Below are 69,890 nucleotides of genomic sequence, written 5' to 3'. Positions count from 1 at the left end.
ATAACAGGTGCGCGGTGTGTCTGTTCAGGCGATCATTCATTCATTCATTCATTCCACAAATTCGACTAGACATCGGAGGGTGAAGATACCACCTGTGTGCCCGTCCTGCTTATATCCAATGGGGGAGCCAAAGAAGACATGATTAAACAGACACACAACTATGATCCAAACCCACTGTTAAGGAAATGACCAGAGGGATGGGGGGGGGGGGAGACACCCCCTTTGCCTAAGGTGAACAGGGGAGGTAGGGACATTTCATCTGAGAGCTAAAGAATGAGAGGTAGCCGGGCAGAGTGGGGGTAGGAGCATCCCAGGCCCGGAGAACAGACGCGCCAAGGCCCAGGGGCAGACCAGAGGTAGGGGAGTGTGGGGACATATCAGGTCAGCGCGGCTCAAGCGGAGCAAATGGGCGGGGGGGGGGGGGGAGGGGGAAGTGACATGAGGTGAGGAACGGGCTAAATGACACAGGCGTGGGCGGTGGTAAGGGAATGGATTTTATCCTGGACAGGATTGGGACACCTCCAGAGGCTTTTAAGTGGAGGACGACATATCATCCGATTGACATTTTAAACGATCTCTCAAGAAGCTCTGGAGAGAATCAATGGCATCTGGGCCAGAGTGGACGCGGGGTACCTGTGGGCAGGTCATGGTGATGACGGAGGGGCCGTGGCGGCGGCCTGGGCCAAGGCGGGCCTTGGAGATGGGGAAGCAGACGGCTTCTACATATATTCGGGAGACAGGATTTGCTGGTGGAGAAAGCAAGAAAGGGATGTGGGACGAACCTGAGGTTTTGGGGTTGGAGAAATGCATGGGAATCATGGGAAGACCCAAGGGAGGGGAGGTGTGGTGAGACTTCTGCCACAGGTGTTTTCAATTTGAGAAGCACGTGAGCTGCCCAAGGGACGATGTCAAGTGAGGGCTTGATTCCGGAAGTCTGGGGCTCGAAGGAGGAGACTCTTGGCTGGTGACAGACCGTCAGAGACATCAGCAGAAAGGTGGCATTGGTAGCCGTGTGCTGCGGTCCCCGTGGCCAAGAGAAGAGCATCTCAAGGAGGAGTGAGAATGGGCAGCTCATCTCAAAAATGCCAAACGGTCAAGGAAAATGAGAATGAGAATTCAGCAACACGGAGGTCGAAAGTGACTTCGCTAAGAACGTTTCACGAAGGGGTGGAGACAAAAGCTGGCGGGAGCGGAGACACCCGGGTAAGACGGCGAATTGAAGACGCACACTGAACTTCTCCGAAACCCCACTGAAAGGAAGCGAGTGGATTCTTCAAAGTGCACCTATTAGTCCTGGGTTTGCTGCCATAACGAATCGCCACGAACTTGGTTGTTTAAGACCAAACGCATCTACTCTCTCATCCTGTATGTCAGAAGCCCAGCACACGTCTCGCTGGGCTAAAATCAAGGTGTTGACAAGGCTGTCCCAGGGAGCTCTTTCTGGAAGAACTTCCTGAAAGTTTGAGGCGAGAGAATCCATCCCCCAGTCTTTTCCGAGGTGCCCTAGACTCCCTGGCTTGTGGCCCCCTCCCTCCCACAAGCCGGTAGCATCTCTCTGGTCCCGCTTTCTCTTTCTCTGATCACAGCCGGGAAAGAAAGGTTTTCTGCTTCTCCTGCTTCATGTGATTAGGTTGGGCTCACCTGAATAATCCAGGATCCTCCCTTCGTGCCAAGGTCCTTAACCTTAATCACATCTTGTAAAGCCCCTTCTGGCCAGGTAAGGTAACATACTCACAGGGTCTGGGGATTAGGACACAGACATTGGGGCAGGGGAGCATTATTCTGCCCTCTACAGTACCAATCAGCAAAAACGGATACATTGGAAAGGAGACCACAGCAACAGAATTCTGAGTCTGGAAGGCAGATGAGCCTGTGATAACTGATTTAGCACCCTCGTGACCGTGCACCGGAAGCGAGCCCCACTCTGGGAGTGAGAAAGGCAAGAATCTCCCCAGCCAACCCCACAAACCCCCCAAAGTCTCCAGCGTTAGTGGACTAAGTGCCCTCCGGAAATGGGAGTAGAGCTAGGGCCCGAGACAGGAGGATTGGTGTAAGAAGGGCCTTAATTCTCAGATTTCCTTCTCCCACTCGGCACAGCCCGGCGGCCGCCCCTCCCCCGCCCTGACAAAGGCTGGAGGTTTCTTCTCCAGAGAGGATAAAACACAGGGTCTCTGAACGGGAGGCCACAGCATGATGAGGGGGCAGTTCTGCCCCCAACTAGAAGGATTTTTTGAAGTCCACCTCCTGACTGTAGGAAGCCCCGCCCTCTACCCACCATCACCCCCAGGCTCCTTCCTGCTCTGGATTCCCATGACTGCGAGGTCAGGACTCACCTTTCCAGGTAGGACATGCCAGAGTTCATTCCCTCAGTCTCTGGATACATTAATGATGAGTATTTTGTTAGTGTTGTTATTTCATTTCCTGTTCGTTCTCAGTCTCTTCTCCCTGCATAGTCTTTGTTTTCTCCAAGTTGCTTTCTTTCTCTTTGTATTAGTTCTGTCCTTTATCTTAGAGTCTAAAGGGCCAAGAATAGAATACTTTGTAGGTTGGCATCAGGGATATCCCCGTGAAACAGCCCAACCGGAATTCTCTAGATTGAACCCCCAAGTCAGCCAGCCCCGCCCCGCCCCCCCCTACAGGGATACTCATCGGATTGCTTTTATAAATTGTATTTTTATATTCTGTAATCAAGACATAGTTAGGGTGGAATGTAGAAGTCCTAAGTAAGTGGTCAACAAGTTGGGTTTTTTATTATGTTTATCTATCTTTGAGAGCGAGAGAGCACGCGCGCGTGCGTGCACAAGTGGGGGAGGGGCAGAGAGAGGGAGACACAGAATCCGAAGCAGATTCCTGGCTCTGTGTTGACAGAGCCTGACGCGGGCTCAAACTCACCAACCGGGAGATCATGACTTGAGCCGAAGTTGGATGCTCAACCGACTGAACTGCCCAGGCGTCCCAATGAGTTTTTTTTTTTTTAATGTTTATTTTATTTTTGAGAGTGAGAGAGACAGAATGCAAGCAGGGGAGGGGCAGAGAGACAGGGAGACACAGAATCCGAAGCAGGCTCCATCCTCTGAGCTGTCAGCACAAAGCCCGACGCAGGGCTCGAACCCATGACCCACAAGATGGTGACCTGTGCTGAAGTTGGACCCTTAACCAACTGACCCACCCAGGTGCCTCTCAGTGAGTTTTGACAAATGTATACACCTGTGTAACCCACACCTCAATTGAGATCTAGAACATTGCCATGTAAGGTAACACCTTTGCAAGTTTCGTCATGCCCCAATCCATTCCTGCCCCAACACACACACAGAGGCAGCCACTATTCTATTGGCTCTTTTTAAATCTTTTAAGTATGAGCAGGTAACCACAGACTGTCAACATTGGAGAAAAACCTGTAATATAAGAAGCAGAGCAAAAACAAACAGAAAAACAGAATTTGGAGGAAACAGAGTACACAAGGGACAGAAAGCCTAAAAACAAAATGATTATGATTATGTTTGGAAATTTAGGAAAATACATCGCAACTATGAAACAAAAACTAGATGCTATCTTGAAAGGAAAAAAACACTCTGAGAATGAACAAGACAAATTAAAAAAAAAAAGTACCTAGAAACTAAGAATATCGTACAGAAATGGAAAACATATTTGAAAGAGTTAGAACAGGGGTCAGCAAATTATGGCCTGCAGGCCAAATCCAGCCTGTCACCTGTTTTTTGAATAAAGTTTTATTGGCGGGGTGCCTGGGTGGCTCAGTAGGTTGAGTATCTGACTCTGAATTTTGGCTCAGGTCATGATCCCAAGGTTGTGAGATCAAGCCTGGCGTCAAGCTCCAAGTAGGGCTCAGTGCTGGGTGTAGAGCCTGCTTAAGATTCTGTCTCTCTCTCCCTCTGCCCCTCCTCCATCTGTGTGCGTGCACACACAGTCTCTCAAAAGAAAGAAAGAAAGAAAGAAAGAAAGAAAGAAAGAAAGAAAGAAAGAAAGAAAGAAAGAAAGAAAGAAAGTTTTAGTGGAACATAGCCACACTCATTTATTTACTATGTCCTGTGGCTGCTTTCACACAAGCAGAGTTGAGTAGTTGCGACAGAGACCATATGGCCCACAAGCCTCAAGTATTTCCCACTGGGCCCTGAATAAAAAATTTGCTGGGGCACCTGGGTGGCGCAGTCGGTTGAGCGTCCGACTTCAGCCAGGTCACGATCTCGCGGTCCGTGAGTTCGAGCCCCGCGTCAGGCTCTGGGCTGATGGCTCGGAGCCTGGAGCCTGCTTCCGATTCTGTGTCTCCCTCTCTCTCTGCCCCTCCCCCGTTCATGCTCTGCCTCTCTCTGTCCCAAAAAAAAAAAAAAAAAAAAAAAAAACGTTGAAAAAAAAAAAAATTTGCTGACCACTGGCTGAGAAGATAAAGTTAAAGAAATTTTTCAAAAAGTAGAGCAAAAGGGTAAAGATACATTTGGATCCTCCAGTCACAGACGTCGTGACACAGAGTTAGGAATGCAAGAAGTGTCCGATGGCTCATGCCCATGAAAATTAAGGAAGAGGAAACAGGATGAAGTAGGGAGAATCTTCAAACCGTGCTGTAGATCTGACACCTGTGAATTGAATGCTAGATGGAAACAGATCTAAGCAGAGAGCACCTGACCTGGATGCAGACCCAAACAAACTCTTGGCCAACCCAGGAGGAGCTCCCAGAACAAAGACTGTCCATCCGAGGGACCCCTCAGATGGCAGAAATGGCCAGACCTTGGTGTCTGCTGAGCTCAGTCGCTGGCTAAGGCTGCCCAAGAAGACCTTGGTCTTAGCTCAGAGGCTGTGACAGATCTCAAAGGTCCTGTGGTTGGAGGCTGTCAGCCACCTGCATTCCTCACAGCTGAATGACAAGTTCTTCTGGAAGGGAGAACCCAGCAGGGCACCTCTGGGGCTGCCACTGTGTGAAAAATAGGAAAGAAGGAGTAAGAAAATAAGAGGACCAGTGCAAGAATCTCACACCTGAATAAGAGAGTCCCAGAAAGAGAAGACAGGAAATAATGAAATATTTCCAATATTTCTCAGAATGGAAAGACCTGAATTTCCAGGTAGAAAGTGTCCACTGTGTCCAATCACAGGATAAAAACAGACCCACACGAAGGCTAGTCACCAGTAAATTTTAAAATACAGGAACAAGAAAAATATTCTACAAGATTCTACAAAGGATCCAGAATCGAAATCGCATCAGACTTCTCAACAGCCATTCGGAAAACCAGAAGACAGTGGAGCTGTTTTCAAAAGTATGAAAGAAAATGATTGTCAGCCTGGAATTCTATACCTAGCCAAACTGTCCATAAAGTGAGAGTAGGAAAAAGATTATTTCAGATTTACAAGGGCCCCAAAATTTTGAAGGTAAAGGGAATCTCCCAGATGATGGTGAAGGGAAATGAAAAGACAGGCATTTCACATTGAAATAACTCAGAAGGGAGACACCTGGCTGGCTCAGTTGGTAGAGTACACAACTCTTGATCTCAGGATTGTGAGTTCAAGCTCCATATTGGGCATGGAGCCTACTTAAAAAAAATTTTTTTTTAATGTGTATTTACTGAGAGAGAGAGACAGAGACAGAGCATGAGCAGAGGAGGGGCAGAGAGAGGGAGACAAAGGATCTGAAGCAGGCTGCAGGCTCTGAGCTGTCGGCACAAAGCCCAACACAGGGCTTAAACTCACTAACTGCAAGATCATGACCTGAGCCAAAGTCAGATGCTCAACCAACTGAGGGGCATGGAGCCTACCTAAAAAAAAATTGTGAAATAAGACAAAAGGTTCTAGAAAATATTTCTTTAAGGAGATGAAATTGATAGAATGCCTAAGTATTTGAACTCGTGAGAGATTTACACAAGTAGGAGAGAATGTGGATCAAATGAGACAAACACATAGGAAAAAAAACTTTTGTGCAGAAAAGAGAAAGAATCTTGAAATTTAAAACTTCTACTCTGTGAAAGACACTGTTAAGAGAATGAAAAGACAAGCCATAGAATGGGGGAAAAATTGCAAAAATAATTGATCTGATAAAGAACTATTTATCTAGGGGCTCCTAGGTGACTCAGTTGGTTAAGCATCCGACTCTTGATTTTGGCTCAGACCATAATCTCATTGGGATCTTCACGGGATCGAGCCCCACATTGGGCTCCGTGCTGACAGCATGGAGCCTGCTTGGGATTCTCTCTCTCTCCCTCTCTCTCTCTCTCTCTCTCTGCTCCTCCCTTGCTTGCACTTGCACTCTTTCTCTCTCTCTCAAAAATAAGTAAACATTAAAAAAAAAAAAAAGAAATGCAGAAGAACTATTTATCTGATAAAGGACTATTATCCAAAGTATACAGAGATTTCTTTAAAAAAAAAACAGTAAGAAAACGAACAGCCCAATTTTAAAATGAGCAAAAGATTGGAATACACACCTCACCAAAGACGATATACAGATGGCAAATAAGCGTATAAAAGATGCTCATCATCATATGTCCTTAGGGCATAGCAGATTAAGACATCAGTGAGATACTATATTACACACTTATTAGAATGGCTAAAATCCAAAACACTGATAATACCAAATGCTGGTGAGGATGTGAGACCAATAGCAACTCTCATTCTTTGCTGCCAGGAATGTAACGTGGTACAGCCACTTTGGAAGACAGACCAACAGTTTCTTACAGAGTCTTAGTATATGATCCAGCAATAGCGTTTCTTGGGATTTACCCAAATGAGTTGAAAACTTATGTCCGCACAAAAACTTGCACATGAATGTTTATGGCAGATTTATTTATAATTGCCAAAAACTTGGAAGCAACCAAACTGTCCTTCAACAGAGGAGTGGATAAATAAACTGTGGTGCATTCATACAATGGAATATTATTCATCCATAAAAAGAAATTAACTATCAGGCCATGAAAAGACATGGAGTAACCATAAACGCATATTGCTAAGAAGTCAGTCCGGAAGGGTATGTAATCTACGATTCCAGCTACATGACGTTCTGAAGAAGCCAAAAGTGCAGAGGCAGTAAAAAGATCAGTGGTTGCCAGGGGCGTGTGGGGAGGGAGCAGGGGAATGAACAGGTGAAGCATGGGCTTTTTAGGGCAATGAAATTATTCTGTATGATTCTGCAAGGGTGGGTCCATGACACCATGCATTTGTCAAAAACCGTAGAACGTACAGCACAGAGTGAGCCCTCAGGTGAACTGTGGACTTTATAACATTATTTTATTTATGTTATTTGAGAGAGAGAGAGAGAGAGAGAGCGCGCGCACGCGCACGCATGCGAGGAGGGGGAACCGTGAGAGGAGCAGAGGGAGAAAGAGAGAATCCTAATAAGCAGCTTCCACACTCAGCACAGAGCCCAACGCGGGGCTCGATCTCACAACCCTGGGATCATGACCAGAGATGAAATCAAGAGTTGGCGGCTCAACTGACTGAGCCACCCAGGTGCCCCAAACCATAGTGAATGGTGGTGTGTGTATTGCTTTGTCCATTGTAACAAACGTATGGCCCTAAGCGACACGTTAATAATAGGATCCTGGAAGGAGGCGGCGGGATATGTACTTTCTTCACAATTCTCTAAACCTAAAACTGCTTTAGAAGATAAAGTCCAGGGGCGCCTGGCTGGTTCCCCCGGTGGAGCGCGCAGCTCTTGACCTCAACGTCATGAGTTCGAGCCCCACGTTCGGCCTAGAGATTACTTTTAAAAAAATCTATTATAAAAAAGGAAAAGGGGGGAAGAAACCATACAATGCCACATGTTTCCATGTCCGCAATGTTTCCACAACGTGTAAGCACCAGAAATATTCTGATACGACTGTATTAGGAGGGCAGGGATAGGAAACTTGGGGGGTGGGGGGGAACGGAAGGGAGCTAAATCCTGCTCTTCCCAAGTAGGAAGTCGACAGCAAAAGCCTAAACCTGGCAAGAAGCAAAGTGAAGGTGCTCTGTAAGAAACACAGAAGTAAAAATTGCCCCGAGTTGAAAGGCTTGCCCTTCGGGCGTGGGAAATGGGGGTGGGGTGGGGGTGCTGCGCTTTTCTTGATTCTAAGCAACGGGCACGTTGAACTTGACTACAAATCAGAGCCATATTTACAAAAGGATAGTGGAAAGAACACGAAGCACAAAGCGGAGAACTGGAGATGGCAGGGCAGAGACAAGAAGCCAACTCTGCCAGGAAGCTTTCCACACTGTGCAGGGGGATGGGGGGGGGGGTCCAAGAAATAGCTGGAGGCGTGGGGTGAGGGAGGCGATGCCCAGCCCGCCGCCTGCTGTGGGAACAGTCCTGGAGCCAGAAGGAGGTTGGTGGGGCAGGGAGGGAGCGGAGTCCTGAGACAACGAGGTCCCAAGGGAGGCTTGGCCTCACAGGAGGAGAGCTTCCCCCACCCAAAGCAGATGGGAAGAAGCGAGAAGTGAGCAGCTGGGTGGGTTTGCGCTTTGCCGGCGGGAGGCAGTCTGATCCATCTGTTTGCTCCGTGAAGTGGGAGCCGCGGTCGGAGGCGAAAGGAGCAGGTGGGAGAGAGTCGTCCAAGACCTTGCGGCTCAGAGGGAGGGGCGCAGACCGGAAGCACTGGCACCGCCTCGGGGCGGGTTAGACACGCAGGGGCCCGGCCTTCGCCGAGATCCCTAGGAGATTCACAGGGGAATGGAAGTTTCCCTTCTCAGAGAGGGGAGAGAAAGCAGCTGGCAGGCCAGCGGGGGTTGCGCGGCAGCAATGAGCGCCCCTGCGAGGCCACGAACCGGAGGGGCGCCTGGGTGGTTCAGTCCGTGAAGCGTCTGGCTCTGGATTTCCGCGCAGGTCACGCTCTCTCCCGATTGGTGAGATCGAGCCCCCTAGGGGGTTCTGCGCTGACGGCGGCGGAGCCTGCTTGGGATTCTCTCTCGCTCCGTCCCTCTCTCTCAAAATAAAGAAATAAACTTAAAAACAATTTTAGAAAAAGACCATGAACCAGAAAGGAAGCTGCCAGGCCGGTGTGGGACGCTCCGAGCCGTGTCGGCTTTGCTCGGTGCAGGCAGAGAGTCGGTGATGGCCAAGCGGGTACTGCCACGAGGGAGGTGGGCAGGGGAGCGGGGATTCCGGGCAGCAGCTCTGGTGGTGGCGGGCGGAGACCGAGAGGGACGAGACGGATGGCGGTGGCGGAAAGGGGTGATGGTCTCCATGAGCTCGATGAGCTGCTACAGCCGGGTATCATAACAAGTGGTGAAGGGGATGGAAGGGTTTTGGAAAACACTGAACAAAATAGAGATCTCCGGGGGGGGGGGGGGGGGGGTGGCGGTGAGATCTGGGGTTTAAGCTTGGAAGCAGACGACGTTGGGAAACCGAGAGGCCCGCCGTACGCTTCCCGGAAACCCCCCCTGTCCCTGGAAATCAAAGATGGTGAGAGGAGACGGATTCATTCCCTCTCCCGTGTGGCCTGTGCATCATGATTTTTGAAAGCTTCCCAGCGGGTTATAACGTGCAGCCAAGTTTGAGAGAACCACGGGTGGAGACAAAGAGACCCAGGCATCGACAGAGAGAAGGGGACAAGCAGGGGAGCAGCGAGAAGATGCCCCGGAGGTTGGCGCAGCTTGACCAAGGTCAAGCTTCCCTTGACCAAGGAGAGGGGCCTTGGGTGAACCAGCTGGGTAGAGGCCACGGGTCCTGGGTTGTAGGGAAGCAGAAGATGGAGATGGTGTGGTCTTCCTCTGGAGAACCAGAGAGTAAACAGGTGTGTGTGCGTGTGTGTGTGTGTGTGTGTGTGTGTGTGCGCGCGCGCGCGCTTGAGAGAGTCCCAGTCCTCCCTGCACCGTGTCAGACCAGCCGCTAGAGGGAGCGCTGCGCTCACACATGCAGCGACTGGCCCAGCCCGTGGCCGGCGGCGAGGCTCTGGACTCTTTTTATCTGACAGTTTCTGTGTTCATATTTTAGATTTTGTAGCCACACACCCCCGGGCTTAACTGCAGTTCCCACTACTTCCAAGTCCCTGTGACCTTGGCCAGGTTACCCAGCTGTTCTGTGACCCATTTTCGTCAGCACTAAAATGGGCACAGCCGTCGTTCCGACGTTGGCAGGATGAATGAGGTCACACCTGGGAAGCACAGGGCCACACGGGGATGCTGACCCGACGTGATGGCGGAGGAAGTTTTGCTATCGCCTCTCTCTCTCTCTCTCTCTGCTTCTCCCGCAGCCCCTCAGCCCAGCCCAGGTCCAGGGAAATGGAGAAATGGAGGTGGGCTTTTTGGGGGGGAGTCTGGGGACAGCAGAGGCGGGGGTAGAGGGTGGTCTCTAGGGCAGGGACAAGGAGAAGTCCAGGCGCCTTCCCTTCATGCTGGTTCTCTTGTCTTGGAGCAAATCTCACCCTATGGCTCATTCTTGGCCACGGTCTCACCCTTCTGGCCACTGTACCTTCTTCCCTGCTCTGGGGTGCCCAGAGGACCAGCGGCAACCCTTGCCTGGGAACCATATCATCCCTGGAGCTATGCCACTGCCTGGCACCCAAAGGGCTCACAGGGGTCACTCCTTGCCAACTGTTCTAACGGCCCCTCACCCCGGCTCCTGCCTAGACCTGTCAAGAGCTGACCTATCAAGCCACGCCCCAGGGGGATCTGGGTTTCCAGACACCCCAGATGCAGATGTTGCTATGGGAAGAGGGCCTACGGAAGCAGCCCCTGTCCTATCTTTGGTCCCACACAGGGGTATAGCCTGCCCTGACATCAAAATCTTACCTGGGGCGCCTGGGTGGCTCAGTCAGTTAAGCGTCTGACTTCGGCTCAGGTCATGATCTCGTGGTTCGTGGGTTCGAGCCCCACATCAGTCTCTGTGCCAACAGCTCGGAGCCTGGAGCCTGCTTGGATTCTGTGTCTCCCTCTCTCTCTGCCCTTCCCCTGCTCATGCTCTGTCTCTCTCTGTCTCTCAAAAATAAATACATATTTTAAAAAAATTTTTTTAATTAAGAAAAAAATGTACTTGCCTGGGTAAGTGCCTGGGTGCCTCAGTGCCTGGTGCCTGGGTGGCTCAGTCAGTTAAGCGTCTGACTCTTGATTTCAGTTCAGGTCATGATCTCACCCTTGTGGGATCAAGCCCGGCATCCGGCTCTGCACTGAGTATGGAGCCTGCTTGGGATTCTCTCTCTCCCTCTCTCTCTGCCCCTCCCCCCGCCAAATAAATAAGTAAATATTAAAAGAATTGACTTGCCAATATTTAAAAAATCAGGGCATTGCGTCCTAAGATCTAGACTTCCAACGTCTCTTGAAAAATTGCAAGCTCTGAGAGCCTGAGTGCACATTCCCATGTGACAACAGTGGGTCACAGGGTCACCGGTTCACTGTTCAGATGAACCAGGGCTCTCGGGTTTACCGCTGTCCCTGCCCAGGCCATGTCCCCCATCCATAGGGTTCATGTAAACTTTTCCACGTTGCAGCAGCTGGCCCGAGGCAGGCAGAAATGTAGAGGTATGGAGGGGGGGTGCCCCCAAAATGACAGCCGACTCTCAAGGGCACAGAATCCTGGGGACCAGAGAGCTGCTTAGTGTCCTCACCTGTTCGTGGAAATTCATGGTCCAGGTACCCAGGGTAAACTGTACGCACACACACACACACACACACACACACACACACCACCCCCCTCGTCCAGTCTGTCAGCAGAGGTCCACTTCTCACTACCTTTCCTCCTGCAGCCCTGTTCCAAGATGCCGTCTTCTCTCACCCAACTGGGTGAGGAGCCTCCTCATTTCTCCTGCCACCCCCCCCCCCAGGGCTATCTGTCCCATAGCAGCCAGAGGGAGCCCGTTAACGCCGAAAGCTCATCCCTCCTTTGCTCAAAACCCTCCAATAAACTCCCACCTCACTCAGAGTCAAAGCCAAAGGCTTATTATGGTGGCCCTGAGTGAACTGTCCCCATTACCTCTCATCTCCTCTCATGCTTTACCAGCCTCCTCATTGTTCCTGACCCCCCCCCCCAACACCACCACCACCACGCACACTCTGGCCCCAGGGCCTTTACGCTGGCTGTTGCCCATGGCTGGCCTACTGGACCCCTCGTATCGGTATGGCTCCTTCCCTCCCCTTCAAGTTTCTGCTCAAATGTAACCTCCTCTGCAAGGACTTGCCCTCTCTGCTCTGTTTCTTCCCTCACTCGAATCCCTTGAAGCATAATTATTTACTCAGGTACCCCATTTGTTGCCTTCTCTCCCTCACTAGCATGAATGAGGGCAGAGATCTTTTCTGTTTTGTTCTTTGCGTGGAGGAGGCACTCAATAAATACTTGATGAATGAATGAATGAATGAGCAAGTAGGTGAACTGGGGGCAGTTCACCGAGCGTGCAGAGTGGCCGTGAGGACCGTCAGGTTGTGTGTGTCCGGCCGGGTGTGACCAGTGCCGTCACGCAGGGCCCCGAACTTGGGGTTTGCTGCTCTGTAGGTGGCATCGGGCAATTCTTCATAATTTCATCTTTGAATTTGTAAGTGGGGTCTGTTGGGAGGACGGAGCCTGCGCCACAAGCAATCCCACCCTTCCACACCCCCCTGGGCGGGGGGGGCGGCTCCCAGTTCCCCACTCCTTGCCCCACCCAGTCACCAGGGCTGGTCTTTGTAGGGCAGGGGCCTGGGTGCAGGCAGGTTCCACACCAAGTGTGCAGCGGGGTGGCCCTGGGCCCCTGTGAGGGTCTGCACTGGCCCCCGCATATCCCCACGCCCAAGGGAGCATGGCCTTAAATAGCAAATAAAAAACCACCATGACAGGCTGAGAGAGAGAGAGAGCGCGCGCGCGAGCTGGGTAGAAGGGAAAAGCTTTCTTTCTGCTTCCTGAACAGGAGGCCCACATTCTGTAGCCGGCCCTGGTATCAGGTACACCTCACCGCCCCAGGATCCCTGGTGGTGGCGTTTCAGGACCCCACAATCAGAGAGAAACAGGGCTCAAGCAAGAGAAGGCCTCCAGGCTCCTGGAACAGCTGGTGGCCTAGCAGGTGACTGGCTCCAGGCCTGGAAGAGAACATTCCCTTGTCTTCTTCCTCCCCTTCCCCCCCCACCCCCACGGCCCTGCCTCCCGGGTCTGCACCGTGAGCAGGAGGCTGAGGAAGAGCCAGGGCAAGCTCCTTCCTCCCTGGCCTCAGTTGCCGCATCTGTGAGCTGGGACAAGAGCCCTGCAGCTCTCCCTGCTGGCAGTGACAGCGGGAATGTTTTGCAGTCTTAAAACTTGGCATGTGGGCGTGGCGGTCATGGCTCCCCACCCACCACAGGGATTGTGTTGGTTGCCCTGAAGGGTTCCTGGGTCAGGGCTCAATTTCTGTCCCCATCCCCCAAACTGCTCAAAGGGAACCTAGCTTGAACCCCCAAGGGACGGGTGACGCGGGACCAGGCCTCGATAATGACCTCAGGCCCAGATGTCAATAGCATATATGCCCTTGGTGAGGGCGTTGGGCCTTGATGGTAACTTTAGACCAGTCCCTGGTGGCGGGGGCGGGGGAGGGGGGGCATTGCACACCCCGACGGTCACTGAAGTTCTCGGTAGTGGCCTCAGACCCCGGTGGTGGCCGCAGACAGACCCTGGTGACACCTGGGAGGCACCAGGCATCCCACTCCCCCTCCCTCCATCCTGCCTAAGCCCCCATCCCTCCCAAGCCACCAGAATTTGAGCCATTCTCCAGGATCCACTTAATTAGCCAAGCTCATTAACTCCCACAGGCTTCTCCTCCCCACCTAATTAACTGACTTAATTAGGGCTTGCAGGCCTGGCTCCACCCAGCCCCTTCCTGCTCCCACCCTGCCCACCTCCTCCAGGCCCCGGCTCAGGCTCAAGGCTCAGTCAGAGCCTCCACGAAGCTGGGAATAGATTGGGGCGTGGCCCCCGGGCCCTTCTACCACCCAGACCTCTGCCCTGTGTCCCTCCCCACACCCCCACCCCTCTCCCAACCCCCCCTGTTGTCCCAGGACACCAGGACAGGGCCCCTCCCAGGCGACAGCCCACAGGCAGGAATATATAGAAATCAGAAATCGCGAAATCATGATAGGGAGGGAGACAGGGAGGGAGAAGGAAACGAGATCGAATGGAACCTGGGGAGAGGAGGAGGTGAGGATGGCTTGGTTGAGACGGATCAGAAGTGGGGAGAAAGGGCTTGAACGCCGAGACAGGCCCTTTGCCTACCCCTTACCTACGTAGCCCCTGCTCGCTCTTGGCAATCCCAGTGCAGCCGTCACTTCCTCCAGAAAGCCCCGACCTTTGTCTCTCGTTGGTAGTCTGGTCTCAGCTAGAATTTGCCACTCATTGGTGTGATGAGTACAGTGTCTCCCCCACTAGGCCGAAAGCTCCTGAAGGCCAGGATTGTCTGCGTAACTCACCTATTTATCCTCGTGCCTATTATCAAGGGTGAATGAATGAATGACTGCCTCCATGTCTTGGCCAAGAACCCGGAGGTTCCTGCAACTTAAAGGGAAAGGGGCCCCCTGTGGCAGCCCAGGAACCCACCAGCACGCTCAGCTGTGAACCTACCCGGCTCCTCGTGTGGCCTTAGGAACGATTGCCTTTAGGGAGCCCGAGCTGGACTCCCAGGATCTGAACCTCCTACTCCTGGGGAGGCTGAACGCCCTCTGAGAATTCCCTTTCACAACCTGGATGCTGAGGAAATAGTGAGTATGGGGACAGATGGCAGAATCTTTCATTTACCCCTGCGTTTGTAAACATTTTAGAAACCCACATTTATACGCAGCGTAAAGAACTTGGGGTTGTAAGTGGCAGGGACCCAAGTCCAACTGACTTAAGCGCAAAAGGAACTTTAGTGGGTTACGGACCTGAACAGTCCGGAGTCTTCGGGTGTGGCTAGGTCCAGGGGCTCAGGTGATGGCATGAGGGTTTTGACTCTTCGGCTCCCGGCTCTGCCGTCTGCCGTTTTGGCCTCGTCCTCTGGTTGAGTCTCCCCGGTGGTACTAACTCCAGACCTACCTCTCCCTCTCTCTACAGTTCAATGGAAGGAGAGTTCTATCCTATTGGCCTGGCTTGGGGCACAGGCCTATCTCAGAAACAATCAGGATGGCCAGGGGGGTGGAATACACTGGTAGGCTCTGGGTCGCAAGCCCCCTCCTAGAGCCGAACAGGTGGGCAACCCCCCCCCCCGCCGCCGAGAACCCCTAGTGCATAGGGAAGGGTATGTCGAGGAAAATGGGTCCCCAAGCCAGATAAGAGGGTTCTACTCCACTTGGCAATGTGCGTATCATGCCAGCCCCGGGACCCGGGGCAGTAAGTGCTGGTCGTGGCTGGTCCCACCGTCAGCTCCCCATCCAGTCTTTCTGGGCCCTTCCCCCACTTCTACTTGCCAGCATTCTCATTACTTTTCCTGGGGGCTTTATCTGATCGGGCCTGCTCCTCGGCTCGCATCCCCCACGGCCGCTCTCACTGATGCCTGATGGGGGGCGGGGGGCTGGAGTATCATACGTGGTCTACGCAGGTAGGCATCCTACACCGTCTCTGAGAGCCCCCTCCCCCTTGGGATTCCCTTTCTGTCGCCCACAGTGTGCACTTGCCTTCCTGGCTCACTTCTCCACTCCCCTACCTGAGATCACCTACCAAATAAACTATTTCCTCTCAAATCCCTGTCTCAGGGTCCGTTTCTGGGAAACCCAAACTAGGACATCATTAAATCCAGACCCCAGGGGACGTGCACCAGACAGCACGTGTTTCCTTCCAAAGGCCTGCGTTCCCGGGGATGGCTTTGGTGACCCCTCCCCGACGAAGGAGCTGGGACTGAAGCGGTTCTCAGTAGCTCTGCTTCTGTTCCGAGGATTCCAGAGGATGCTTCTTGATGCTCTGCAATAAACACGGGCGGGGGGGACGGGAGGACGTATCAGATCCGCACTCCACATCCACACTGACAGCCACATCCAGGCCTAAGGAGTGCCACAGGTGTGAGGGGCAGGGGGTCAGAGAGCGAAAGGTACTACCCAGTCCTGTGTTTCTCAGAGACGGAGAGGTGGGGTCATTTTTTTTTTTTAACTCTTTTAATGTTTATTTTTGAGAGATAGAGACAGAGTGTGAGCAGGCAAGGGGCAGGGAGAGAGGGAGACACGGAATCGGAAGCAGGCTCCAGGCTCCGAGCTGTCAGCACAGAGCCCGACGCGGGGCCCCAACTCACGAACCGCGAGATCATGACCCGAACCGAAGTCGGAAGCTCAACCGACTGAGCCACCCAGGCGCCCCTAGAGGTGGGGTCATTTTAGATCATTCCTGGATCTGGTTTTAAATAAACATTAAATTAGTGTTTATATATTTATTTTGACAGAGAGAGGGAGGGGGAGGGGCAGAGAGGGAGAGAATCCCAGGCAGGCCCGCGCTGTCAGCACAGAGCCTCATGCGGGCCTCGAACTCACGACCCTGGGCCGAAACCAAGAGTCAGACGCCCAACCAACTGAGTCACCGAGGCGCCCCCTGTGTCAGATATTTTTAATTAAAAAAAAAAAAAGAAAGAAAGAAAGAAAACACGTGACACAGAAAGACGAATTCCCATTATCTACCCCGACCCCAGTCCCATTTCCTGGATCCCATCTCCGGGAGCAACCACTCTCATGATTTTAGAGATATTTTTCTCATGTCCGTTGGCAAGCTTTCAGCTACAGGGAGGAGAATTCCCTTCAAAGCCACTCCAAGTACAACTCAGCAGCTCTGCGAAATCATAAAGAAGCAGGCCCTTCCCTCTCTGCACCGCCATTATTCTGTACTTGCCATTATCCGGTGCCATCTTGCTGGCCGCGGTCACAGAGTTGTCTTTGGACGCGGGAGGTGGGGAGCTCATCAGGACTCTTGCTGGAACACTGTGTTTCTCACTTCAGAATATATCCTCCAAAAAAGGTAACGAGAGATTCAAAGATCCATCACCTGCAGCCGCTGTTATGTCCCGGGCTGCCCCGCTGTCTTCCTTCTGATCCATCTTGGGTTCTGGTGGACCTGTTGGTTTTTCATTATTGGCCATAGCTTGACCTGTGTCTCCCAGGGGCCCTGGGGGCTCCTGTTCCTGGCGCTGAACGCCTTCCATAACCTCTGCTCAAAACGTCATCATCTTCAGCTTCTTAAACCTGATCAGCCCTCCGAACTACTCAGTCACCAGTGCCACCAGGATCTCTGATCATGCTGACGAGTTGGGCACCAGCAGCAGTATCCTGTGCAGGTGGCCATCAGGGCAGAAGCTTCTTCCCGTACCATCGTAATGCGGACCAACAGGCCAGGAAGCTTTCTCTTTGTTATAACTGACAATGTGAGCAATTAGGAGCCTCATAGAACATAGACCACTCTGGGGAGATCCCCAAATGCCATCATTTTCCCCCAGCTTTGGGGACTATCAATATGGCCAACGCATCATCTTTTTTCGTTTTTATTTTTTTAATGTTTAGTCATTAAATAAATACTTCGGAGAGAGAGAGAGAGAGAGAGAGAGCGCGAGAGCAGGGGAGGGGCAGAGAGAGAAGGAGACACAGAATCCGAAGCAGGCTCCAGGCTCTGAGCTGTCAGCACAGAGCCCGACGCGGGGCTGCAACTCACGGACCGCATGATCATGACCTGAGCTGAAGTCGGACGCTTAACCGAATTGAGCCACCCAGGCGCCCCTGGCCGACATATCATCTTAACAGATCACTTTCAGTATGGCCGGTTGAGTTACCCAAACTCGTATAGTTTGAAACAGGAGGTATATATTCTAAAGGACGGGGACTCTGTTTTGACTCCTTCCCTGATCCCCACAACAGAGATTTGTGATTCGTCAGTGAATACAAGAGGCAACCAAAGGGGAGTCCTGGGGTCACTGGCCTCACGAGCTTCCATGAACAGGGAGAAGCAAACTGATTGCCCGGGAGTATGAGGACTCCCCAGCATCAAAGAGGGTGTGGGCCCCAGGCAGAGGAAACCCAAATGGGGTTTCCCGATGTCTCTTCTGTGTTATTATGGAAATCAGAGCTGAGTTTTATCTTTGTGTTCTGCTACCCAGATCATACCCACCAAGACCCTCTCTGGAAGGGCCGCAATGCTGTGGATGCAAAACTTTGAGCTGGCAAGACTGGATTATCCCCACGTGTCAGGGAAAAGGGACCGCAGCGTTAGGCATAGCTATTTTAGTTCCTGTCTTCAGATATGTTGTGTTGGTTCAGTCCTCTAAGAAGCGGGCCAAGACGGGGTCAGATGTGCAAGTGATCCATCCTGCTGGGGAAAATGCCTGGGCGGGAAAATCAGAAGGGAGCCGGGGGAGGCTGGGCGAACCGTCGGGCTCAACGGATCCAAAGCTTGGAATGAGGATCGAAGGAAGGAAGGTGGGATGAGAATGCTAAGAAAGTTTTGATGGAGCCAGTGGGAAGTCCTCGATCCCTAGTTGCCCATCAGGGAAGCTCTGTGTCTCTAAGGAGCTGGATGCTTTGGTGTCTTGGCTGCACCCAGTCATCGACTGGGACCAGCTAGAGGAAGGTAAAGTGGAGACCCCTCTGTGAACTGTGGAGAGACCCCATCGCCGCTGCCCTGGGCAGTCACCAGCCCCGCAGTCAGAGGTCTGGATGGTGCACTTTCGTGGCTGCCACATCCCCCGCCTCGTGCTACACAGCTCCTCCGTGGATGCCTCTCTTTCTAAATGGAAACTGTGAGGAGGGTTGTTAGTGATGTGAACTATAGCCCCTCCCCCCTTCCTGTACTTGATCTCAGGGCCGGGTAACTGGTACCTGTCCTTTCCCCCTTCACTCTCCATTCTTAATTATCCACACTCTCAACTATCACCTTCCCTGGTCTTGATGGATCACCGGGTGCTGTGACCCAACCCTTCAGTCCTGAAGGGTCTAAGCTCTAGGTTATCATAACCAAGGGATCACTCCAGTGGTTCACTGGGTTCCACATGTATTTCTCCCAGCTCCCACTTTGTAAAAGCAGCCCTGCCTTCTTCTAGTAACTAATCGGGGTACTTCTAGTAACTTTTAGTAATTGATTAGGGTCGATTTTGACTGCCAGAGAAGGGACTCGTTCTCCTTGCCTGTCAGTTCCAAACACATGGGGTCTAAAGTACCCTGGCAGCAGCCGTAGCTTAAGTTTTAATGAGACCCTTGATGTATCCCCTGGTCAGAGTGTACCCCCTTTGGGGACCAGGACTTTTCACCCTGCAGAGCTTGGGGGTTTGGGGAAGGGGGTTTGAATACCCACAATACATCTTAGCAAACATTTTCTAATTGTAGGTAATCAAATGCCCCAGGTGAGGAATCGGGGAAGGCTTCTGCACAAGGTGGCCTTGATAACCCTTAATAACTGTGGTTGAGAGCATTTCAAGGCCAGATTCTGCTCCTACCCCCTCTCTAGGTCTCAGTTTCCTCTCGGTTTATTAGACCCAGGAACACATTTCCTTCCTCTCCTTTCTCCTCTCCTCTCCCCGCTTCTGCCTGCCCCATAACCCAAACCCCTCCATTAGTTTGGGTCAATAAGGCCTTACTTGGAGAGGAGTAGAACAAAGGGTGAAAGTTGAAACTCTGGAACATTAGCAGGACAGGGAGGGGTGAGAGAGAAAAGGCAGACATAGAAGAGATATCTCAGAGGATAACTTGTTCAGAGAACGAAAAAGAGGGGGGAAATGTTTCTAAACTAAGAAAACCAAGCGTATGAAGGCACATCGCTATGAGAAAGCACACATTCTAGGCTAAGTTCAAGGCTTAATGGAGAAGAGGGGACCTCAGTAAAGAAAGGGGTAGAGGCCCAAAGTCTACGGGCTTTAAACACCAGGATAAGGAGGTTAGATTTTTCGCCCTGGAGGTAACAGGGTGTCCTTGGCAATTTTATGCAAAGGAGCAACCCAATCCATCTTGTATTTTGCAGAGCTGATGGTCACATAGTACTTGGATTCTAGAACAAAAGAGTCTAGAAAGAAGCAGGAGCGAGAAAAACTGGGAACTGAGGCAATATTCTCAGGAGCAGAGGTTGCAAAATGATGGCCCCTGGGCTAGATTTGACCCCAAAGTGTGTTTCGTTTGGCCCATTCAGTATTTCCAAACTTGGGAATGAGTTTCCAATATTGAAAAGCTGGAAGACACTATATGGGCTTCCTGCTTCTCTTGAAAAATCATCCGTCCACACAAGCCCATGACGCTCCAGTTTGCCTCGTGTCCCCCACTTCCGGTCACCTGACGCCTGAGCCCAGTCACTAATTTCTGTGACCCACAGGTACTTGAGTCTACGATCCCTTGTTCCAAAAGATCTAAAAAACAGGGTGCTTGGGAAGAGTATGCTGGGTGGAGGAAACAGCCTGAACAAAGAGAGGAAATATGGAAGGTGTGTCGGGGCTTTCTCATTAATGAAACAGTGTGGCTCTTACCCATCGGGGTAAGAGAGGGAGTAAGGCCCGGGGCGGGGGGGGGGGGGGGGGGAACGAGTGGTCCCTATCTCATCGCCAGCCTCATCTACCCCACCTCCTTCCAAGCCAGTTTCCAGTATCAAATAATGCTCCTTCACACGTGCCTTTGCACACACTGCTCCCTCTGTTTGGAATCCCCTTTCTTTTCTCTCCAGTGAGCGCTGAGCTTATCAGCAGCATTCCAGGACTAGTCACAGACTGTTCACAGCGGGAGTCGCAAACCCTACCTGGGCTGGTCACAGCCCCCGAGGCCCCAGTTGACGACCTCTTCCCCGAGTAGACTGGTAGCTCTCCGAAGTCTGGCTCAAACTAGGATGGAGGGAGGGAGGGATGGATGGATGCATGGATGGCTGGATGGGCAGACAGGCTAATGGATGAATGAATGCACACGCGATTGCAGAGCTTGGCTGCTTCCCTCCTTGAAACAGACACATGCTCCGCCTTACAAGAACAGACTGGGACAGTCTAGGGCAGTCTGGTCCCGTAGGGCCCGGGAGGCTGGACCAGGTGACCCTCTCAGACTCCCTCGAGTCCTCTCTAACCTCGTTCTTGCCCCCTCGTGGGCTCTGACCTAGAAAACACGGGGGTGGGAAGGTGGAGAGGGCGCCCACGGGCGCTAGGACCCAGCGCGGCCGGAAGGCGGGGTGGGGGCGCCGCGCGGCTCCCTCGGCGCGGGGAGAATCTGCGCCCCGCGGCGCGCGGCGGGAGGGCGCGGCGGGAGGGAGAGCGCGCGCCGAGGGGAGTGCGCGTGCGCGAAAGCGCGCGCCAAGCAGGGCGGACAAAGGGGCGGGCGGCGGCGCGCGAGCCGGAGGGCGGAGCCGCGGGGCCTGGCGGGCAGGTGCGCGCGGGCCAGAGGGCGGAGCCGCGATGCAGCGATGGAGCGCTGCCCGGGCGGGCGCCGGGGCCGGGGCCCGAGAACCCGGCGGATCGCGAGCCGGAGCCGCAGCCAGAGCCCGGACCAGGCCGGGGTCCGGGACCGCAGAGCCGGGCTGCTCGTAGCGGCGGCAACGGAGCCCCCCAGCGGCTGAGGGGCTTCCTCCCAGTTCCTGCCGGTGGCCGGGACTCTGCAAGCCCCCGCAGCCGGGGAGCGCGGGGATCCCCCTCCACCACATCCAGGACCCAGAGACCCCCAAGAAAGCGGGAGACCCCTTCCAGATCCAACAGAGAGCTACTCCCCAGCTGGGGAAAGCGGAGACTTCCTCCGTATTCGGAAGACAGTGACCTCCCTACGGTACGGCTAAGACTCCCCCTCTTCAATCGGGCCCCCCCCCCAAGACCTAGAACGCAGTGACCCCCTCCTCCGGCACTGCTGGGACCCCCTGTCAAGAACCCGGTCATTACAACTCCACACCTCAAGACACGAAGACTCAGCTCAGAACGCCCCTAGATCAGGGGGTTCCTAGACCCCCCCAATTCCGGTACACAGGAACCCCAAATCTAGGGAACCGAGGACAGCAAGAGCTATCCCTCACCAGCAAGAGGCCTCGGGGCCCCCCTCAAAGCTCCAGGACCCAGGCGACTGAGCCCCTCGCGGCGCCCTTCTCATCCCAGCCCATGGTTGTGGCGCCCTGAGCCCCCCCGGGCCGGGCTGACGGAAACCGAGACGGCGCCCAGGCCCCCTGCCGCGGCGTCCCCGCGGCCCCAGCCCAGGTAAGCCGGGCCCAGGTGAGTGGCCGCCGAGGTCCCTAGCCCTCCAGGTGGGGAAGGAAGTATTGGGTGCGCACTGCCCCCTCCCCAGCGTCGCCATGGAGCCGAGGCTGAAGGACGTCTCTTTGTGTCTCGCCTGGAGGAGCCGCCCCCTCCTCCTCTCCCTTCCCCCACCCCCCACCCCTAGCCCTGGGGTTTGGACGCTGCTCCCCGACCTCGCAGGGGAGTAGTGGCAGAGCCCCTTATGCCACGGAGAGGAGGGAATAGGGTGGAGAGGCACCTCCCCCCCCCCGGAGCTGTTGGACTCTGGGCCCTTGGAGCATCTACACCCCTCCCCGCAAGGCCGGGCTGAGTTTTCAAGCGGAGTCCCCCTGGGAGGAGATTTGGGGATGTCCACAGGTGAGGGGGGCCTGCGGTGCGTGGCCCTAGGGCGATGGCCTGGGCTTTGGGTGTGTGTCTTTGTCTCTGAGAGGGCAAGGAAGGGGCGTGTTTGAGAGAACGGGTGGGAATCCCATATTTTCTCTGTGACTCCATTGCCCCCCACCCAGGCCACAGGGAAGGTCGCCCCCAAGCCATACTTTGTACGTTTTGCAGGAGGGGGCAAGCTCTTTCCAAAGTGAGGCACTGATTTCTGGGGAGGAGAGGTAGTCTGGACGAAGAAGCCATTTCGGGTCAGGGCACCTTTCTGTCCCCATGTGCCCTAGGGCCAGCAAACCCAAGACTGCCTTCTCCTCCTGACCTCCGTAAATACCCAGGGCCAAACCTCAGGTTGGATCACTGTGTCCTGGACAGCCAAGGGACCATTCTAGGTTTTTGCTTTAGCTTTCCAGGCTCTACAAAGCCGGGCCCAGCCTGGCTGTCAGTAACGTCCCGAACCCCAGGCCCTGCAGCTCGTGGGAAGACGAGAGGCCCAGGGGATGTTGTACCCTGAAATTCTGGATCAGAGATCCTGGGAAGGGGCTGGACGGTGCTGAGGAAACACACTCTGGGCTGCTGGGGTTTCCCCCAGTCTCTTCTCTCTGAGCCCTCTGCAGGCAGGCAGTGATGCTGAGGAAGGCAGGACTTGATATACAGGGAGCCCCACTGGGAGTTCCTTTGTTCATTTCTTCATTCAACAAACCTCTAGCTAGTGTCTGTGATGTGCCAGGCAACGGAGTCAAGGGTTTGTGTGTTTGTTTTTCCCCCACGACATCCTGATCCCCTTTTCCTGGTCTTTTCTGGTCGTAAGACCCTGGGGCTGCTCTTCGTTTGCCCAGACCACTCTCTGTTGGGCCAGTGGAGGTAGACCTGGTCAGGTCCAGCTGACCAGTTCTGACCCCACACCTGAAGCATCTGATCCTCATCCTGCTGCATTCTTGGCGGCCCTGAGCCTGGAGGCTGATCCCTCTTCTCCGCCGTTCCCAATACCAAGTGCCCCCACCCCACCTGCTGCTGGCATTGACCCAAGGGAGAGGATGTGACTAGCAGGAGAAGAGGTTGGGGTGCTTCAGGCCAGACCTCCGGCAGCCCCTCCTCCACATTCAAGGACAGTTGAGGCCAGACCCCCTCAGCCCAAGCTGTGGAGGGGCCAGCTGCTCGGAAGACCGGGTGACCTTGGGCAAGCGTGTGGCATCTCCCAGAGATAATGACAGAGAGTGAGCCACTCACTCTGCAGTATATAGATCACAGTTCGGCCACAAGGAGCACCCAGGTGTGTCTTCTCCCTCTCTGAAGGAGTTCATTTCCAATGGGTTCCCGGGAGCCCCGGGGCCTTATCATATGACCCACAGGCAAGGGAGTGGAGCCTGACGCTAAATTGCGGAGATTTGACTCACCGTGCCTAGGGAAAACCATCAAGAGGCAAGAGGGGACGGGGAGTAAGATCTCCCCTCCTCCCTAACCTGCAGTGGCTCCCCACTGAGTCTGGAATAAAGCACAGGACCAAGCCCTTTGTGTTGAGGCCCGACACTGGCCCACTGGCCCTAACCCGCCTCTCAAACATCAGCCCTCACTCCTCACTCACCTCTTACACTTCTGGGTGTCCTCTGACTCCCTCCCGCCACTGGGGGGCTGTTCCCTCAACCTGAGAAGTCCTGCCATAGGCTGGCTCAGGAACAGCCTTCTGCCTCCACCTCCCTTTTGATCTGACCTGGCCAGAGAGAGAGTGCAGAGCTGGGCTGGATTGGTTGATGCTTGGCGGCTTGGAGACAGTGGCACGTGTCTACATGTGCTGCGAGACCTTGTCTCCACACCTAGACCCTGAGCTCCGGGAGACGGAACCGGGTCTATCTTGTCCGGGTTGCAATGGCTGTGTCCATCCTAGAGCCCAGCCTGCTGTACAGCACCTGTTGGAAAATACAGCTTCTAGACGCATTTTCTTGAGCCAATCAGTGTTTTTCTCATGTTTGCATTTGTTACCAGTGTTAAAAAAAAAAAAAAACACATACAATTTCATATACAAATACTGATTTTTGGAGCCTCTTAAAGACTCCGATGGTGTGGCAACCCCAGGCCAGAGCTGAAGAGTCACCACCTTCTTTAGGGCAGTTGCCCTCCACCTCACCCCAGGGCCTCAACTGGCCTGCTTACTCATTTATGTGACCTGCTACCCCTTCCTGTAGGCATCTGGCTTTGCCAGCCCAGGGGGAGGCCAGAAAATGTTTGCTCAGCAGGTGACCTTCATCTGTGTGTGTTTTGCACATGCGGGTGTTCCCTGCCTCCCTCGTGGTCAAGTTAGAACTTGCACAGAGCAATGTCCCTCCAGGGCTGAGTGGTGAAGTGAACTTGAATTCCTCTAGCCACAGCATCCCAGCCTGGCCCCACTTTTACCCTAGGCTCTGTCTTGTGACCGTTCATTGCGCTAGAAGGATTCACCCACCAAAAACTTGTTTTCAATTGTTCCACTTCAGGAGCAAAAGTCCAAGGCGCTAGGCCCAGCTACTGCCGAGGACTCTTGGGGGAGGACTGCTTTCTGGGCCTCAGTTTACCCAGGTGTCCAGAGGAATTGGACTAGAGGTTCTCTCTGCTATAAGCTCACTCCTTGCTCTAACTTTCTAGGACTGAGTCCAAGCTGCTTTAAGTTTTGGTCAGGCAGGAGAGATGGGGGCCTAGATGCAAGAGTCCCTCAAAATTATTGACATTCCCTAAGCATTAATGAAGCCAATGGGTGTTGTCAAGTGGCGGGGCTAGGGGCTAGGGGCCAGCACTGGGCTCCAGCCACTGGGCATGGCCCTGGAAGGGAGTGTACCGTCTTCCTGGATGAAGGTCTATAGAAACCCGAGGTCAAAGGAGATAGCAAAGCACCATGGTTACGATCACAGCCTCTGGACTCGGCCAGGGTTTCCCACATAGCTGCTGTGTGACCTTGAGTAAGTCACTTATCCTCTCTGAGCTTCAACTGACTTATGTGCAAAACAAGGATGATATCTCCCTCAAGGTCATCAGGGGGATTAAGTGAGCTAAAGCATGAAGAGAGGGCCTAGGATGAGATCTGGCATGTCAAAAGTCCTCAGTAACTATTGACTCTTATATTCAAAGGGGCATTGGTAAGTGGGTGACTAAGCCTTGGTGATAATGCAGCCTTGGTTTTCCCGTAGCCAGTCTGGGGAGACCACAGGGCTTCTGCTATCCCCGAGAAAGGGGAAGGGAGTGTTTGAGAGCCAGTGGTGCCTGAGAGTATGAAGCATGGCCCTGCTACGAGTCCGGGCAGGATGGGGTGGGGTTCAAGCCTGAGAGTCTATGAGGGCCTTTCCAGAACCTTACCCTGTGGCAAGGGGTGGGATCTAGGACTGCTTGGCCATAGTTCTGTAGTTAAGGCCGTCTTCCTTCCCACCTCTGCTCTCTAGGTGAGGCACCTGCCGGGCTTTTGCTGACTGAGTTCCCAAGGCATTCTGCCCCCGGCGATTGGGCATCAGGCCAGAGCCAGGACCAGCCTCTCCAACAGATCCTGAGTCTCACCCAAACCACCAACTCGCTCCCCTGCTCCCCTGCTCCCCTGAGCCCCCTTTCTGGTCTCAGGAAGCAGCAGCAGTGGGCCTGAAGGGTCCAGTTAGAGCCCTTACATAGTTTGGCTACAGTCTGGAGACAGGGTAGGTCCAGATTCCCAGCTCAGCCCCCACTTGGGGAGCCGTGTAATATCAGGGTTGGGAAGAAGCAGTGGAACATTTTTCAATGTCAAGTGCACCATGCTTTCTCATTTAGTGCTGAGAACAGCACATTAGCCCAGAGCGAGGATTTTGACTCCCCACCTCTATGAGCCACCAAATGTTTGGGTGAAACTGGCATCGAACTCCTTGGGTTCAAATCCCACCTGTACCGTTGCCTAGCCATGTGACCTTGGACAAGACAGTTGTCCCGTGCCTCAGTTCCTTCCGATGTAGTGTAGGGGTGAAAATAGCTCCAACCTCCTGCCTCCTAGAGTTATGGGGAGGATTAGACGAACCTGTTACAAGTGAAGCGCTTTTAACAGTGCCTGCTACTTAAGTGTTTGCTCTGTCACTTCTGCCACACCCTTCGGGGTATGCAAATGAGCTGGGCCAGGCCAGGGGAAGCCACAATGACCCCCCCTCCCCCTGCTGTCTCTGTGACATTAGCCAGAGAATGTTCCAACTGCCTCTGATCTTTGGGACGGTCCTGAGGGACAGGGGTGTGGGGACTGGACAAGACAGAGCCTTCTTCCCCCTCCTCCTGGTCAGGCCCCAGAGAGACTGCACACATCTCCACCCCAGAGTAGCTCCCCTGGGTCTGTTCGACTCCCCCATCATAGAAGGGAGGCTTCCTATTCTCTAGCCGGGGGCCCACTGCCCTGCAGAGAGATCTTCCCTTCCCAAGAGCTCAGGTTATCTGCCAGCCCTGATTCCCAAGTGTCTCCAGGAGGGGTGGCGAGGCCCCCAGTTAACATATTTTAGTGGAGAAAAGCACAACCTCTAGACCCTGCTGTGTGACTTTGGGCAAGGTGCTTCACCTCTCTGTGCCTCAGATCTCTCACCTACACAAAGGGATGGTGGTAATGCCTGCCTTTTGGGGTCATGGGGAGGATGAAGCGAATGAATGTTTGTGACGTGCTGTGAACGTGAGTCCCCACAAGCCCTGAGCAGAGAGGGAATGTTGCCCCCACTTTTACAGGGGAAAAAAAAATGGAAGCTCAGAGGTGAAGGTCTTTATTCACGCTTCCACATCTAGGATTCACGGAACATCCTGCCCACTTTGAGACCATTCGCACACAATTCACAGAGCAAGTCCAGCCAGAAGGAGCCGACAGGACCTAGCCTGGGCTCTGGCTGCAGTTCTGGACATATCACTCCGCTTTCCTGCTCCCACACCACTCCATGGGGCCATGGAGGCATCTGCAGTGCAGGCCCACGAAACTTTCCCAGAAGCTTTTAAGACTTCCCTCGCCCCTTCCTCCTCAGCCCCACGCCTGGGACAGTGGTGGAAGGCGGTGGGGGGCTCAACTCCAAGTCTCTTAAGTGGAAGCGAGGTCAGGTTCATAGCGTCTCTTGGCCTCCCAGAGTCTGGCACGCAGGTTGGCTTCAGGAAGGGTTTGCTCAAGTCAGGTGTTCGGCGCGCATCTCACAGAGTGAAAGCCAGGTCCTTGCCGCGGCCCCCAAGACCCTGCACACGGCATCGTCACTCTTTGCTCGACCTGTGCCTCGCCCTTACCACTGTAGCCACGCTGGCCTCCCCACTGCTCCCCGAGCCCCTGCCGAGAAAGTGCTTTCGCCACAGTATCCACATGCTTGTAGTCCTGTCAGTGGGGCCTTTTCTCACCACCCAGTGTCTACAGTCTCATCCCTCACCCTCAACATTCCCTCACCTCTCCCTGCCTTGCTTTCTCCTTTAGGCCCTCTGACCTACATCTCTTACCTACCCTTACAATCGTCTGCCTCCAAACTGGAACATAAGCTCCTTGAGGGCAGGGCTGTTTGTTTGGTTCATGAATGTATTCCAGATCCCAGAACACAGTAGATGCTCGACAAAGTAGATGCTCGACAACAAGTATTCATGGAGTGTTCTGGAGCCAGACAGACATCTCTAAGCCACTTCTTAGCTCTGTGACACAGGACACGTCACCTAATCTTTCATCCTCTGAGTCTCGGTTTTCCTGAGCTCTAAGGGAAATAATGGGAATACTAATAGCTCCTCCCAAGATTGTTGCGAGTTGTTTTTGTTTTTTTAATTTTTTAAAGCTTATTTATTTTGAGAGAGAGTGCGAGTGGGGAAGGGGCAGAGAGAGAGAGAGAGAGAGAGAATCCTAGGCAGGCTGCACACCATCAGCATGGAGCCTGCTGCGGGGCTCGAACTCACGAACCTGGAGATCATGACCTGAGCTGAAACCAAAAGTCAGACACTTAACCGACTGAGCCACCCAGGCGCCCCTGTTGTGAGTTTTAAATGAGTCTTTACATACCTAAAGAACTTATACTTTAAGTGGCTCATAAATGTTAGCTGTTATTAATAATACTTTATTTTTTTTTTAACATTTATTTATTTTTGAGACAGGGAGAGACAGACCATGAACAGGGGAGGGTCAGAGAGAGGGAGACACAGAATCAGAAACAGGCTCCAGGCTCTGAGCTGTCAGCACAGAACCCGAAGCGGGGCTCGACCTCACGGACCGCGAGATCATGACCTGAGCCGAAGTCGGCCGCTTAACTGACTGAGCCACCCAGGCGCCCCTAATAATACTTTAACTTGTACCATATTATCCCCATTTTACTGATGAGGAAGCAGAAGCACAGAGAGAACAAGTGACTTACCCAGAGTTCTGTGACGAGAAATGGTGGTGGCCCTACCCAGGGGTGCCTGAATGTGTCTCCTGAGCTAGGCTACATCCTCGTTTCACCCCGTGTAGAGAGGCTCGGGGAAGAGCAGAGAGAGGCTCGGGGAAGAGCGGAGGGCATAGCTAGGGAAGGGCTCGTCTCTTCAGGGAGCCTCTGCTCACCCTGTTGTCTCTCCGGTGGTCACCACCCCTCCACTGGTGGACACCCAGCCCGGGCCCCCGGGCCAGTCAGCCAGTGGCAGGCCACCTCCGTGCTCTCGGCCCTCCACTCCTGCTAACTCCCCGGGTGCTGGGCCGCCTGCCTCACCCAGGCAACAGGGCTCACCTCCCACACCCGCAGGGGCTGCCACAGGGACTGGGCCCTCAGGCCTGTGGGGAGGGATGAGGCCCAGGACTCCCCCCCCCCCCCCCCCCCCCCCCCCGCCCAGGGTCCTGCCGGGAGGGCAAAAAGGAGCAGAGAGCCTGTTCCAGCTCTGGGCACCAGCTGCAGGCAGACAGCGTCACAGGCTATTAATAACCGCCAAGGATGTGCCCCAGGGAAGGGGCAGACTGCGCCAGCTGGGAGGGGAGGCTGAGGCCGAGCCTCACAGCGAGGGGAACCCTAGGCTGCCCCTAGTGGGGAGGGCAGTGGCCAGAAGGTCGTTTCCAGTTTCGCCTGCTTGATCTTGTTGAAGTCCCAGCTCTTTCTCTCAGCCTCCTCACCTGGGAAATGGGGAAGCTGGGTCAGATGGCCTCCAAAGCCCCTTCTGGCTCAGGCGGGTTCAGGGGTGAGATTTAGCAGAGCCCCCATTTCCAGCATAGAAAGCCGAGACAAAGTCAGAGTGTGGTCTTACCCAAGGTGGTGCAAGGTTGTGCCAAATCCACGACGGAACCACGGCCCCAGGCCCCTCTGTCCAGCCAGTGCCTGTTTAATTCTTACAGAGGTCTACCACGTTAGATGGGCATTCTCAGCCCCATTTTCTTGACGGGCAAACTGAGGCTTAGGAAAGTGGCACAACCTGCCTCAGGTCATACAGCAAGAAGGGATAGAGCTGGAATTTGCACAAGGGGGAAGACAAGGAAGTGATTTGAGAATATTCTTCTCTTTCTCCTTTTGACCAGAATAGAATGTTTGCTAGAGTTTATATTTGTGTTGAAAGGCCAAGGGGAGGGAGAGGCCTTATCTGGAGTCTCTTGAGGGCTCCCTGGGGCTCTGACCACTCCCCCCCCCCCCGATGTCGTACATACAAGTGTGCATGGGGTAGCTGTGGACTTTTTCAGAGGAGAGGGTAGTGAACCTTCGGTGACCGATGAAGGGATAAGAACCACTAAATAGCTCATTTCATAGACTGGAAGACTGAAGAGAAGGGAAGGCAGGTGGCTGACCAGAGCTCCGTGGGGGCAGCAGCAGGGGCAAGTGCTTTTCCAAGCACCCCATAGGCCTCCTTCTGGGGCCAGCGGGACCAGGCTCTGGGTCTCCCCACTCTCTGGCAGCAGGTAGGAGGACCCACGTGTGAACAGATTTCTTCAGTGGGGCAAACAAATGAGAGGATCAAGGACACCCTCTAGGGAAGGTGGTGAACAGCCGAGAGCCAGACTACGGCACCTGCCGTGGGGACATAGAGAGGGCTCTGCTCAGGGTGGGGTGTCCAGGAGGCTCCCGGGGGCCACCCCTCCTCTGGCCCCTCTCAGGGGATCCCAGCCCTGGGCTGTTGAGCCTAGGTGGATGCACATGGCCTCCCCTTGCATTTTCCTTTGGCTTTGCCTCGACCACCAGCTGAGCCTAGTTCCTTTTACTCCCTAGACCCAAGAGGACTGTGAAATCCTAGTGAAAAGTTTCATTCCTGCCCTGCCTCTGGTCGCTCAGTTCCCACGCCTCTCCCCAGGGATGTATGCATTCATGCATTCATTCATTCACCAAATATCGATTAAGTGCCTGTGTTGTGCAGGCACTGTGCTAGCTGCTGGGGGATCAGCAGTGAACAAAACCAGCCCAGCAAAGTCCCTGCCCTCCTAGTGCTTAAGTTCTGGTGGGGAAGAGAGACGGCCACAACCGATAGAGCCAGTCAGTAAATTCTATAACACGCTAGAGAGTGATACCCTCCCCTGGGGGCAGCTAGAGCAGGATAACTGGAGTGCAGTCGAGTAGCCCTGGTTGAGAAGCTGTCATCTGAGCAGAACTTGGAAGAACGGAGCCACGGAGGCATCTAAGGGCAGAGAGAACAGCCCCCAGGCCGGGAGCTGGCGCGTTTGGGGGAACAGCGGGGAGACCAGTGTGTGTGGAGCAGAGGGAGGGAGGAGACAGGTCAGAGGGGTAAGTTGAGGCCCCTTGTAAGGACTTTGGAATGAAATGGGAGGTGATGGTGGGAACAATGCGACCTGAGTAGGCTCTGCCAGATTCCCTGGCCGCTGGGTCAAGAATAGATTGTGGTAGGGGCGCCTGGGTGGCTCAGTCGGTCGGGCGTCCGACTTCAGCTCAGGTCATGATCTCACGGTCCGTGAGTTCAAGCCCCGCGTCAGGCTCTGTGCTGACAGCTCGGGAGTCTGGAGCCTGCTTCGGATTCTGTGTCTCCCTCTCTCTCTGCCCCTCCCCTGCTCATGTTCTGTCTCTGTGTCTCAAAAATAAATAAAAACATTTTAAAAATTAAAAAAAAAGAAGAATAGATTGTGGTAGGTGGGGGAACCAGACAGGAGGTTATCGCAGTAGCTGAAGGAGGAGGTGGGAGTGAGTGCCAAGGGTGGTCAAGCACCTTTATTAATGTCTGATGTTGACTCCAGAGTTACTTTATGCAAGTAACAAGCAAGTGAGAAACCTATTCGTATCTCCCCACCACCACCCCACATTTCTGATACAGAAGCCCACAGAGGGCGAAGGAGCTGGTGGCCGCTGCCCTGCTCCACCAAGAAGCAGCTCTCTCCTACACGGCTGGGGGAAGGCCAGTGGCACAGCCCTCTGGGGGAATCGAACATTCTACAGAAATTCCAAACGCACTCACCCTTTAACCTGGCAACCCATTTCTAGAATTGAGCCTACAGACACATTGGCACACAGCAAAATGAGTTATGTGCAGGCTTCTCATTGTTTGTAGTAGCAAAAAAAGTTGAACACAACCCATTAGGGGTCTGGTTAAATCAGTGGCAGTATACCCGTGCATCCTTTTCCAGCCCTGGAGGCCTGAGTTCCAGGTCTGCAGTGGTCCATCCACCCTGCCTGCTTCCCCAGCTCCCGCCTCTCCTAACCTTGCACTTAGCACTGGGCCCGCCTGGGTGCTGTCCTCACCTGTGGTGCTGAAGGCTGGGGCCAGAGAGAGGAGAGGAGAGGAGAGGAGAGGAGAGGAGAGGAGAGATGAGGAGAGGAGAGGAGCGGAGCAGGGGAACTTTAGTGTTCAGTCCTGGTCTCTGCAATTTATCGGCTGAGTGGCCTTAGGCAGGCTACTGACCCCCTCTGAGCCTCAGTGTCCCGATCTGTAAAATGGGGTTGCTGTGAAGATTGGATGACAGCAGCAATGCAAAGCATTGGCATACTGAGAATATGAGTGATAATCTGTACTATATCAATTTAGGGTCAATGAAACAGAGTGGTTAGGCTTTCGGACACTGGAGTGACAATGCCTGGATTTGAATCCCCGCTCTGCCATTGACCGGATGATCTTGATCAAGTAACATGACTGCTCTGGGCCTCCGTTTTCTCATCTGTAAGTTGGGGTGAAGTATAGTCCCTGTGTCGTAGGATGTTGGGAGGCTTAGATGAGTTGATTTTTGTGAGGCCCTTGGCACACAACAGGGATCCTTAGTGTTAGCAGTTATATCACTTTCCCCTGTGCCGCTATCACCGTTATCCTCGTACCTCCCGCCACTCTGTCCACACCGGTGGCACTCCCAGCCACACCCATCTCTGCTGAGCTTGGGGCCCTGGCTGTTGGGGGGAGAGCACACCTCACCCTGCACCTTGGCCTCTGGTGCCGCCCCGCCACTGACTTTCTGTGCGATTTTGAGCAAATCACTGTTCTTTTCTGGCCATCAGTCTCTGCATCGCTAAAACGGGGCCGATGCTACCTCACACAAGCCCCCGAGGAAATAACTGTGCCTGAAGGGTCACGTTCAGGAAAGCCAAGAGACACAAATTTACAACTTGCCCAACACGGAAAGCGTTACTCACCTGCCATTTGTCACACCCTGGCTAAGTGCTAGGAACACCAAGGTGACTAAAGCATGAGGCTTGCTTTCAAGGAGCTCTTGGGTTTCTTACTGGATTGTCAGCCCCCTTCAAAGCCCATTTGTGTGTCACCTCCTCCAGGAACCCACCCTGACTCCCAGTGCCATGCCCTCCTTGGAAATGCTGGAGTGCTGACGTTGGCTTTTCGGACTTCTGGTCACCTGACTCCTTACTTTATCTGCCTTCCTGAAGTGTAGGTTCACACCTTCTACCTCATGCTTCACTCTAACCTACTCGCCCCGTACGGCAGCACCCTACGTGGTGCCCGGGCCCGAGCGGGTATACTTATCTGGAATCTTAAGGTTGCAAGTTACGTAAACTCAACTCAAAGTGGCTCAAGCCAGAAAGGAAATGTATCGATGCATGAAACAAACGGTCAGGAGTATAATTGCCTTTAGTCATGCCTGGATCCAGGTGCCCCGAGCCATCAGAAACCTCTCCACCTCACAGCTCTGCCTTTCTTCTCTGTTGCTTCATTCTCAGGCAGGCGCTCCCCGCATGGTGGCAAAGCTGGCCCCCCAGCAGCTCCAGACCTGGGTCCTCCAGCTTCGCATCCCAGGGATCAGGAGGCATCTCTTTCCTGACAGCTGCAGCCAGAGTCCTAGGGCTAGATCCCAGTGGGCCACCTTTGGTCACAGGTTCATCTGTGAACCGGTCACATGACCTGGCAGGTGGGATGGATGTGCTGGCCAGCTAGGCCCAGGTCAGGCCTGCCCCTAAGCCAAGATGGAGACCACCTTACTGAACCACGTGGCCTGAGAGAGGGGCCATTCCCTGAAGAAAGGGAAATTCATGCTGAGCAGGAAAAAAGCACCACAGGCCGACTTAAGAAGCCACTGAAAATTCCTAAGCAAGACAAGGAGTGGGTCTGATGTGGTCTTAAGACACGGACAAGGAGGCCTCAGAGGCAGAAGCCTGGAGGCAGATAAGGGGGCCAGGGGGTATCGGGAGCTGGCTCGGCATGGAGGCTTGGGGAATGAGCCTCCACCCCCTCGCTTTACATAGAAGCAGAGTGAAGCAGGCTCCCTGTCCCCACTCAGTACCTGAAATAATGCCTTATGGCTGCTTTTTTCACACGGCTTTTAATAAGACGAACCCAAGGAGGTGACCCACCCAGCAACAATCGTCTGCGGATGGAATCCTTCTAGGCCAGAGCTTTGTTAAGGATACTCTTGGGGTTTGCCTGTACTATGGGGACAGAGAATCTTAGACACCCTCCCCCCCCCCCCGAGTGAGAGTAAGAAAGGCCTGGGTGATATCACTTGGTCCAACCTTACCTCCCGCCCCCAACTCCCCACTCTCTGCTTCTCTCCCCCAGTGATGGAGAACACATGTCCTCCCTGTTGGGACTGTAACAACGGTCTCATTTTAGGTTGCTGTTTGCTTGGGTTTACCCTCAGGAGCCTCAGAGGACGCGGTGCATGAGAGCGCGGGACCTGAAGCCTGACGCCTGAGTTCAAATCCGAATTAGTTAGCCCACCAGTGTATCAGTAGTCCTTTCTGTAAAATGGGGTAATGATAGGAGAACCTGCTGCCCAGGCTTGTAACTTTTAAATGATTGAATCCATTGTGGTTAGCACAGCACCCGACATATGGAAACACTCAATAAACATTTGCCAGTATTATTATCCTCCCAGGAGACAGGGTAAGCGCAGGCCCCCCTCTCTTTTGAGACTGGCCATCCTCCAGGCAAGTGGACAAACCGAGGTTCAAATCATACCTTTTTGGCCTCCTTGCTACATAATCCTTGGATTAGAGTAGTGCTAGCCGCTGTAACAAGCAAGCCCCTGTATCTCAGCAGCCTAACACAATAGCCGTTCGCTCCTGGCTCCCATAAAATGCAGAGTGGGTAATCCTCTTGGCCAGGAGACCTACAGCCAGGCACCCAGGCTCCTCCTTCCTATCTTGTAGCTCCACTGTCTTTTAGGACCGATGAGAGAATGGAGAAACTCCTCCCAGTCTTAAAAGACAGTCACATCCATCATCGCTGCTCGAGTTCCATTGGGGAAAACTGGTCACATGGCCACATCCGGATGCGAGGCAGGCAGGAAATGCAGTACCCTGCCGACAGCCACCCTCCAGCAGCAGCTCTGTATTATAAAAGAGGGAACACAAAGTTTTGGTGGACAGTGGCTGTCTTTTCCAGAACCATAGTAAATCACCAACCTCCTAGGTTCTTCATCTATAAAACAGAAAGCAGCACTTGATTGCGGCAACGGACGTTTGCTAAAATCACTGAATCGTACGCCTACTACCGGTAAATTCTGTGGTGTGTACTAATATAGCTGTGTTTTTAAGAAAAAAAAAAAAAAACCGAGGGAGCATCTTGCCCTTCTTCTCAGGGTTCTTATGAGGACTCAGTAAGTGACATTTTGCCAAGCTGGCACTGTGTGTGCATGTGGTGGGGGAGGGTAGGGAAGGCAGGCTCCAAAGTAGCTCTGAGTTGGGTTGTGCATTGGGTATGGTTTTCGTAAGAGAGGCACCCAGCCCAAGCCACCTGCCAACAGGAAGTGGTAGGCGGTTCGGTCTTGTTTCTTGCTTGGGAAGCCCTCTCGGCGTGCGGCAGAAGACCCAGCCCACAGGGCCAGAGCCACAACTGCTGCCGGGAAGGCTGGGTGACACCCACCTGCCTTCAGCAACACAGACCGGAAACCAAGGGCCTCCCTCGGGGCCAGCGAGGACACACACACACACTTGAGGTGCAAGGCACGTGAGGTCCCCCGGCACGGCCGGCTACATGGGAGGAACAGGGGGCCAGCCAGGGGCCTCCACCACCTGCTGCTGGAAAGTTCACAGCCACCGAGTCCACAGCCGCTCCTTCAAGCGGAGGCAATGGTGATGAAGGCAAAATAGTTTCAGGTCAAGTTCCCACCGATGCCAGGTGTATGTGCCCTCGACCACTCGGGGAGGCGGATGTGTGTTACTTTACTCTCTGGCCCGGAGTCCCCGCCTGAAGGAAGTTGCTGGTCTACCTACTGCTGTGAGTTAATACCCGTGAAGCGCCTGGACAGTGCCTGCCACTCAGTCACCTCCCAGCAGGAGCTGAGCGAATGCATGGGCGTCTTCGGCTCAGGCTTTGCTCTCTCCTGGGCCTCGGTTTCCCCACTTGGATACCAAGGCATCCGGATGAGATCCTCTACCATCCTGACTTGGGAAAACAGTGGTTTGGAGCACCGGCTTTGGAGCCAGTCCCAACGCGAGCTGCATGACCTTGGACGAGTTATTCAAGCTCTCTGTGCCCCGTTCTCCTCAGCCCTAAAATGGGGGTGATGATGACACCTACCCGTTGAATTGGGAAGATAAGATGAGCTCATCCTGAGTCCAGGGCCCGGCAGGTAGTAAGCCCCATTTCAGCGTTAGTTGCTTGCTATTGCCATTGTTGTTATTTTCCCCAGACAAGTGACTTGCTCGAGGTCACCCACCTAAAAAGTGGCGCAGGGCAGGATCAAGGGCAAGCCTGCTGAGCCCCAAGGCCCATGCTGTTTCTTTCGCTCCCCACTGTGCCTCTTAAGTCACATGCATCGTAACTGGGTCAGAGGCAGTGTGTACCTGGGGCTATGACGCAGCGACGGGGAGGGCTGTGTGGATTAATTCCTTGTCGCCTGCTGACGGCTGGCAGAGAACAGGTCTGAAGGGAGAGGGAGGTTGTGAAGGAGGGAGGGGCCGGTAGTGGGGACCCCCAAAACTGGGCCCTAGGAACTAAGAAAGGTTGGGAGAAAGTAGCCACTAACTACCCCCGGGAGAGCTCTTGGCCTGTTGATGGGAACAGACAGGGGACGGAGTGGAGACCCCCCCAAGATCTACAACAGAAGCCCTCAGAGAGAGCCACACAGACCCTATGTGAATCCTGGGACTCAGCAGAGGCAGGACCCGGCACCTGGGGCAGCAGAGAAGCCTTCCTGGAAGAGTGGGGCCTGAGGATAAAGAGAAGATTGGCTGTGGGGCAGGGGGAGATCAAGGCGGGCAGCGGGACTGGCAGAGGAGACTCGAGAGAGGCACTGAAGCCACAGAGACGCAGTGCAGGGTGGTGGTCAAAGCAAGGGCTAAACCGGAGTGCAGGGGGCAAATGTGGGACCCAGACCCACCCCACTGTGGCTGCACCCCCGACCCAGACAGCTGCCTGCACAGTGCATCTCGGCGGCCAAAGCAGCAGGGATGAGCCATGTACCCCACAGCCCCCGGGCGAGGGAGGAGGGGAGAGGAGGAGAAAGAGCTTCTAGCAACTTGCAGCTGCCAGTCGGTCAACCTCCCAGAGGATGTAGAAACAGCCCCAAAGGACTGGCAGGGCCAAAGCCCAAAGCGGGAGCGTTGCACACAGGTGTGTATATGTGCCTGCACGCCCATGGCCTTGCCCAGCGCAGCAGCCCTCGGGGAGTCCACAATCATCAAGAGAAGTAGGTCAGCAGAGCAGCCCAGCGTCTCACTGGCCGGCAGGGGGAAGAGTTCAAGGCAAAGAGGGTGTGTACTCATCGGACCCCCTGGGGGACCGGCCCGCACTTTCCCCTGAAAGGGCCTGAGGACGCTCACCCAGAGACAGCCTTACCCCTCCCTGCTGCCTCAAAGCGGATCGCCTGGGTTTCCTCACTCGGAATTCTCCCCACGGGGAGTGGGGGGGCAGGGAGGGATATTTGGCAGAGGTTGGGACCAGTGACCCCTTCTAGCCCCGAAGGCAAGGAAAGACCACCACGGGGAGATGCCGCCCACTTTAGCCTAGTCGGCGGCTACAGTAACAGGGTGCCGTCTGGCTGGAGCTGGGACCGCACAGAGACCGGGTGACAGGTGCCACGGCCCAGTCGGGTTCAACACAAGGAGCTTGGCAGAGGTAGGGGCAGCGGGACCCTGTGTCCGTGGGCCCGGCGCCATCCCTCCCCCGTGGGGGTCTATGAAATGGGCTAATCCAGGCTGCAGACTGAGGGCATTCGTGTGGCGTTTCAGACAGACTCCTGGCATCCGTTCAGACCGAAGGAATTAGGGAAGGAAGGGCAGAGCCTGCAGCGGGGGAAGCTTCTATGGAGTAGGGCTTGCTCATGAATGGAGGGGAAGGGGGCTGAGTGGGGGAGCAGGATCCTGAGGAAGCAGAGGGGGCAGGAGCCAAATCGGAGGAGGGGCGGAGGGCCCCCTGCTCCCCCAGCCAGCCGGAGGACGTGGGAGGCCAGGAAGTTCCCTCCCGATGTTCCTCCTCTCCGTGTGAAGTGGGAGGCTGGGTCGTGCCAAGAGGGAAGGGGAAGGCAGAGGAGGAGAAGAGGGTTTGGGCCTGGAAGGGGAGCGGCTGGGCCGGGGTGAGGATGCGGGGCTCCCGAGAGCAGCCTGTGGCCGGCTCAGCCGGAGGGGACGCAGGATGCACGACACCACTCCGGGGCACTTACGGAGCCCTTACGTGTGCCAGGCACCAAGCGCTCCACGGCTGAGCAGCCCGTAGAGAAAAGGCACTAATACGTCCTTTTTCTAGATGGAAAATTGAGGCATGCGAGGCTGAAGTAACTTGCCCAAGGCCATCCAGCTAGCAGGTGACAGAGCTGGATTCAAAGCCGGGTGGCTAGCTCCAGGTCGCTATCCAAGACCCCTGGGCTGTCTTGCAGGGGTGGGGGCTGGGGGAAGTGTGGGGTGAGTCACCTGGGACGGGAGGTAGGAGGGAGTAAGGGGAGGTGCGCCAGGAGGCAGGCTCCCGGGGCTCAGCTTATGGAGGATTCGGTGCCGGCCTCTCCTGCGGGTACACGCACAGACACGTGCGCACCTGCTCCTGGAAGCTTCGCTCCCAGCACCCCCACCGCCAACTTGACAGACAAGAAATGCAGGCCCCAGGTGGGCGTTCACTCTCACCCGGCCCCGGACTCTCCCCGAAGCAGCTCCCTGACCCGCCAACACTGGGGACAAACTCGGTGCCTCTGACGGGTGGGTGCAGCTTGTGCGGATACGGAAGGGGTCAGTCAGGCTGTGAATGTGGAGGGTGAGGCAGGGGAGGGCTGGGTCTCTGTGGGCCTGGGCTCTGCCTTGGGTCTGGGGCGGAGCGGGTGTGGGAGGGAGGTGGGGCCCGGGATGCCACCTGTAGCCGCGTATGCCTGAGCAGGGTTGTGTTGTCTGGGGAGGGGGGAGGGGCGTAAGGCTGTTGGGGGAGCGGGGGACATCTGCACCACCCCGCCAGAGCTCTGTCTGCGCCTGCTTGGCTGAGGAATTTGCTACCGTGACCCCTGCCCTGAGACCGCACCTTCCCCGCCCCTTGCCTTACATTCTCAAAAGCCCGTAACACCTTGTATCATAATGTGTAATTCACGCGTTCACTATGTTTATCGCCCGTCTCCTCCCCAAAACCTAAGTCCCGTGAGGGTGGGATTCTTACCTGTCGGTTTAGTGATGCGGGCCCAGGGCTCTGAGCAGCAGGCCCCTGGCGAACAGCAGGTGGTGATCAGTATTTGCCGACAGGAGCGGCCGTGTGAACTTGGTACACGGAGTGTCTTTGTGTGACGTAAACACGTGTGCCTTGTCTGAGGCTGTGTCCGGATGACAGCCTGAGACAGACGGGCCAGTGGTACCCGAGTGGGGACTGCGGGGGCAGGGACCGTGTCTCCAGGGAGTGTGGCTCAGGCCTGGCCCTGAAGCCTTGGGGCAAGGGGATAGATGCTCGTCGCCCCCGTGTGGTCATCTTGAGCCTGGCATCCGGGGACCCGAGGTACCGGGGAAGGAGCGGGTGGCTGGGCCAGGGGGCCCTGGCTTGATGTCACATTTGGTGCCGCGCCCCCCACAACAGGGAGAAGATGAGCGTGGGCTGCCCGGAGCCCGAGCCACCCCGCTCCCTGCCCTGCTGTGGGCCGGGGACCGCCCCTGGGCTGGGGGCAGGCGTGCCGCTCCTCACTGAAGATATGCAGGCACTGACCCTCCGCACGCTGGCCGCTAGCGATGTCACCAAGCACTACGAACTCGTCCGGGAGCTGGGCAAGGGCACCTATGGGAAGGTCGACCTGGTGGCCTACAAGGGCACGGGTGAGCATCTGCCGGCGGCGGGTGTGAAGGCTGGGGGGCGGGGGGCGGGGGGACTTGCCTGGGGCTCGTGGGTGTTCGCTTCCGGAGCCGAGGGGTCAGCAGGCAGACAGAGCTCGTGGTCCAGGTGGAGAGATGTAGCCTGAGCGGCCCAGGGAGACCTGAGACGGGGCCCGGGGCCCAGACTGGAGGGTGGGCTGCTTTGGGGCCAAGGGCATGACCCCGGGACATGGGGAGCTCAGGAGAGAAGTCAGGGCTGGCAGTGGTGTTTGCGGAATCACTGGCCCATCGGGGGTAGTTGACCCCAGCGGAGTGGACAGAGCCCGAGGGTGCGTCCTTGGAAACGGCGCCACGCTTCAGGAGGGGTGGGAGATGTCCCCGGGAGGTCACTGTGGCCATCTCCATTTCTCAGATGAAGACACCGAGACCCAGAGACCCATCGCTCAGCTAAGTTCATGCAGCTGTAGAGGCTGTGAGGCAGGGCAAGACCCCAGAAGGCAGCTCCAGAATCTTCTCACTTCCCCGCGAGCATGATGCCTTCCCCACAGCACAGCCTCACAGCGGTGCCCATGCAGCCAGTCAGGGACGGGGACTTCGTGAGCTCCCACAGCTGCACACACCTGGGGCGGGGGGCGGGGGCTCTGTGCCCACCGACAGCGGCGGGAGGAACACTGGACATGGGGTGGCCTGACCTTTGCCACTTGCTCTCTGTGTGACCTTGGGCAAGTGACTTAACCTCTCTGTGCGTAGGTTTCCTCCCCTGTTAAAAATAGGATAGCATTAGGGCTGGCCCACCTCCCAGGGTCATTATGAGGCTCGGGTTGTGAGGGCGAAGTGAAGAGAGGGCCCTGTGACAGGTAAGGGCCCTGTGGACACGTGTGCGTCACACGGCTTTGCACCCTCAGTGGGTACAGATGGCTGCCCAAGTGCAGAGTCAGGGACCTATGCCTTGCAGACCCTCACCTCTCAGTGTCTAATTCCTCCTTAGCCACGTAACAAACATGTGTTGAGCACCTACTGTGCGCCACACTGTTGAAGGCACTGGAGACACAGCAACGAGCGAGACAGATTCCCGCGCTCAGGGGGCTACGTTCTAGCGTAGGGGGAGACCGAGACGTGAAGGAGGATCCTGTACGTCAGGAAGGAGAGGGGAGAGTGGAGGAAGCAGCAGGCCATCCTCACCGAGGCCGGCAGGCTGGGGCAGGAGACCCGGCCTGACCCCCGACTCGCCGCCTGGCCTTTGGCCAGTCCTTTCCCCTCCCCGGGTCTCAGTTTGCTACCAGTAAGATGAGGACAGACACACGCTGCCCCGTGGCGGGGACGGGCTGTGCGGGCAGGCCTGGGGACGTCAGGTGCGGGAGCGCGGGGACAGGAGCCTTCACCACTGTGGCTCCTGCCCCGTCAGGCACGAAAATGGCGCTGAAGTTTGTGAACAAGAACAAGACCAAGCTGAAGAACTTCCTGCGGGAGGTGAGCATCACCAGCAGCCTCTCCTCCAGCCCCTTCATCATCAAGGTCTTTGACGTGGTTTTTGAGACCGAGGACTGCTACGTCTTCGCCCAAGAGTACGCACCTGCCGGGGACCTGTTCGACATCATTCCTCCTCAGGTACTGGGTGTGGCGGCCCAGGGAGAGGGGAGATGTGTTCCCACCCCTGCAGGGGGAGAGTGGGGGGGGGGAGCGGGGGGCAGTCAGACCACTTATTTAGCCAACAAGCATTTACTGAGCCCCTTCCGTACGTCAGCCACCAGAGGGCCCGGGATACACTAGGAATAAAGGCTTGCGCGCCTCCTCGTGGGGAACAGACACTGCGAAATAAGCCAGATGACAGACTGAGCCAGGCTCTGGGAAGGCAGCGGCCAGGGGCCTGGGATGAAGTCCAACACCACCCTCCTCGGCAGCCTTGTCTGATGCTGCGTAGGAACAGTGGGGGCACGAGGGGGGAGAGGAGGCCGCGGGGCCACCAGAGGCTTCCCAGAGGAGGTGCCCTGGAGTGGGAGGGAGCGCGCAGAAAATCCCAGGCTCCCGGCTCTGCGTCTGGTGGTGCCAGGTATGAATCTGCTGCGCTCAGGGGGTGAGTGGCAAGGCCTCTCAGAGCCTTATGTCCCTATAAGGGAAGTGGGCGTAACAGCAGCTGTGAGGGATTGAGACAGCGCGGGAAGGGCACCCGGCCCACCGTGGGCGCTCAGGCCCGGGTCTGTGGCTGCAGTGGGGGGGAGAGGGGGGGGTGCGGGATGAGAATGACTGGGCCAGAGAGAGAGGAGGAGGTGCCCCGGTGAGGTGGGGGAGGGGAGAGGCATGGCCCAGGCGGCAGCCCCGGGAATGCGACCGGGAGCTCGGGGCGAGGCCGGCGGGGCCTGGCGGGGGCGGGCGGCCGAGGGGACTGGTCGGCGGGGTGGCCGTCCCTGAGCGCGGCTCCCCCCACCCCACCCCCACCCCCGGCCCGCCAGGTGGGACTCCCCGAGGACACGGTGAAGCGCTGCGTGCAGCAGCTGGGGCTGGCGCTGGACTTCATGCACGGGCGGCAGCTGGTGCACCGCGACATCAAGCCCGAGAACGTGCTGCTGTTCGACCGCGAGTGCCGCCGCGTGAAGCTGGCCGACTTCGGCATGACGCGCCGCGTGGGCTGCCGCGTGAAGCGGGTCAGCGGCACCATCCCGTACACGGCGCCCGAGGTGTGCCAGGCGGGCCGCGCCGACGGCTTCGCGGTGGACACGGGCGTGGACGTGTGGGCCTTCGGCGTGCTCATCTTCTGCGTGCTCACGGGCAACTTCCCGTGGGAGGCGGCGTCGGGCGCGGACGCCTTCTTCGAGGAGTTCGTGCGCTGGCAGCGGGGCCGCCTGCCCGGGCTGCCGTCGCAGTGGCGCCGCTTCACCGAGCCCGCGCTGCGCATGTTCCAGCGCCTGCTGGCCCTGGAGCCCGAGCGCCGCGGGCCGGCCAAGGAGGTCTTCCGCTTCCTCAAGCACGAGCTCACGTCCGAGCTGCGGCGCCGGCCCTCGCACCGCGCGCGCAAGCCCGCCGGGGACCGGCCGCCCGCCGCCGGGCCGCTGCGCCTCGAGGCGCCCGGGCCGCTCAAGCGGACGGTGCTGACCGAGAGCGGCAGCGGCTCCCGGCCCGCGCCCCCCGCCGTCGGGCCGGCGCCCGTGCCCGTGCCCGTGCCGGTGCCCGTGCCCGTGCCCGTGCCCGAGGCCGGCCTGGCGCCCCCGGGCCCCCCCGGCAGGACCGACGGCCGCCCGGACAAGAGCAAAGGGCAGGTGGTGCTGGCCACGGCCATCGAGATCTGCGTCTGAGCCGCCCCCGCCGCCCTCGGGCCGGGGCGCCGCGCTCGCACCAGGCCGGGCCGCCGGGAGCCGCCCCGGGCCCGCGCCAAAACGGGGGGCTTGGCGGCGGCCGCGGCAAATCCGCCCAGCCCCCGCGGCGGCAGGAGGGAGTAGCGGTAGGCTAGGCGGGACGGCGGGCCCAGGCGCCGGGTCCGCGGCGGGCCGCCGAGATAGCCACCGAAAGACCTCTCGCCCCGCCTGTGGGGCAGGGACTTGGCCCACAGGAGCCGAGCCCCACAGACCCGAGGATTCAGAGGCGCCCCCTCCCCCGTCCCCCGACACCAGGAGCAAGGGAGCTTGCGGGCAGACTCCCCCACACCGCCCCGAACCCTGGAACCCTGCCTAGTTTGCTCCTGGCCCTTTGCACCCCCTGGCAGATCGTCCCGCAGTCCCACCCCTGGTCCTGCCCTCCTGGCCACCCTACCCTGCGCCACCACGCCCCCGGGCACATAAGGGGACTGGAGTGTTGGGGCAGAGAAGGGGAGTAGGGCCCCCGGACACTGGCTGCGGGCGGGGTGGGGGTGGGGGGGAGGCGATGAGCTGAGGGCAGGGGCGTTGCTCACCTGCGTCCTGCCCCTTTCCCGGGAGGCTGGAGGGAAGAGGCCAAGCCCTCGGCAAAATGTAGCAAATGTCTGGATGCTGCAAAAGTGTGTGTGTGTGCAGGCACGGACCCGAAGAATCTAGTGACTCCCACACAACCCGTTCCCCGGATGAGGACACTGAGCACAGGAGGAGGGCAACCGGCCTGGAGCCGCACAGCCCCTGAGAGGTGGCGCTCCCGAAGCCCTCCCCCTCCTCCCCAGCGAGCGTCCTACTCCCTCGTGACTGACGGGCTGCCGGGGCGGGGCCTCAGCTGCCCTCCTCCCCCCGCCCCCCACCGCATCCCTAAGGCGAAGGGAGTGAGCGCCGAGCCTAGGGCCGGCCCAGCTCCCCCTGCTGGCCGCGCCTGCCCAGGCCCGGGAACCCCAGATCCTAGGTCCTGGCTCCCCGAGCCCAGACCCGGTGGCCTGGGCTGCTGGCAGGCGGCGAGGTGATTCGTGCCAGGAATACCCCCGGGTTTCTGCCGGAGACCAGCATGTCAGCCTGGGGTTGTCCCCATCCCCGCGTCCCCCAGGTTCCCGGTCCTGGAGTATGCCGCTGTGGGCGTGAGAATGGGGGTCCGTGGAAACAGGAAGGGGGTGAGTGTGTGTGAGCAGGCGTGCGTGCGGTGTGTGAGTAGAGTGGACGTGTACGCGTGCAGTCCTGTGTGTTCGGTGATTGCATCCAGACGCCTCTGGAGACCACTCTGCCCCAGGACCCTCCCCAGGCAGCTGCCAGAGGGCGTCCAGGCCCCTGTGCTTCACCCGCCCCTCAGGGAATCTGGCAGGGAGGCACCTGCGGGCTGGTTCCAGCCCCCAGGCAGCAAAACAGGCCCCCCAGCTCACCCAGTGTTCCCCCATGACCCCTGCCATCTCTGGAGGCCTGGGACCCCGCAATAACCTCTACAGGGGTGAGGCTGCTCCTTCTGCCTGACCGTGTCCCGTCCACCAGCCCGGGCCGCACCTGCCAGGGTCCCACTGGGGTTCTAGGCCATCTGAGGGGGCTCTCTGATGAGCCGGGCTGGCCAGGGAGGGCCTGACCACCCTCTGGCCTGGAGCCCCCACCTCTCCACTCATCCCTCATTCCCATCGCGCAAAAGGGCTATAGGTCCCCCTGCCCTGCCTGGGTCCAGTTTACAACTGCGGTTGCCCCAGGGCCTGGCCCCGCTCTCCTCGGTGCGCCCGCCCTCCTCGAGACCCATCTCTCCAGTGGGCACTGGGGCCCTCCACACGCCAGGTAAGTAGCAAACCCTCCTCCCACCACGGGCCAAGTTTCAGAGAAGGCCCCCCGTCACTGCCCCTGGCCCACCTGGAGCCCATCCGGGCCACCTCTCTCTCCCAGCCGCGACTTCTCCTTTTGCCTTAGGCCTCTCGACACCCCGTCTCTCCTGCAATAACAAGGAAGCAAGATTCCAAGTAGATGTCCCTCGCCGTGTGCCCTCTCTCTCTCTCTCTCTCTTTCTCTGTTAAGATCCTCTTTGGGAGTTTCTCCCTCGTCGTAGTATCTAGAATGTTAGACTCGGGAAGGGGACCGTAGTTATGTAGCCCAGCCCCTGTTTGCGGAGGCACAGAGAGGGGCAGCGATGGCCCCACGCAGGAGCAGGGCCGAAGAAGCCGGCCTGCTCCGTGGCCGTCGGGGCCCTGTGCTGCCACCTGCTGGTTGGGTTGGGACCCTTCGCCCCTTAGGAGAGGTGTTGGTCACAGATGTTTACCTCAGTTTATGTCACTGTCGAAGAAACAAATAGCAAAAAATTAATAACACCGTACACACGCAGACTTAGAAGACGAAAAACACACAAAAGATCTTCCCCTGGCGATTCTTCTGTGAAGGTGTGTGTGTGTCTGTATGTGTGTGTGTGAGCGTGTCCGTCCCATCCCGGGCAGACTGGGTCATCCCCGGTCTCTGTCATAGCCCCTGTGCCTCCATACTGCCCCTGTCCTTCGGTGCTTCCCAGAGGCCCCTCTGAGCTGGCCTGTGGGGTGTGGGGAGCCCCCTGGGCAGGAGGCGGGGCCACAGGTTAGCTAGAGCCCCACTGAGCAGAGCCCCACGGCTGCCACTGCTCCCTGAGCCCGTGCTGTGGCCGGTGGGACAGTCCTGGTGGCTAGCATCAACATCCAAGCCTGGCTCAGGGCCTGGGCGGAATCCCAGCCCCTCATGTCTTGCCACCCCCCCCCCATGTGTTTGTAAATATTCTGGCATCCTTTGGCCCTGAGAAGGTTTTTAAATGTGTTATTTACTTCTCTAATCATGACAATTGCTATAAAATAAACAAAAGCCTAGAAAAATTACCACTGGGTGGCTGTCTTGTCTCAGAAACGGATGGAGTAGGGAGAGGGCACATAGAATTACTCTTGAACTGCAAACTCGACAGATGTTCTGAGTGGGGGAAGGGGTGCCTGCAGAGTCTGAGGGCAACTACTTCAGGCCTCCTGGGGCCTCTCAGGCCTGGAGCAGGTCCCGGCCAGGGCTTGAAGGCGACGGGAACAGGGACCGGGTTCTGGGAGGGAAGGGGCAGTGAGTTGTCCCCGGCCTGGCGTCCGCCTTCAGCTTGGAGCCCTTCAGACTGGGCAGAAAATAGAAGCGAGAGCCCAGAGGAACAGAGTAGGCTGCTTTCACCCAGTCACCACCCAGCAAATATTTACCGAGCACCTTCTGTGTCCCGGGCTTCCTCCTAGGAACCCGGGATACAGCAGTGAGCAGGACAGATGGCGTCCTTGTCCTCAGGCAGCCAGCGATGGAGTCATGGAGACAGACATAACCCACATAGAAGGCTGGGTGCTGGGCAAGTACGTAACTGAGAAGCTCATCAAGTTTGGGGGTGTCGGGAGCCCACTGAAGACGGAAACCAGAGCATTCAGAGTTCTCTGGGCAGTGGGGCACGGCCGGGTAGTCCTTAGGGTGGCCTCCAAAGTCCCACCCCATCCCCTCTCCCCTCCCCTGTGCTGCCTCCCAGCCACGCTGGCTCTTGGGACGGCCCAGCATGCTCTCCCCTCAGGGCCTGTACCTGAGTAGATTTGGGGACTCTCCCAAATCTCCCCGGAGCCCCCTCCCTCCCTCCCTTCCTTCAGGTCCCTGCTCAAATATCAAGGGATCAGAGGAAACCGCCTGGGCCAGGAGCCCCTTACCCTGCTCATGACACGCTGAGTACCCACCACGGCTCACGATAGCGTGTTCTCTGCCCACTAGAACGGAAGTTCCACAAGAACGGCGTCAGTGTTTGGCAAACTGCTATCCCCTCTCCACCCCCGATGCCTAGTGGAGGGCCTGGCACAGGACAGACACTCCCCAGCGATCCGTCAGCTTAATGAATGAATGCCCAATACTGTTTTAGGGGCCGAGGAGCCAGCAATGAATAAGACCAACGACCCCTATCCCCTGAAGCTTACTTGCTGAAGAGGAAACTAGACATCCACTAGATTACGTAATTATCCATGTAAAAAAATAGAGAGGAAAAACCGTAAGAAAAGAGAAAAACAAATCTACTCCGACTAGATCACAGGGGTAAGGGCTCATACCCAAGAATTTTAGCTAGGATATGTTAAAGGAAAACCCTGCCGTTTCAAAACATCTGCCGCTTCCCTGCAATGATGATAAGAGTGGATACCTAGGGGCTTAACAGAACACTTTAAAATGGATCATTAAGGGGTGGAGGGGAAGTCTGCAAATGCCAGCAGTGGCCCTGTTTCCCCGCTCGGTGGGTGTACGAATAGCACCTTCTAACTGCCCTAGTGTCAGAGAAGTGCCGGGACTTACCACTAGGGGGCCTCGGTTTTCTGCCGCTGTTGCTTCGTCCTGCTGCTTAGCATCACTGATGAACCCCTGTGTCAAGGCCACAGGGGCTTGGCCAGAAGGGTTTCCAGCGTCTCCCACACCCTATCTTAAACAAGACAAACCCCTGCAACCCTTTCCATGTAGGGTGGGTAACGTCCCCTTGATCATGGTGAGTTCCTTCTCAAGGGCCCTTGGTGTCTTCTCCCCCCCATAGTCTTCAGGTTAGACTCAGTCCATCAGAAAAGTTCCAGTAACGTTGAACTTCAGGAGGGAAGGGATTATGGGGGCGCCTGGGTGGCTCAGTCGGTTGAGCGTCTGACTTCCGCTGGGGTCATGATCTCGCAGTTCGTGGGTTCGAGCCCCATGCCGGGCTCTGTGCTGACAGCTCGCAGCCTGGAGCTTGCTTCGGATTCTGTGTCTCCCTCTCTCTCTGCCCCTCCCCTGCTCACACTGTGTCTATCTCTCTGAAAGGTAAATAAACATTTTCAAACAATTTTTTATTTTAAATAAGGGAAAGGATTTTGTTCTCGATTGCGTTTTTTTCCCAACGTGCCCTTTAACTGCTATGCAAGCTTCCCCAGCTACCGGCCAGTGACCGCTAAGCATGCCGACGCAAGGACCAGAAGGGCAGCCTCAGCGTCCCATCATCCCCTTCACGCGATGCCCACTCGTCACTGAGCGACAGAGTCTCCAAACAGCATGTCTCTCTCAAAAATGTAGGGCCTTACCTCCCTCCCCGCATCTAGTGCCTGGTTTGGGGTGGAAATGTGGGTGTAAGAAAAGTAATTGAGAGTTATTTACCGGCAGTTGAGGGGGAGGAAAATGTTCATCACCCAGCCTTGGTTTTTGGATCTTTGAGGGCAATGGAGAAATTCGGGGGTTTTCCTTTGGAGCCAAAGAAGGGCAGAAGAGACTGGCGACTCCAGCGACCAAGAGTGTACGGGGACAGCCAAAGAAGTAGGCCGCGTAATTAACAATACCGTATCGTATACTCAAAATTTGCTCAGAGCGCATGTCTTAAGTGTTCTCACCACACACACACACACACACACACACACAATGTGAGGCGATACGTATATTAGCTTGTGGTGATCATTTCACAATGTATACATATTTCAAAACCTAAAGTCATACATTTTAAGCATATACAGGTTTTATTTATCAATTATACCTCAGTTAAGCTAATAATAATAATAATAATAATAAAGAAGTAGGCTGGTCGTGACCCGACTCAGGAGACCGTGAGCCCTGCTTGGAGATCCTCAGGGAGATCATGGAGGGGCTTGGTTGTCCCTAACAGGTGGTAACGGGGCTCGAGTCATTCTATTTTTTTTTTTTAAGGTAAACCGCTTTCTTTCTTTTTTTTTAAGTTTACTTATTTTAAGAGAGAAAGCACACATGCACTGGAGGGGCAGAGAGAGAGAAGAGAGAGACAGAATCCCAAGCAGGACCTGAGCTCTCAAGCGCAGAGGCCGACTCAGGACTCGATCTCATGAATTGTGAGATCACGGCCTGAGCCAAAGTCAAGTCGGAGGCTTAACCGAGGGAGCCACCCAGGTGCCCTTCAGGTCGTTCTATTTTGATGTTAAAGGAAAACACAGGGTGCCTGAAGAAGGGGGAGGGTTTGGGGGTCTATTTAATTACAGCTGTGATAATGACCTTGGGATACTGGGAATAGTATAAAAGGTAGTGGACGACAGCTATTTTTGCCTGTTCAGCACCCACTCACCACCCCCCCTTTTGGTTGACAGCACCTCAAATTTTCCTTCCATGTTCTTGATCCATATGGTTCAGGCTGGTTCCCCCCGTTGGCCCCATGGGGTGGCCACATGCCCCAGGTCTGGTCAACCAGCACGTTCCATTCCTCGGCCACAGCAATTGGCTCAGGCATGGGCATACGACCCAAGTGAGGCAGCTCCTGGCCTTTTCCTACACCTATTACTAGGTAAAGTGTTCTTTTTTTTTTTTTTTTTTAATGTTTATTCCTTTTTGAGAGACAGAGACAGAGGCGTGAGCGGGGGAGGGGCAGAGAGAGAAGGAGACAGAGAATCGGAAGCAGGCTCCAGGCTCCGAGCTGTCAGCACAGAGCCCGACGCGGGGCTCGAACCCACGAACCGCGAGATCGTGACCTGGGCCGAAGTCGGAGGCCCAACCGACTGAGCCACCCAGGCGCCCCTAAAATGTTCTTGTCTTCATAAGATTTGCTAGGTTTGTGGGAGGAAAGGCTGGAGCTGCTGGTAACCAACTTTGCCACCACTTGGGTAGATTCTGTCGTAACAGGACACCTATACAGAGCAGGGCCAATAGATTAAGAGAAAGGGAATCTGAGGACATTATTTGAACACTAGGATCCAAGACTGAAATTAGATATAAATGGGTTTTGCAGTTAATGAGCCAATCTATGCTCATAAATCCATTTGAGGCTGGTGTCTGCAGCCTGCATATAAAGGAGTCCTGACTAATATCCAGAGAAACCTAATCCGTAAGACCCCTGACGCCACTGATGTCTATGAGGCCCTGCCTTAACAGCAACTCCTGACCAACGAGTGACCTTGATCAAGAGAAGCCACTGAGCCCTTCTGGGGCTGGATGCTCCCTTCTGAAGCTGAGATTACCAGAGTATTCTCCAGGACCCATGTGGTCCCAAACAACAGAAAACCCAACTCAAACTGGCTGATTTGAAAAAGAAAAGTCCCGAAATAGAACCAACCTCAGGGCGTCTGGGTGGCTCCCTCGGTTAAGCGTCTGACCTCAGCTCAGGTCATGAGCTCACCATTGGTGAGCTCGAGCCCTGCATCGCGTGAGCGCTGCTTCTCTGTCCCTGTCTCTCTCTCTCTCTCTCTCTCTCTCTCTCTCTGGGAGATTGTCCCCGCCCCACCCCACCCCGCCCCTTGCTCATTTGTGTCCTCTCTCTCTCCAAAAAAACAAAACAAAACGAAAACAAAAAAAATCTTCAGGTGCAGCGTAACGCAAAGGCAGCAACTTCAACACCACGATGGGTTTCTCTCTCCCAACTGATCTACTTCTTCTGGGTAGACTTCTTCTAGACTTCTCCTCTCCTTGTGGTGCAGGATGGCCACCCCCCCCCCCCCCAAGTTTCCAGCCTCTCAAGAGCGCCGCCCAACGGGAGAGCGTGTGTGAGCCCTGCCCATCCCAGTTGGCGCTTTCTCTGTGCTTGCTTCATTCTTCTTTTGAAATTTTTCAAGTTTCTCTTTGAGAGAGAGAGAGCAGGGGAGGGGAAGAGACAGAGACAGACAGAGAATCCCAAGCAGCCCCCACACTACCAGCACAGAGCCTGTGGTGTGGCTCGAACCCACACACCCTGAGATCAGGACCCCAGCCGAAACCGAGAGCCCCACGCTCAACCGACTGAGCCACCCAGGCAACCTTGAGCTTGCTTGGTTCTGATTGGGTCCTGCATCGATGGCTGATCCAATCGCATGGCCACAACGCAGTTCTCTGATTGGCTGAGGCCTTGTCACATGACCACCCCAGAGCTGGAAGCAGAGCCCCACCCGAAGTAATTGGCTGAGAAGGGGTAGTCTCCTGTGGATAATGGTGATGGGGGGCAACGTTTGGCCTCAACCCTGCACCCTCGGTGTACCCATGCCATGTCATTTTGCAGCGTGATATTAGTACACCCCGTTCAACCGTCGCTTGGGTAGACATTCACTTTGTTTCTGCTTGCAAATCTGCTCCATGATCCTCTTTCAAAAAACTTACTGGGGCGGGGGGGAGAATTATGGCTGAAAACTTCCCAAATGCGATGGAAGACATTAATCTGTCCATCCAAGAATCTCAGCGAACATTGTTATTCCCTATTATTACGTTAGCCATGTAAGAAGTTCTGATTACCTTTCCTTTCTGCACGACCTTTCGTTTTCCTGCTGTTAGGAATTTTCTGTTTTCCATTTGCTTAGAATCATCCATGTCCTTAGTAACGCAACCCCAATCTCTCCACTCGTTGTTCAAACCGTTTCCCAAGGGATTCGGTTTGTTTAAGTGCTTTCCAAATTTAACCTAGAAAACTGCTAGAGCCCAGCCCCCCTCCCTGCCTTGCTCCAGTACAAACCAACTGCTCTCCAGACCTGTTGCGGTTTCTTCCCAGGGTCTGTCTCCTCTCATTCATTTCCTCGAGGAGTCCCTTTCCCTCTTTTCTATGTTGGAGTTCCTATTGGTGTCTCGAATTATGTTTCTCTTACTTGATTCACTTTCTTGTGGGCACATTTTGTGAGAGAAAGCTAATAAAGGGTGCACAAGAAGTAAACTGTTTTAAGTTCTTGCAAACAAATTGTATGGGATATTGCGAGGTTTCTTTCTAAAAGAGCTGGTAAGAGTTTGCCTCTCCATCAGCAAAAATGACGGAGTGCCTCCCCCAAAACCCCACTAGCCATTCATTGTTGCCCTACCTCTCAGTAGAAAGTGCTAACTCATCGGTACTTTCATTTGCCTTTCTCTGGTTTCTGATGAGGCGGAGCATCTTCAGGTTAGGTAGGTGTGTACTTAATTTTTAAAAGGCCCCGTTGGCTTTTTTTTTTTTTAAGTGAGCTCCGTGCCCAACCTGGGGCTCGAACTCATGACCCCGAGATCAAGCGCCACCTGCTGTACCGACTGAGCCAGGCAGGCGCCCCTCCCACTGGCATTTTGACTGGAATCACACGTGGGGGCTCCTCCCACGTTCCGACGTTAGCTCTTTCTTCTTTATGCTTCAACACCTTTTTTCTTCATGGAGGTCCTACACCTTCTCTGTTAGATGTATCCCCCTAATAATATACATGTGAATGAAATCTTTTCCTTTTTCTGTTTTTAGCCAACGATTTCTTATAATATCAAGTTGCCTTATCTCTTCTTTTTCAGTAGCATTTCTTTTGGGGTTTTTTTTGTTTGTTTTTTATCCTGGTGTATTTGATAGAACCTCCAAAAACACTGTTTTGTTTTGATTCTAAGGGAAATGGCTTTAGTATCTAGAATGATGTTTGCTGTTAGTTTTGGCAAAGAACCTTTATCATACTTCAGTAATTTATTTGTTTTAGTTAGTAGTTTGTTTTTTTTTCAAAGAAAAAGCTATTGAAGTGATACGATCACATTGTTACTCTCTCTCTTTTTTTTTTTTTTAATTTTTTTTTCATGTTTGTTTATTTTTGAGAGAGAGAGATACAGAGTGGAGGGGGGTGAGGGCAGAGAGAGAGGGAGACACAGAAACTGAAGCAGGCTCCAGGCTCTGAGCTGTCAGCGCACAGCCCGATGCGGGGCTTGAACTCACAGACGGCGAGATCATGACCTGAGCCGAAGTCAGACGCTCAACCAACTGAGCCACCCAGGCACCCCTGTTACCCTCTCTCAACGTGGTGTAAACAATTATGTTGATCAGTTACTTGATATTGTATGTTGATCGATTACTTGACATTGAACCTGTCCTGCATTCCTGAAGTAAGCTCTGTTTGCTCAAAGTATGTTATTCGTTTGATATACAGCCATATTTTATTTGTTAGCATTTGTTCTTTTTTTTTTTAATGTCTATTTTTGAGAGAGAGCACAAGTGGGGGTGGGGGCAGAAAGAGAGGAGGGACAGAGGATCCGAAGAGGGCTCTGTGCTGACAGCAGTGAACCCGATGTGGGGCTTGAACTCAGGAGCCATGAGACACGACCTGGGCGGAAGTAGGACATTTACCAGACTGAGCCTCCCAGGCGCCCCTATTTGTTAGCATTTGATTTGGAATGTTTGCGTCAAAATCAGAGAGAGTTGGGTCTGTGCTTTACTGGCTTGTGTTTCTTGTTCTTGCTAAAATGTGTTGGTGGGTTTATTTGCTTTTCAAGTTTTTATGTTAAGGTCACGCTGCCTCCATACAATAAATGGGAGAGTTTCTGTCTTTTTCTGTGACCTAGAATTGTTTAAGAAGCATCAGAATTACCTTTGCTGTTATCAGTTTAAACTATCAGAAGATTAGCTAAATTCGTCTTTGAAATCATCAGGGCCTGGTGCCTTTACAAATAATTTTATGCATACAAAAAAAGGTATGTAACAAGACAAGACAAAACAGGATGTAACATAAACGTAAGTTAGGACACAGAGGGAACCGAATTAAGGGAGGTTTGTAACTTACTTGTCTGGGTCACCAAGATTCAGCTTGGCTAAGGCGGGAGCCGGGGGGGGGGGCACCCACTGCACTTTCTTTCCTTAATGGCGATTCTGGAGCCGGCCAGGCTGTCTGGGAAAGTCACCTGGCACAGATGAGACTCTACAGTGTGATTCCTGGTTTTCTCCCCTTCCCTCCTTTCTTCTTTGTAATAACCACATACCTGCATTTAAACGCCTGCCACTTTATTTACTTTAGACGTTTATTTATTTATTTTGAGAGACAGAGAGAGCAGAGGAGGGGCAGAGAGAGAGGGAGAGAGAATCCCAAGCAGGCTCCCCACTGCCAGCGTGGAGCCCGACTCGGGGCTTGAACTCACAAACCGTGAGATCATGACCTGAGCCGAAATCGAGAGCTGGACTCTCTCAACCGGCTGAGCCACCCAGGCACATCCTCCCACCGTTGTACTAACTGGGCGAGGCTATGTATGCGACGGAGAGGATACATGAAGTTTTGAAACCCAGGTCTGTTCCTGGGCAACTTGAGCACCTGTGTGGGGCTGCTTTCGTGGCTATAAAACAGATTTGTGTGAGGTTTGAACAAGAGAAAAGCTGCACAGAGTCTGCAGATATTCCGCAAATGTGCCACCCAGCTCCTAACAGAAGAAGGCCCTGCTCTGTTGGGTGGGCAAGGGGGAGCCCCTGCAGGTCCTTGAGGTGGGGAGTCACCAAGATCCAACAAAGCACGATAGGAAGGCTTTAGTGCCGGGAGGTGGATTTAATTGGCCTGATGTTACAGGAGAGGAAACTGAGGCACAGAGAGGGGAAGTTCCTTGCCCAAGGTCGCACAGCTTCCAAATGACCGTGCTGGAATCTGAACCCAGGTCTTTCTGACTCCAGGCCTCCCGGTCACAGGGCCTATCCATTCCCCAGCCCTAGAGCCTGGGAGGCGCCCCCAGCCCTCCCTGGCCCACGGTGCAACCAGCTTCTTGGGAAGGACAAGCAACACCCCTTGGGCCCTAGCACCTTCTGTACCTGCCCCCGCATGACTCACTCACCAGAGCCCGAGGGAAAGAACCCACCTGCTGGAGGCGTTCTCTGTGTGAGTGCATTTCGGGTTCCCGTCTTAGTCACCGCGTCTCTTGGTTCCCACCCTTCCCCCCAACTGCCAGGAATCTCCATGTCCCCAGCCAGAGGCACCTGTGCCTCCCCCACTGGGACTCGGGGCCCCGGGGGGTGGTGAGGGTTTGGTGGTGGAACCGGCAAGGCTGAGTCCCGGGCTGGGGGCCGGGTGACTGGGGGCCACTAGGCTCCATAACCACTGCTGGCGTCCCTTAACCCAAGTGAAAGCAGTGAACTTGTCAGGTGGATGGTCTCAAAACCAGTGACAGCTGGCACTTCTCGAGTGCTAACTCCAGCCAGGCCCTGCTCTGAGCCCTTTGTATCTTTTAAAACATGTAAGCCTCACAAAAGCCCGTGAGGTAGCTCAAGCAACCAAGGCTCAGAGAGGGGAAGTGACTTGCCCAAGGCCACAGAGTCCGCAAAGGGACAGAGCAGGGAGTCTGGACCGCCTCCGTGATGGGCATTCCAGCACCGACACTGTCCCAAGGGCTGGGCAAGGCTGAGTCTTTGCCCTGGGCCCGGTCCTGCACCTTGAGCCAGAGCCCCTGAGAACGGCGAGCGGGGGCCACCATCTGGGGAAGGGACCAGTTCTACTCAGCACAGGTGACCTCTTGGCCAGGCCACACGCAGCAACCCCAGGTTGCCAGGCCGGTCAGCTTCCAGGCCTTTTGTAGGTGGTTTCCTTTGCTTGGAACCCGCTCCGCCTTCTCTCTACTGGACCAATCCCCTCTCCTGGACAACTCAAGGGCAGCGGCACCTCCTCTGGGAAGCCCTCTGGGATGTGCCCCCCGCTGAACCCCACACTTCCCCTAACGAGCCCCAAATTTGCCACTTGCTTTCTGTGACCTCAGGCAACTTACTGAATCTCCCTGAGCCTCACTTTACTCATCGACAAAATGAGGCCAGTGCTACCTCAGGGGGTTTTTGCAAGGATAAGGAGATAAGTCGCGCGTACAGCAGGGTGTGGCCACAGTAAATGCTCACTAAAGAGGCTCATTTCGTAGCATTGATTTGTGTGCACTGGGTTGTGACTGCGTCTGTCTCTCCATCTGGACCCAGCGCTCTGCAAGAACAGAAATGGTGCCCTGTTTCCGTGCTCGTCCCAGATCCCAGCCCCTGGCCTGTCCTACCGGACGTCTCAACACATATCCTACGTTCCGGATGGCTGGCCAAGGGTCCAGCTTCCTGCCCATGAACAGTGCTGAGGGCTGGGGCCCGGCGCTTGCTGAGTGGTCAGGCTGGGCTTGGCCTGCCCTGGGAGCTGCCCCTTCCTGGATGTGTGACCTTGGGCAAACCATTTAAATTAACCTCTCTGCAACTCAGTGCCCTTGTTGGCCACGTGCAGATAACAGTCATCCTGCTTCCAAGGGCTCTTATGGGCATGAACTGAACCGGGGTTTAGAAAGCACTCGAGCCCGCCCACAGTCCATACTCCATTATGAGGGTTGTTGAGAATAAAATAAACAGTTGCATCCCCTGCAAATATCAGCCTTTCTGTAAACACTTGGCCAGCTCTCACTTCCCACCCCGGGGGGACCTCAGGGTCAGGGTCACAAGGAGCACCTGTTGGGGTGCCTCCCCCTGCATGCCCTGCCCTGGGCTTTCCAGTTGTCGCCCAAGGCCCTGTTCCAGCTCCTGGGGCAGGTGATCTGTGTGCGCAGAGCAAGCCAGACGGTCCACAGGACCCAAGAGCAGAAGAAAACAGTAGAACTTGACTTTCCGACCGATCGAACGTCTTTTTCCTGACTCTGGCTCCCCACTGCCTCTGACAACATAATCAAGATACGTTTGGGGAAATTCAGTCCAAACCGGTGATTTTTCAGTCACTTTGAAGGCTCTGAGTCCCAGGAGTTGTAGGACATGGTGTTTTCCCCCTTTGCTTGCCTCTGGGCTGGCCTGAGGACCCCAGGCCCACAGGGCCGATGAGGGGTGAGTAGGAGCCCGCTACAGTGATAAGACAGGTGGGGGTTGGGGGAGGTTTGGACCGAGCTGAGGCTGGTTGACGCTTCAGTCCCATCCCCCATCCCCTTCCACCTGCCCCGGTGGCGGGGCCACCCGAGTGCTGTGGTTTCCCTTTAGCTTCAAGGCTTCCTCACGTTCACTCTTGCTGTGGTTCCTCAGGCCTCCTGCTCGACGCCCAGTTGGGCACCAGCCCTCAGCTCCAAGGTCACATCACCCCCGAGAAGAGCGAGCCTCCCTGGTGGCAAGCCATTCCAGCCAGCCATTCCTCCCAGCTACCTTCTGTGTCCCCGTCGGAGCCTGCAAAAACTTCTGGAAGGCCTCTTCACTATGCAAAGGATACCCCCACCGCCTTCCCCCCCAGATGCCCTCCCGTTTTCTCTCTCTGCCCTGTCCCCTCCATGCCTGTGGGTAGCTGGCTGGACAAACCACAGGACACTGGGTAAATCTGAATTTCAGACAACCAACAAATAATGTTTTTGGTACGAGTACGTCCCAAATGTTGGATCTGGAATTTTTTTTAATTTTTTTTTTTTCTTTACATTTATTTATTGCTGAGAGACAGAGAGACAGAGCATGAACACGGGAGGGGCAGAGAGACGGGGAGACAGAATCGGAAGCAGGCTCCAGGCTCCGAGCGGTCAGCGCAGAGCCCCACGAGGGGCTGGAACTCACGAACCGCGAGATCACGACCTGAGCCGAAGTCAGACGCCTAACCGACTTGAGCCACCCAGGCGCCCCTGGATCTGGAATTTTTATTTTGCCAAATCTGGCAGTGGGACTAGGGGGTGCCTAGCAAATCCAGCCGTGGAGGGGCTGTGGACTCCCCTTTCCCTCAAAGCCACCAAACTCGGGGCACACGGGTGGCTCAGTCGGTTAAGTGTCCAACTCTTGCTTCCGGCTCGGGTCAGGAGCTCACAGTTCGTGTGTTCGAGCCTCACGTCAGGCTCTGTGCTGACAGTGAGGCGCCCGCTTGGGATTCTCTCCCTCTCTCCTTCTCTCTGCCCCTCCCCACCTCCTTCCCTCTCTCTCTCTCTCTCAAAACAAATAAATAAACTTTAAAAAAAAAAAAGGCTGCAAACTCCTTGGGGACCCCTTCCCTCCGCCCTCCCTCCGCCCAGCCTCACCCCGGGGCAGGGCGAGCCTCAAGGAGAGGTAGAGAGGAAAACCTCCATCAACTCCAACACTCTCTCCCCATCCCCTCTCCTCTCTGGTCGCACTTGGCCTTCCCTCCCCAGTCCCTTCTGCCTTGCACCTGGCACAGGCCTTTGAACTGGCAGTTTGGGCTCTGCGTTGCTCGGGGGGGGGGGGGGGGGGGGGGGCAGAAAACAGAACAGAACACACCGCCTCGAGTGAACAGGCCGCCACAAATCAGCCCTCCGCGCCATGTGGCTGAGCCCCCATCCTCTGCTTTGAGATGTACTGCGACCGGCCCATCTCACAGATGAGAGCGCCGAGGCCCAGAGAGGTCCGGTCACAGAGCCGGTGCGGTGCATGGCAGACTGGAGGTCTCTTTCAAGGGCCCTGGGGATGCCCAGAGCAGGCGCCTGCCTCCTTGGAGACCCGGCTTCCCTGCAGCGGCTGAGTAGGCCCTGGAGGAAGGGACTGAGCTGTTGAGGCCCCAGTCCCCCCACCCCCACCCCGGGTCCCCTAGGCCTTTTCACACGGGACCTGCTGCAGAGGCTGCCTGGTGAAGCCTCATCCCATCCCCCTGCAGCCGGGGCCTCAGGTGACATTTCCTCTCTGAGGATCAGCCACAGCCACCGCTGGGCTGGGGGAGAGGGAGGAAAAGGAGGCCCCTTACACCCATGGGAGGCGGCGCAGGAATGGGAAGGCCCCTGTCAAAACCGGTGCCCGCTGCCCCCCAAAGCCCCAGGCGAGTCATTTCACGGCTCCAAGTCTCGGTTTCTTCATCCACAAATAGGGTCAGCGATTCTTTCCACATCACAGAGCTGACGGGAGGATTAAAGGTGGTCTTCGGGGCCCCTGGCTGGCTGAGTCGGTGGGGGCTGTGACTCTTGATCTCAGGGTCGTGAGTTCAAGGCCCACGTCTGGCGCAGAGATTACTTTAAAAAAAAAAAAAAAAAGAGTGAAATGGGGCGCCTGGGTGGCTCAGTCAGTTGAGTGTCTGACTTCGGCTCAGGTCATGATCTCTCGGTTTGTGGGTTTGAGGCCCGCGTCAGGCTCTGTGCTGACAGCTCGGAGCCTGGAGCCTGCTTTGGATTCTGCGTCTCCCTCTCTCTCTGTCCCTCAAAAACAAAGAAAAGTAATTTAAAAAAATTACGCTCTGCCTCTCAAAAATCACGCTCCGCCTCTCAAAAATAAAGAAATGTAATTAAAAAAAAAAGTAAAATAAAAAAAAAATTTTAAGGGGCCTGAAATAATACAAACAAACCGGGTAACGGTTAGGGTGTATTATATACCAGACACTGTTCTAGGCACTTTACATAATTCGTTAAATTATTTAATCCTACCAGCCACCCTGGGAGGTCGGTACTGTTTTTATCCCCACCTTATAGACGAAGAAACCGAGGCAGAGCGATGAAGTCCCTTGCTGCTCGAGTCTGTAATTCAAACGGAGGGCTCGAGGGTCCAAGCTGTTAACAGCTACAGCTTACATGTAAAACACACAGCACAGAGGCATCCGCTAAGTCCCCAAATCAGAGATCACCAACTGACGTGGCCCAAGAACAGACAGACGTTAGAAAGCGAGCAGAAAAATCCAAAACACAGACCAGGGGAAGTCTGAGGCCGTGGCACCATTTCAGACTAGCAAAGAAAATACAGAGTATTCACTAAACGGCAGCGGGACGAGGCTTTGCCATCTGGGCAAAAATAATAATAATAAACAAATAAATACATAAATAAATAAATAAATAAATAAGCGGCTGTGCCAGAGATCACACCTTACACTGAATCACACTGAAAATTTAGATGAAAACCATAAACCACTAGGCAAAAATACAAAATTTCTCCAGGCAAAAGCCCCAGCGAGATAAAGCAGCGATCGAGAAGTGACAGAGGTGGGTTCCCTCGGTGACGATTCATCAAGCTTCACGCTTCTCATCTGGTGCTTTGCTGTGTATGTTATACTTCCGAGGTCTTTGTGTTTGCTTGCTTGCTTGGGTATAGACAGAGCCAAACCGGGAAAATACGTTTGTTCCCTCAAATCACCCACAGAGACTTGATTTTCCTAATATATAAAGTGTTCCTGGGAAGAAACACGAAAAAAAAAAAAAAAAACTACTCGAAAAAACGACAATGGACACAAAGGGATCGCAGAAAATACAGATGACTTTTGTCTCTTCTTCATGACAAAAGCAACGCAAATTAGAACTGCACTGGGGGGGCGCCTGGGTGGCTCAGTCCGTTAAGCAGCCGACTTCGGCTCAGGTCATGATCTCACAGTCTGTGAGTTCGAGCCCCGCGTCGGGCTCTGTGCTGACTGCTCGGAGCCTGGAGCCTGTTTCAGATTCTGTGTCTCCCTCTCTCTCTGACCCTCCCCCGTTCATGCTCTGTCTCTCTCTGTCTCAAAAATAAATAAACGTTAAAAAAAAAATTAAAAAAAAAAAAAAAGAACTACATTTGGATGCCAATTTTGACCCGACAGTTGGGCAAGAAATTCAAGAGTTCAATAGCACTCTGAGTTGGCAAGGATGTGGGGAGACAGGCCCTGTCGGATATTGCTTGTGGGGGTGTCGGCTGGCCCCCTCCCCCAAAGGGGAATTTGGCAACATCTGTCAGAATCACACATGCTTGTTCACTTTGACCAAATGACTCTGCTTCTAGGGATTCATTATACAGAGATACTCCCACATATGCTAAATGACTTATGTATAAGACTGTTCAGTGCACCTTTTTTTTTTTTTTTTTTGGTAAATTATTGGAAACCATCTAAAATGTCCATTCCTGGAGGGGCACCGGGTGGCTCAGTCACTTAAGCATCCGACTTCAGTTCAGGTCATGATCTCCTGGTTTGTGAGTTCGAGCCCCACATCGGGCCCTGTATGGACAGCTCAGAGCCTGGAGCCTGCTTCGGTTTCTGGGTCTCCCTCTCTCCCTGCTCTGTCTCTCTGTCTCTCTCTCTCTCAAAAGTGAATAAACATTTTTTTTAAAAATGTGTTAATGTTTTAACAAATAAAATTCATATGGACTCTCACGGGACCCCGAATAGCCAAAATAATCTTGAAAAAGAACAACAAAGTTCAAAGATTCACACTTCCCCATTTCAAAACTTATTACAAGGCTACAGTAATCAAAACAGTGTGGTGCTGGCATAAAGACAGACATATAGGGGCGCCTGGGTGGCTCAGTCGGTTAAGGGTCCGACTTCAGCTCAGGTCACGATGTCACGGTCCGTGAGTTTGAGCCCCGCGTCGGGCTCTGTGCTGATGGCTCAGAGCCTGGAGCCTGTTTCTGATTCTGTGTCTCCCTCTCTCTGACCCTCCCCCGTTCATGCTCAGTCTCTCTCTGTCTCAAAAATAAATAAACGTTAAAAAAAATTAAAAAAAAAAAAAGACAGACATATAAACCAACGGAATAAAATAAGTAGAATAGAGTCCAGAAATAAGCCCTCACATACATGGTCACATGATCTCTGACAAAGGGGCCAAGACCACTCAACGGGGAAAGGACAGTCTTTTCAACAAATGGTGTTGGGGAAACTGGATAGCCACATGTAAAATAAATAAATAAATAAATAATAACTCAAAATGGATTAAGATCGACTATAACACCTAAAACTAGGGGCACCTGGGTGGCTCAGTCGGTTAAGCATCCAACTTCGGCTCTGGTCGTGATCTCGAGGTTCGTGAGTTTGAGCCCCACGTCTCTGCTGACCGCTCAGAGCGTGGAGCCCGCTTCGGATTCTGTGTCTCCCTCTCTCTCTGCCCCTCCCCCACTCACACTCTGTCTCTCTCAAAAATAAATAAAATTAAGACAAATAAACACTAAAAAAAAAGACTTAAAGCTATAAAAATCCTAGGCAGAGGGAAACAAACATGAGAAAAGCTTCATGACATTGGATTTAGCAATGATTTCTTGGATATGATGCAAAAGGCTTAGCAACAAAAGCACAAACAAATACATGGGACTACATCAAACTTAAAAGCTTCTGTGCATCAGGGCACCTGGGTGGCTCAGTAGGTTGAGTGTCTGACTTCGGCTCAGGTCGCGATCTCACAGTTCATGGGTTCGAGCCCCGCATCAGGTTCTGCGCTGACAGCTCAGAGCCTGGAGCCTGTTTCGGATTCTGTGTCTCCCTCTCTCTCTGACCTTCCCATGTTCATGCTCTGTCTCTCTCTGTCTCAAAAATGAATAAATGTTAAAAAAAAAATTAAAAAAATATATAAATCAATAACAAATAAATAAATAAATGAAACCTTCTGTGCATCAAAGGACAAAATCAATGCAGTGAAAAGGCAACACACAAAATGGGAGAGAATATTTGCAGATCATACATCTGAAAAGGCGTTAATATCCCGAATATATAAAGAGCTCCCACAATTCAACAACAAAAAAGCAACTAGATTTTTTTTAAATGGGCGAAGAATTTGAACAGACATTTCTCCAAAGACAATATACACGTGGCCAACACGCACATGAAAAGGTGCTCAACATCACTAATAATGAGGGAAATGCAAATTAAAACCACAACGAGATATCCCCTCATCGACACGAAGATGACTGCTCTAAAAAAAATAGCAAATAACAAGCATTGACAAGGATGCAGAGGAATTGGAACCCTTCTGCCCTGCCGGTAGGAATGTAAAATTGTGCAGCTGTTATGGAAAATAGCATGCAGGTTTTAAAAAACATTTTTTTTAAATGATCCAGCAATTCCACTTTGGGCATACACCCCGAAGAACGGAAACAGAATCTCAAAGAGACATTTGCACATTCGTGTTCATATCAGCATTATGTTCCCAATAGCCGAGACGCAGAAGCGAGCTTAGAGTCCACGAAAGTATGAACGGATGAAGAAAACGTGGTGTGTATATATATATATATATATATATATATATTCAATGGGATATTATGCAGCCTTAACAAGTTAGGAAATCATGTCTCATGCCACCACATGGATGAGCCTTGGGGACACGCTAAGCTTTCTGTCGCAAAAAGACAAATAGCATACGATTCCCATGATATGAGGCACCTCAAGTATTCAAATGCATAGAAACAGAAAGTAGACCGGTGGTTGCCAGGGGCTGGGGGGAGGGGGGCCAGGGAGGTGCTGTTTAATGGGTACAGAGCTGGAGTTTTGCAAGAAGAAAACGTTCTGGAGATCTGTTGCCCAACGATACACTTCACGCTATTCGACTGTACCCTGAGAAATGATTGGATGGCGAATTTTGTGTTGTGTCTGTGTGTGTGTGTGTGTGTGTTTACCACAATAAAAAAAAAAAAATTAAACACTGCGGTGGGCCGCCAGTTTGCAATCTCTCCTTTAGACAGTGCTTCCCCGGGGGCCGGGCAGGTATCCTTTGCTGGGACTGCAAGAACCGTGGGGAGCTCTTCACGGAGGGCCTGACATGATCCGCTCCAGCTGTCTTTCACTTGCTTCAAGCAACACTTCCCAGGCGCCGACCGCACGCCGAGCTCCAGGCCCCGGAGTGACAGAGATGAGTGGGGAGCTCGCAGCCTAGAGGGAACAGATGACAGACGCTGAATGCATGAAAGGATCAGCGCTCACGATACCAATTCGATGGGGTTACAGGATACAGGGTGACGGGAAGGGCACGAGATTACATGGGGCAGACCGGAAGGGCTCTGAGAAGGGGAACTTCATCTGAGATCCCAGCGTCAGAAGATCCGGGGCCTGTGAGGACGGGAGAGAGCTCCAGGAGGAGGGAGAGTGGTGCAAAGGCCTGGAGACAGGGGCCTGCGTGGCTCGCTCGCAGCGGGGCGAGAGCAGGAAGGCCTGACTCAGGAGCTGGCCGGGGAGGATGGCTGGCGTGCCACCAGCAGCCCTGTGTGCACGAAACAGATAAAACCCGGTCTTTTATCAGCATAAACTTGTTTTGTGAGTTCACATGTGTCACTCTCTTTCAGGCTACAAAAAACGCATCAGGACGCCAAATGGTACTGTCCTAGAGAAAGCCTGGGTCGACAGAGGTCCTCAAAGTCTCGTATTTGTCTCCACACACCCACTGGCTGCTGGATCTCTGAATTAGGTCCCTGGCGTGATTTAAAAGCCACGGATCTGCTTGGGCGCCATCACCCCCACTCGGCAGAGGGGTGTACTGAGGCCCAGAGCGGGGAAGGAACTCCAAGCAAGCGCAGGGCTGAGCAGAAGTCAGGCCTGGAGGGGAGGGGCTCCTGGCTCCGGGTCAGGGGCCTGGAGGCCCTTACTTACTATGTGTGGCTCGGTGGGGGGCTCACTTCCTTTACGGGGAGGACCTCCTCCCCCCCTCTTGGGCATGAGGCCTGGGAGGGGGGAGGACGGCTGGGGCTCAAGCCAATGGCTTGCTGCCTGGGCTGAGAGTGTCTGGACACAGCGGACACCTGCTCGGCAGGACCGTCCCCTCACTTCCTGCTGGTCTTCTGAGCCCACTTTGGCCCTCTCCCATGATCCTCTGGGCCTGGCCCCCCATCTGCGGAGTCTCTGAATCAGACAGCCCCAGCTGCTTTCTACGGCTTGCTCCCAGGATCTCTGAAGGACCGGACGGTCTCTGGGGCTCTGGTGGCCCTTTGATCATCCCTACGGCCCATGCGGTGGCCGCTGGGGTCCCAGATCCGCCGCTGACTGGCCACGTGGTTTGGGCAGGCGGTTGAGAGCTCTGCCTGGCTGGGAGGGACGTCGGCAGAGCCAGGAAAGCGTTCTCGGTCCCTCTGGGGTTCCTAAGACTCGATTCCGAATCCACGTGTAGGACTCTTACCACATCCATAAACTGCCCAAACCAAGTCTCTCGTTACTTTTCTTTAAAATGATTTCCTTTTTACACGGAAAGTCATTTCAAAGGCAACTACATGTCGCACTCCCACAGAGCCTTTCTCTGTAACCAGAATCAGAATTGAGAAGAAAATGCTTTTCTCTCCCCGGGATTTAAGGTCGGGGCGGGGGGGGTGGGCCGCGGCTGGTGGTGGTTAACGCTGTCTCTGTTTCAAATGGGTGCATATACGGCACCCCCAGACTTGGGCCACGACCGGCCTAATTCAGAGTCCTGTCCCGTGGAGGGTTCCCAGCTGCGTGATCTTGGGCAGGCCATTCAACTTCTCTGTGCCTCAGTTTCCCCACCTGGAAAATAATAACAGTACCCACCTCGCAAGGGTGTTGTGAGGGTTCAAGCAGGGACTATAGACAGGACGTGTGGCAGAGAAAGTGCCACCAAGCAGGTGTTCAACGCGGAAGCCCACTGTGGTACAGAGGGGATGACGAATGAGGTGCAGGGAGGGGGAAAGACGGGCTCAGGAGCACCTGGGAGCCACGCTCCCCTCAGCCCCTCTCAGTCCCAGTCAGCCTCACCCCCCGACTCCCCTGCACATGCCCTCGCTTCTGTCCCTCATCCCCAATCTCCCTGAGCCCCTGCTCTGGCCAGGCTGCTCGATTAACTTCTCGATTAACTTCTCTTCTCGCTCGCACCAACCCCACGAGGGAGGTGGTTCATCGGACCCACTCCGCAGAAGGGGACGCCGAGGCCCGGGGAGGGGACATAATTCCTCTGCCTGTCTCTGCGTGCACCAGGGTAGGAGGAAGACGCAGGGGATTCTGGGCTCCCCCACCCCCATCCAGCCCCAGCGCCCCCCCCCCACGCATTATCTCTAGGCGGCAGCAGCTGAGCCTCCCAGTATCTCTCTGATCCCCCAAATTTCCGGTTCCCCAAAGACAACTCAGGATGTGGGGAGGGAGGGGCAGGGAGAGGAGGAGGGAGACAGAGAACAAGAGAGAGATCACAGAGAGAGACAGAGAACCACAGAGAGATGAGAGACAGACGGAGGCACAGAGAGGAAAGAGACAGAGAGACTCTCTGAGACAGAGAGCCGCACAGAGACAGAGAGATGGATGAGAGATAGAGATTCCAAGACAGAGGAGAAACAGATTGAGGCAGACAGAGGTGGAGAGAGAGAGAAAGGGGAGGGGTGCCCCAAAGACACAGAGCCAAAAGGAGGCAAGAGAGGAGCCCCAGAGCTGAGGCAAAACTGAAAGCGGCAAGCGGGAGAGGGAGGCGATCAGGGTTGGGGTGTGAGGCACGGGGTGTTGGGGAGCATCCGGAAACAAAAAGAAATTGGCGAGTGTGGGAGCCAGATGGGAGAAGGTGAGGAAAGCTCAGGGGGCCGCCCGCGCAGGTGCAGGGGGGAGGGGAAGGGGGGGCCGCCGGGCCCAGGCAAGAGGGGCCCTGGGGGAAGGAGACCAGAGGCCTCCCCTTCCCCATCTTTCTCAGAGCCCCCACGACGCCACAGATGCCCCAAGCGTCCCCCCGCTGGGCTTACGAAGCCCTGTGTCCTTGAGAAGAAGGACTGTGCTCAGGCCCAGCCCTGGAGTCCCCGCCGCCCCAGGAGATGCCCAGCCGGGGGCGGGGGCGGCAGGGGGTTTCTGAGTGGCCCACCCCGCTCGGGGCCAGAGGTGGACAGAGGCCCGAGGAGGGACCTGGTGGGCACAGAGGAGGCACTCGGGAACAGGAGTTGCCTGGGCACTCAGGGAGGGAGCGCCAGCGCCCTGCTGGGTCTGGCCACGGTGCCCTCTCCGAGCCTCAGTTTCCCCGTTTGTACACAGGTGGCAATAAGAACTTACTCGGGGTCACAGGACCAAACGTACGTGGAGTGCATGGCAGGGCACCACGACACACGTAAGTGGCTGACAGTGGGCCTGTTGAAGGTCGAAGCGCCACAGCATCCTGTCTCGATGAGTCAGGGCCCTTTCATTTGCAAACGACAGAAGTCCAGCTGGAGCTGAGCCAAGTGAGGGAGGGTGTTAGTAACTCCAGTAACTGAACGCTTCATGGGTAGATCCAGTTCCAGGCCCAGACGGATCCAGGACCTCAACCCACATTCCCAAGAAGCTTTCTCCTCGACCTGGCACCGCTCACCTCCGTGCTGCCTTCTCTCTCGTGGGTGCCCTTCCCCTGGTGGCCTCTGGTCACTCCAGGCTCCTCTGTCCTCTGTTGACTAGTCCCAGAAGAGAGACAGAGCCTTAGTCCCTCGAGTTTGAGCAAAAGTCCCTGTGCAGAGCCTGATTCCACTCTCTGTGGAACGGCTCTTTTGGTTTGCCTCTGTGTTTTCTCCTCTTGTGCTAACTTTTAACCAGTTCGTCGCCTCCCTGCCCCCACCCAAAGCAGGCTGCGCTTCCACAAATAACTTTGGAATTTGCTGTGTGACCTTAAGCACATCCTTAACCTCTCTGAACCTTTTTCCTTTCCTTTTTCTTTTTTTCTTTTTTTTAATGTTTATTTTTAAGAGAGAGAGAGAGAGTGGGGGAGGGGCAGAGAGAGAGGGAGACACAGAATCGGAAGCAGGCTCCAGGCTCCGAGCTGTCAGCACAGGGCCCGACGCGGGGCTCGAATTCACGAGCTCTGAGATCATGGCCCGAGCCCAAGTCGGACGCTTAACTTGCCACCCAGGCGTCTCCACCTTTTTCCTTTTCCACAAGAGGGGCCCCTCATACCTTAGACACTAGGCGTGTTGTGAAACTCACTGAAAGAATGAGTGCGGCACACACACAATAAATGTGGAACAAATGCATCTCAACAGCCGTCCCCCCTTCTACCAGCAATAGCCCCTAATCTTGGGTGCCTTCTCATTTCCAGAACCTCAGAATTGCGGGTGGAGTATACACCACAGGCCTAAGTCGGTCGGCACGGGACACCTTCCTGGCCAGCGACTGGCTCCGGAAGTCATGTGTCCCAAGCCAGGGCAGTTAGAGGGAGTGTAGGGCTTTTGCTGGAGATGCTCGGACCTCTGCCCCCCCTCTCCCCCAGGCATGTGTGGAAACACACGGTGTCTGTGTCCCGAGCCGCTAGACCTGTCACATGACCACACAAGGAGACGAAAGCTACGGGCCACACAGAAAGGAGAGCTGAGGAGAAAGAAGTTGGCGATAATATTTAGGCCTCTGACCCCAGCCACACCTGTTTCCGAGTTTCTCAGCAACCAGGGACCGGGATCCCCTCCCTTTTCTTCCGGGGATACCTTTCGGGGCTACGGACCCCGGAATAAGAAGGCTTTGAAAAGTGAGATCCATGGGGCGCCTGGGTGGCTCAGTCGGTTAAACATCCGACTTTGGCTCAGGTCACAATCTCGCAGTTCAGGAGTTTGAGCCCCGTGTCGTCACTGTGCTGACAGCTCAGAGCCTGGAGCCTGCTTCCGATTCTGTGTTTCTCTCCTCTCGGCCCCTCCCCTGCTTGTGCTCTGTCTCTCAAAAATAAATAAACGTTAAAAAATTGTTTTTAAAAAGAAGCAATCAATGGCTTCAGGACCACTGATCTGGGTGCTTAGGTGGGCTATCAGAATCCAACTTTCTTTTTATTTTTTTATTTTTTTTAAATGCATATTTATTTTTGAGAGAGAGTGAGAGAGACAGAGTGCAAGTTGGGGAGGGGCAGAGAGAGAGAGGGAGAAACGAATCCGAAGGAGGCTCCAGGCTCCGGGTTGTCAGCACAGAGCCCAATGCAGGGCTCAAACTCACGAGCAGTAAGATCATGACCTGAGCTGAAGTCAGATGCTTAACCCATCGAGCCACCCAGGCTCCCCAAGAACTCAACTTTTCTATTTCTATTTGGTCCACACTGCTTTCCTCTGCGGTGCCTTCATTCACCCGCATGCTCTCTCCAAGCAGAAGCCTGCAAACGTTGCAAGCCTGCATCCCCCAGCGGGCCCCCTCAATGGATAAACAGCTTCTCTTTGCCAGGAGTTCCAACCAAAAGTCTCGGGAAGGTGTCTCATTGGCCCGAATTGGGTCACGTGTTCCAGTATCAACCAGTTACTGAGGCCAGGAGGTGGGCTATAATGATCGGCCCATCCTGGGTCACAGTCACATCCAAGCTTGGCCCCCACCTGAGTCCTGTAAACATTTCCAATGCAAATCTGGTGGTGGCTTTGGAAGAAAGCAGCATGCGGGGAAGGTGAAAACAAAAGATGTCCTCTATCGATGTTAAAAGGTGGTCTGCGAATTGCTAATAATAATTTTTTTCCCCCTGAAGTCAAATAAGTTCAGGAAACACCGGGTTTGGTAAAGAGAAACAAAGATATTTATCACAGGATGTCTCCTGAGCCATGAACTTATTAACGCGCATTTTGTCTCTGCAACGGAGCATGAGACAACTTTTCCCAGGCTCTCCCGACCACAGAATTCTTTCCTGAGAAGCTGCTCCCAGGACTCATGGGCCACATGGTGCATTTTGGGGAAAACAACACCGAACATCACGAAGAGCCCAAGCTCCCGTGGCAGTGACCGTCAATGCCTTGTACAAGAAAAAAAAAGAAAAAATATTTCCGCTCCCAGCTTCCATCCACAGGGATTCTTTCTACCGGCCACCCCAGTGGGCAAAGATACCCCAGCCCCAGACCCATAGATCTCATTGCATTGACTCTGTCCTGGCTGGCTCGTCGACCGGTGGAAGCAAAGCCATGTAATCTCGCTGGTCCAAGAGGCAAAAATGGGAAGCTGCTTAGTTAGTGCTTCAGGGAATGCCCCTACCCCCAATCCACCAAGGCAAGGACTGGAGTCACCTTGGATGTCCCCATGCCTCCCGGCACAACCTGTCACCACGCCCCTTGCTTCGGCCTCCCAAACATCTCCTTCCACCACCCCTCTCCATTGCCCCTGCCGCTTCTTCGGCTAGCCCACCACCACTTCTCATGCAACAGCCTCCCCACCGCCCCCCACCTCAGGGCCTTTGCACATGCTGCTGCTAAGGCCTGGAACTCACCCGCCTTGGCATAGACCGACCAGCAATTCTCAGCCCGTTTACTGTCTCTTAAAGCTGCCCTATCCTCCCACCCCCACTTATTCCCTCCTTGGGCCTCGGTCTCTCTTATTATTATGAAATCGCTTAGATATGCAAACACTTAAGAGAATCCTGTCTCAAACACTTGTGTACCCAACTCCGCTTAAGAATAAGACATGACACTTATCACTGAGGCCTTCCCGAATGCCTTCCCGACCCTTCCCCGCGCTCGGCCGCACGGTTGCCTCTCTCCTGAACTTGGTGTTCCTCGTTGC

The 69,890-nt window shown here is 54.7% G+C and overlaps 1 protein-coding gene across 6 annotated transcripts; it reads left to right on the top strand.

The window, feature by feature from the left end:
- Positions 1–21,211: 21,211 nt before the first annotated feature.
- On the top strand, positions 21,212–46,078 carry SBK1 (SH3 domain binding kinase 1). 6 transcript variants are annotated; one of them, XM_042971691.1, is made up of 4 exons: positions 21,212–21,977; positions 39,675–39,907; positions 41,310–41,512; positions 42,355–46,078. In XM_042971691.1, exons 2-4 carry the CDS (start codon positions 39,682–39,684, stop codon positions 43,192–43,194), a joined length of 1,269 nt encoding a protein of 422 aa, XP_042827625.1. In that variant the 5' UTR covers positions 21,212–21,977; positions 39,675–39,681; the 3' UTR covers positions 43,195–46,078. The 6 variants fall into 6 exon arrangements, with proteins under 6 accessions (XP_042827625.1, XP_042827624.1, XP_042827622.1 ...); XM_042971690.1 differs by lacking the exon at positions 21,212–21,977 and adding an exon at positions 34,962–35,909; XM_042971688.1 differs by lacking the exon at positions 21,212–21,977 and adding an exon at positions 34,962–36,264.
- The last annotated feature ends 23,812 nt before the right edge of the window (positions 46,079–69,890 follow it).

The sequence above is a fragment of the Panthera tigris genome, chromosome E3 (assembly GCF_018350195.1).
Source record: "Panthera tigris isolate Pti1 chromosome E3, P.tigris_Pti1_mat1.1, whole genome shotgun sequence".
Lineage (NCBI taxonomy): Eukaryota > Metazoa > Chordata > Mammalia > Carnivora > Felidae > Panthera > Panthera tigris.
The sequence above is the reverse complement of the archived record's forward strand: the minus strand, read 5'-3'. Positions and strand labels throughout refer to the sequence as shown.

Bases quoted from the DNA above. Each gene is read 5' to 3' on its own strand.
- SBK1 (XM_042971687.1), top strand. From the start codon at position 37,092: ATGTACCCCACAGCCCCCGGGCGAGGGAGGAGGGGAGAGGAGGAGAAA. The intron at 37,388-39,674 runs GTGTGTACTCAT...CCCCCACAACAG, and splicing joins AAGAGTTCAAGGCAAAGAGG to GGAGAAGATGAGCGTGGGCT. The intron at 39,908-41,309 runs GTGAGCATCTGC...CTGCCCCGTCAG, and splicing joins GGTGGCCTACAAGGGCACGG to GCACGAAAATGGCGCTGAAG.